The 72,089-nt window shown below is 44.7% G+C and overlaps 1 protein-coding gene across 2 annotated transcripts; it reads right to left on the minus strand.

The window, feature by feature from the left end:
* Nucleotides 1–19,233: 19,233 nt before the first annotated feature.
* On the minus strand, nt 19,234–54,295 carry RAB11FIP1 (RAB11 family interacting protein 1). 2 transcript variants are annotated; one of them, XM_077263146.1, is made up of 6 exons: nt 53,900–54,294; nt 36,166–36,605; nt 34,917–35,625; nt 27,986–29,377; nt 23,020–23,113; nt 19,234–20,391 (listed from the first exon to the last, which is right to left on the minus strand). In XM_077263146.1, exons 1-6 carry the CDS (start codon nt 54,247–54,249, stop codon nt 20,182–20,184), a joined length of 3,195 nt encoding a protein of 1,064 aa, XP_077119261.1. In that variant the 5' UTR covers nt 54,250–54,294; the 3' UTR covers nt 19,234–20,181. The 2 variants fall into 2 exon arrangements, with proteins under 2 accessions (XP_077119261.1, XP_077119262.1); XM_077263147.1 differs by having other exon boundaries at nt 20,043–20,388; nt 53,900–54,295.
* Between the last annotated feature and the right edge of the window lie 17,794 nt (nt 54,296–72,089).

Below are 72,089 nucleotides of genomic sequence, written 5' to 3' on the forward strand. Positions count from 1 at the left end.
AATATCTGCACTGTAATATGGCGATTCTTCCCTTCTGACCTTTTTCACTGTGTCTCAAAAGTAGTTTTCGAAGACATATGGGGCATCGGTAAACTTAGGAGAGGTTGCACAACAAGTTTTGGGGTCCATTTTTTCCTGTTACCCTTGTGAAAATACAAAATTTGGAGCTAAAAAAGATTTATGTGGGAAAAATGTGATTTTTTTTATTTTCACGGCTCTACGTTATAAACTTCTGTGAAGCTACGGGGGGTTCAAGGTGCTCAATACACATCTAGATAGGTTCACTAAGGGGTCAAGTTTCCAAAATGGTGTCACTTGTTGGGTTTCCATTGTTTAGGCACATAACGGGGTATTCAAACGTCACATGGCATCCGCTAACTATTCTAGCAAATTTCACATTCAAAAAGTCAAATGGCACTCCTTCCCTTCGAATCCCTGCTGTTCATCCAAACAGTAGTTTTCCTCCACATATTGGGTATCTGCGCACTCAGGAGAAATTGCACAACAAATTGTATGGCACAATTTCTCCTGTTACCCTTATGAAAATGCAAAATTTGGAGCTAAAAAAGATTTTCTCAGCTCTGTTATAAACTTCTGTGAAGCACCTGTGGGTTCAAGGGATAATGGTCCTCCATGTTTTTGGGATCAGCTGGCCCCCAGTGGTAGTTTATTCATTGTTTCATCTCCCCTATAAATAGGTGATAAAAGTTGTTTATGGAACAACCCATGCAACGCTTACTTTACTTCCAGTGGGTCTGTGTTCTCATTTGACTCTTGTGATTTGCTTGGCCCATTTATGTTTGCACAGTGTTTTGTGCATTTATCTGTAGACTATAAAATCTATGTTCTGGAAGCTCTTTAATCTTGGCAGGCATAGGGCATTCCATATCAGCCTTGGAGGTGAGATTTGCAGTTGAAACCATTTAATGTGCAGAAAGCTTTTACTTACAAAGCAAGCAACCTCTTCGAAAAAACATTTAAAGTGATTCTGTCAGGAGAATCAACCCTCATAAGCAGTCTACGTGGACATTATCATAGGAATCTCAATATAATGATACCTCGATATCTGCAATCCGATGTATTATTCCAGAGAAATCCACTTTCTTCTTATAGGTAAACAGGCTGTTAAGATCTATGGGCTGGACACTAATCTCCCTGAGAATCTGCCTCTAGAGCTTATTTTAAATTAACCCCTTAAGCCCCAAACATGTTTTCACCTTTATGACTGTTCGGAATACCTGCTGCGGATGTAATCGTCCTCCGATTTCCAGACTGCTTCGCCAGTCTGTCTGGGCTGGGCGTGGAGCTATTGTGCACTTAGGTGGTGCGACTACACTTGGTGGTGCCTCGTGCTTGGAAGTGGTGAGCGTTGTGGGAACACGGGATGCCAGGCTTCCCATTTGTTTCGCGGCCTGGGAGACATGGGATGTTGTGTTTACAGGTTGCCAGGCAACTCAAGACACCGCCTTGCCTGATGTTAGCCAATGGTGAGAATGTGTGCACCTTCTATACAGGTGAGCAGAGAGTGGCTCCCTGGACATGACTGAGAGGAATGCATCACCTGATTGTTATCCTTGGATTTGGACTGGCTATTTAAGGCCTGCTTTTAATCCATTTCAGTGCTGTTCATTCAGTTCCTTTGCGTAGCGGTATGGTGAGCACTTCCTGGTTGGGTTCTGGTTGCTTCTCAGTAGTTGTTAATGGTTGTTATTGGTTCTTCTTTATTAGCTACTAGCTGAAGAGCCCGGTGTTGCCTGGGCATAGTAAATATCTGTGGTTGGTTATAGCACCTCACTTCTCTTATTTTCCCATCACGCCTCTCATTTTCCCCATCACATCTTCCATTTTCCCCCTCACATCTCTCATTTTCCCCCTCACTCCTCTTATTTTCCCCCTCACTCCTCTCATTCCCCCCTAACACTTGTCATTTCGACCTCACATCTGTCATTTTCCGATCACTCCACTATTTTCCCTCACTCCTCTCATTTTGCACTCACACCTTTTCATTTTCACCTCACTCCTCTCATTTTCACCTCAGTATATACATGTTTGTCATCTCCCTTATATATAGTATACACCTGTATGTCATCTCCTGTATATAGTATATACCTGTATGTCATCTCCCCTGTATATAGTATATACCTGCTGTGTGTCATCTCCCCTGTATATAGTATATACCTGTATGTCATCTCCTCCTATATATAGTATATACCTGTATGTCATCTTCTCCTGTATATAGTATATACCTGTGTGTCATCTCACCTATATATACTATATATCTGTGTGTCATCTCCTCCTGTATATAGTATATACCTGTATGTCATCTCCTCCTATGCATAGCATATTCCTGTATGTCATCTACTCCTGTATATACTATATACCTGTAGGTAATCTGCTCCTGTATATAGTATATACCTGTGTGTCATCTCCTCCTGTATATAGTATATACCTGTTTGTCATCTCCTGCTGTATGTAGTATGTACCTGTATGTCATCTCCTCCTCTATATAGTATATACCTGTGTGTCATCTCTCCTGTATATAGTATATATCTGTGTGTCATCTCCTCCTGTATATAGTATATACCTGTGTGTCATCTCCCCTGTAAATAGTATATACCTGTGTGTCATCTCCTCCTGTATATAGTATATATCTGTATGTCATCTCCTCCTGTATTAGACCTCGTTCACAAGTTATTTGGTCAGTATTTTTACCTCAGTATTTGTAAGCTAAATTGGCAGCCTGATAAATCCCCAGCCAACAGTAAGCCCACCCCCTGGCAGTATATATTAGCTCACACATACACATAATAGACTGGTCATGTGACTGACAGCTGCCGGATTCCTATATGGTACATTTGTTGCTCTTGTAGTTTGTCTGCTTATTAATCAGATTTTTATTTTTGAAGGATAATACCAGACTTGTGTGTGTTTTAGGGCGAGTTTCGTGTGTCAAGTTGTGTGTGTTGAGTTGCGTGTGGCGACATGCATGTAGCGACTTTTGTGAGATGAGTTTTGTGTGGCGACATGCGTGTAGCAACTTTTTGTGTGTCGAGTTGCATGTGACAGGTTAGTGTAGCAAGTTGTGTGCAGCAAGTTTTGCGCATGGCGAGTTTTGCGCATGGCGAGTTTTATGTGTGGTGCCTTTTGAGTATGTGCAAGTTTTGTGTGAGGCAACTTTTGCATGTGTTGCAACTTTTGTGCATGTGGCAATTTTTCCACGTGTGCAAGTTTTGCGTGTGGCGAGTTTTCCATGAGGCGAGTTTTCCATGAGGTGAGTTTTGCACGTGTGGCGAGTTTTGCATGTGGAGAGTTTTGAGCGGTGACTTTTGTGTTTCGACTTTTATGTGGCGAGGTTGGTGTATGTGTGGTGAAATGTGCGCTGAGGGTGGTATATGTGTTCGAGCACGTGGTAGTGTGTGGCGCATTTTGTGTGTGTTCATATCCCCGTGGTGGTGTGGTGATTATCCCATGTCGGGGCCCCACCTTAGCAACTGTACAGTATATACTCTTTGGCGCCATCGCTCTCATTCTTTAAGTCCCCCTTGTTCACATCTGGCAGCTGTTAATTTGCCTCCAACACTTTTCCTTTCATTTTTTCCCCATTATGTAGATAGGGGCAAAATTGTTTGAATTGGAAAGCGCGGGGTTAAAATTTCACCTCACAACATAGCTTTGACGCTCTCGGGGTCCAGACGTGTGACTGTGCAAAATTTTGTGCCTGTAGCTGCGACGCCTCCAACACTTTTCCTTTCACTTTTTCCCCATTATGTAGATAGGTGCAAAGTTGTTTGGTGAATTGGAAAGCGAGGGGTTAAAATTTCACCTCACAACATAGCCTATGACGCTCTCGGGGTCCAGACGTGTGACTGTGCAAAATTTTGTGGCTGTAGCTGCGATGGTTCAGATGCCAATCCCGGACATACACACATACACACATTCAGCTTTATATATTAGATTGTCCCGGAGTTTCCCTTGTGTTTTCATTTGGGTTTTTGCTAGCTTTAGATTTAGTCTTGTACTTGACTCTACATCGTCTGCGTTACCAGATGTCAGCTATCCTACCACAGCAGTCTGGGAAGGGCACTGTAAAGTCCCCCTCGCAGGAGTGAGTGAAGAATAGGACTCGCCTAGCAGTGGTGGCTTGCGCAAAGTGCATCTGTGACTGCGTTTTTGCTGGTCTGATGCGAGTTGCTACAGAGTAGCTATTCCTGCACATAACAATGACCAGGCCAAATTTTACAATTCTGACCAGTGTCACTTTAATGTGGTAATAACTCTGGAACGCTTCAACAGATCACAGTAATTCTGAGACTGTTTTTTTCATGGCATATTGTACTTCATGAGTGATAACATTTCTTTGATATGACTTGCGTTTATTTGTGAAAATATTGGAAATTTGGTGAAAATTTTGCAATTTTCAAACTTTAAAATGTTTATGCCTTTAAATCAGAGAGTTATGTCACACAAAATAGTTAATAAATAACATTTACCACATGTCTACTTTACATCTGCATCTTTTTTTAAAAATATTTTTTTTCGTTAGGAAGATAGAAAGGTTATAAATTGATAAGCAATTTGTAATTTGCCAACAAAATTAACAAAACCATTCTTTTAGGGACCGCATCATATTTCAAGTAACTTTGGGGGCCCTGTATGACAGAAAATACCAAAATGTGATACCATTCTATAAAGTGCACCCCTCAAAGCCTCACAGAAATTAAAGCGACGTGTAAGGAAAAAATGAACATTTTCCTTTTTTTTCACAAAAATTTTACTTTAGCCTCAAATGTTTTATTTCCACAAGGTTAACAGGAGAAAATGGACCCCAACTTTTGTTGTGCAATTTCTCTTGAGTACACTCATACCCCATGTGTGTGGGGAAAACTACTCAGATCGAGAGTGGATGTCATGTCGCGTTTGGAGAGCCCCTGATGTGCCTAAACAGTGGAAACCCCCAACAACTGAAGCATTTTGGGAACTAGACCACTCAAGGAATTTATCTAGATCTCCATTGAGCACATTGAACCCACAGGTGCTACACAGAAATTTATAATGTAAAGCTGTGAAAATAAAAAAAAAATCATATTTTTTTCCACAAAAATGTTTTTTTAGCCCCAATTCTTTTGTTTCAAAAAGGGTAACAGGAGAAAATGGAACCCAACATTTGTTGTGCAATTTCTCCTGAGTATGCCGATACCCCATATGTGGGGGAAAAGTACTGTTTGGGCGCATGACAGGGCTTGGAAAGGAAGGAGTGACGTTTTGGAACGCAGACTTTAATGGCATGGTCTGCGAGTGTCATGTCGTGTTTGGAAAGCCCCTGACAGTGGAACCGCACCATAAGTGACCCCATTTTGGAAACTAGACTCTTAAGGGAATTTAACTAGATGTGCGGTGAGCACCTTGAACCCGCAGGTGCTTCACAGAGTTGGTTGAAAATTACTTTTGAGGCACAGTGCAAAACTCAGAAGGGAAGAGGTGTCATATTACAGGGCAGATTATGGTTTGAGAATGCTATTTCACAGAGCCTCTAAAGTGCCAGAAAGGCAGAAAACCCCCATGAGTGACCTCGATTTACATACTACAACCCCAAATGAATTCATCTAGGGGTGCAGTGTCAACACCACATGTGCCTCACAGAATTTGATACAATTTTTGATGGTGAAGAAAGAATAACTGTATTTTTATCACTAACATGTTGTTTTAGCCCCAAGTTTTCAATTTTTTAAGGGCTAATAGGAAACAAATGGAGCTCTCAGTTAGTTGTACAATTTCTCCTGTGTGCGCAAATACTCTACATGGAACCAGAAACTTCTTTTCAGTCACACAGCTAAGCTCAGAAGGGAAGGAGCGCCATATTATAGTGAAGATTTTACATTTATGGTTTGTGGGTGCCATGACCCACTGTGAGAGCCCCTGAGGTGCTAGAACAGCAGAATTACCTGCATAAGTGACCCCATTTTACAAACTACACCTCTCAATGAATTAATCTACAGGTGCAGTGATCATATTGACACCACGTTTGTGTCACAGAATTTTATACCATTGGACAGTGATTAAAAAATAATTACATTTTTACCTCAAAAGTTTAGTTTTAGCCCCAGATTTTACATTTTCATAAAGGAAATGGGTAAAAATGGCAACAAAATATGTCACACAATTTCTGTTACACGTAGCAATACCCCATCAGTGGCTGTACAGTACTGTTTAGCCATACAGGGAGACTCGGGAGGGACGCTATTTGCCTCCTAGAGCACAGATTTTCCTACAATAGTTTGTGGACTCCATATACAGAGCCCTTAAGTGCTAGAATACCCTCCTTTAATGTCACAATTTTGGAAATTGTACCCCTTTAGAATTTTATCTACAGGGGTAGTGATGATTTGAATCCATGGGTGTTTTCCAGAAACAAGCAGCAAGGTGAAAATTGCAAATATGCTATTGTAGTGCCCAGTACGTTGTGGTGCCTAGCTCGTTCTTCTGGAGACATGCACCTGTAAATTAGGCAGGCTCTCATCGCTACAGAAAAGCCAAACATGTGGATACTAAACATGGTTTAGGCACAGTGTGGGGGCTCAGAGGGGAGGGCAGAATTTGCTAAATTACTTTTGGGGGACAAAGAGCCATATTGCTTTTCCATAGCCTTTGTCCTACCACTAGCCCCCTATATTTCCATTAACAGATGACGGACATGAGTGGGGATTTGTTTTTTTTGTGTGGATTGAATTGAAGCTTTTATGTAACATTTTGGATCACATTTATCCTGCGCTCTACGCTAAGCACTTACATTGGAGTTTCCATCTAAATCTCAGAATGATGCAATTCAGATGAAACCCCCAATGTGTGCAGTCTCTATAATGATGCATCAGAGTTACTCTGGTCTGTCTGGCCTCTGTTCAGCTATGTCCTTCTTTTAAGAAGTGCACAAAACTGTGGCAGATCGCACTTTTATGCACACCTAAAAAGACGGACACTGCCGGATCATAGGCCAGACAGAATCATGTATTTCAGAGATTTACACAGAAACCCATGTAAGCACTCAGCGTAGAGTGCAGGATAAATGTGCACCGAGCCATAGTGCAATCTTTGGGAGGCAGAATGAATAAATCAACAGCAGGTCAAGAATTGATTTTATTTATTTTTTACGCCATTCCTGGTGTGGTGTAAGTGATTAGATGACTTTATTCTTCGGGTCGGTGCGATTACAGTGATACCAGATTTATATATATTATTTCCTGTTTTTGGCTGCTGTCACACACTAAAAGATGTTTTTTGTTGCAAAAACTAGTTTTGCACCACCATATTTTGAGAGCTATAATTTTTCCATATTTCTGTGGACAGACTCATGCTAGGGCTTATTTTTTGCGTCACTAGTCAATGTTGTCATTGGCACCATTTTCGATTACATAATGTTTTTTGATCGATTTATATTCTATTATTTTTGGGAGGCAGAATTAACAAAAATCAGCAATTCAAGAAGTTTTTTTGTATTTTTTTTTATGCCATTCAACATGTAGTGAAGTTGATAAGGGGACTTTATTCTTCAGGTCAGTACGATTACAGCAATACCACATTTATATCATTTTTTTATGTTTAGGCACTTTTATACAATAAAAAGTTTTATAGAAAAAAGAGAATTATTTTTGTATCCCTGTATTCTGTGAGCGACAACTTTTTAAAAAATGTTTCCACTGATGAAGCTGTATGGTGACTTGTCTTTTTTGGGGACAAGATGACGTTATCAATTATACCATTTTTATTTACATTCTTCTTTTTGAAGATAGTGGCTACTGCCCAGGCACCATTTTCAGGCTTTTTTTTTTTTTCAAATCCAGGACTGCCATGAAGCAACCGGAAAAAAGCAACTTTATTGCTGATTTAATATATTACATCTTAAAGGACTGAACATTTAGGAATTTGTTCAGAGCCTTCATATTCATTATAGTCCTGAAGGAGCCATCTGGCTTGCTTATTAGTAAAACAGGGGAGTTGAACCTTTCCCCCCTTTCAGACACCAGAACTTCCAGTAGGACGGCTCCTTGATCTAAGTCCATGACTTCTTTTAGTGAGGAGCGAGGAGGTGTCTAAACAAATCTTCCTTGTGGGAACGACAGGAATTCTAGTCTCAATCCAGAACTCATCCAGTTAAGGATCCAGCTACTGGCCGAAATGCCTTACCAGGCAAGAAAGAAAGCCTTCCCCCTACCTGGGTCGGGAGTGATTGACCAATTTCCTGGGAAGCGGTCCCAAGCATGAGGCCCTATCTTTTCTCCTGCGATCATCCCATTTTTCTTGATCCCTGGGAGGCTTCCTCTTTTGGAAGGATCGACTTCACTAACCCTATCTTTCTTCCCCTTCTGCCTTCCTCAAGATAGGAATTTGAGGGACTCCTTATTCTCCGCCCTTATGATGGACCTTAAGTCAGTCGCGAAGTTAGAGGTTTACTCTGCCACTGTCTACTCTATGCAGGGTCGACACCGCCTCTTCGGATAGTAGTCAGGCAATAAGGTCTTACAAAGAGCACACTCCTTGTGCATGGCTTTAGCCACACTTTTTTTTCCCTGGCAATAAATGACGAGAAGGGGCGATGACATTACCAAGTGAACTTTCATGAAAATCACTTACCACCCTGATGTACTCGAATGGTACTGGTCTAAAGGAAGGACCTTTCTCAGCCGAGAGATCATCACTGGAGGCTGCAGCTTGGCCCACCTTATTGGAGCTTCATTGACTGGATCTGCTGTCTCTTGCAGAACTCCGTCTCTCTGAGGTCCAGTTGCCCCCCCCACTGGCATAAGGACACCACCGCTGCACCTGCTCCAGTGTATTCTGCTCTAAATTTGTCTCCATTCTCCTGAAGGGACAAATGAGCTGGGAAGCAACCAAGCAGAGGCTCCAGCTTCTTTATATACTGGCCTTTGTGCTCTCTTCAGTACTCCCAGTATTTCTGTGTCAAGTGGCTCCTGCGTCACATCAGCCCGCCTCCTGGCACCTGCCAAAGCAGGCATGCCCTTCCTCATCCCGGCCACGTCACCTCACCTCCGGGAGCACTTACTTCTTGCTTCGTCCATGCTACAACACAGTATGCAGGTGGGGGGGAATATACACGAGACACACCAGAGCTGCCCATCATCTGCCCGTGAAAGTCCTCTTGGATCCACCGTGGCGCTTCCGGGGACCCTGCACCGGCTGAGGCAGAGAAGAGAGCCCTGCCTGCAACTGCTGTCCAGGACTGGGATAGAACTTAATCTTTTTCACAGATGCAGGTAAGCCTGTACGAGGTTTCCCCGTCAAGGACAGGAAACCAACTGATGCAAGGGAAAAGTGCTGCCCTTTTTAGCCTGTAGGTTTCCCGTCCTTGGTGGGCGGATTCCCGCTCTCGTACTGATGTCATGGGTGAGTGATAAAAAAAAACAAGGCAAAACAGTATCTTTATTTTTTTTATGGTGCACCCTGAAGGGGTTAACTAGTGGGACAGTGTTATAGGTTGGCTCGTTCCGGATGTGGCAATACCAAATATGTTTGCTTTAAAAAAAAAAAAAAAAAAACTTATTTATTGGTACAATATATATATTTAGAAACATATTTTTACAATGCTTTGTTACTTAGTCCCTCTATGGGGCTTTTGCTTTTAGCACCCTAATCACTCTTATAAAACATTGCAATGCTGCACAGTGCTGCACTGACAGCTCCTGTGCAATCGCCATGATGTGTTTGTATACATACCTCATTGGTCATGAAGTCCTTCCCTTCCATGAGGTATAGATAAGTCTAATGTCGTGAAGGGGTTAAAGAGGGAGTTACCAGTGTGACAAGTATTGACTGACACTTGGCACCCATAATTACACACAGGTCTGCACTGGTTTCAGAACTAACATAGTACAGCAGTAGTAAACATCTCATTACAAACATTTAAAGCAGCACTTGTCTTCTCATACTGCTGGCAGCTCTGCAAAGCTGTGTCTGATTATAACTATCATAGTACAGCAGAGATGAACGTTCTCATTACAGACACAAGCACATTTGCAGTTGTCCTCTCACAGTGCTGTCAGCTCTGCTGTACTGCCCTTCCTCCACACTGACTGCCTCGGAGATGGAAGCTGAAGCACTGTGATAGGACTGCAGCTGCAAATGTGTTTGTAATGAGAAATGTCACTTTTGCTGTACTGTGTTAGTTTATCTGACTGCAGAGCTGGGTGTGATTATCATAATTATGAGATAATGTCAGTCACTACTTGTCACACTAGTAATGTCACATTTTAATTAAAATAATTTTTGGAGGCAGATTCTCATGCAGATCTGTGTTCAGCCAATAGATCTTAACAGCTCATTTACATATTAAGAAAAATGTGGCTTTCTATGGAACTAAAACATCAGATCGCAAATACAAAAGGTATAATTTTATGCGGCTTTTTATGACCTGCATGTCCATATAGACAGCTTAGGATTGATCTTACCTACAGATTACCTTTAAACTGGTTCAACTTGAATAAAAAGAACTACACGTCCCGTATATCACTTCAAATGGAACTGAGCTCCAATTCCAGCTATAATGCATGGACATATTGTATATGGTGTGCTTTATGCCAGACAGAAACTATGTTCCCAGTTCAGCTGCTGATGCCATAAGCAATCCTTCATGGATGCCATAAGCAATCCTTCATGGATGCCACCACTGGCAAACAGCTTAGCAGCTACTGAAACATTAGTGTAGTGTTACTTGGTGGCTATCCATAGAAAACATACCAGTCCATGTGAGACACATATACTTTATTTTTCAGCTCTGCTCCCAGTCGTTTCATAGTATAGTACAGTATATGTAAAATTTACATAAAGTGGGATGCTGTAAAGTTACAGAGTGGGGTCATTGACTGCTGAGTAAAATATATTAAAAAGTCACCACTGTCCAATGTTCTTCTGCTGCCTTAATAACGGCAGAGTCCAAAGTTCCTCCAGCATTAACATCAGCCGGGTGTTTTATGGGTTTCCACGGGCAAGCAACTGCAGAGGACCTTTACATTACTAAGAAAAGACAGCGTGGTGTAAAGCAGCCGCCTCTGGACCCTGGAGCAGTGGTAATGTGTTCTGCGGGCTGACAAATCATGGTAGCTTAATGGATGAGTCTAGGTTTGGTGAATGCTAGGAGAACGGTGTTGACTGACTGCATTGTGCCAGCGGTAGCAGTTGGTAAAGAATGGATAATGCTTTGGGGTCGTCCTTCAGAATGGGCTTAGGGCCCTTAGTTCAGAATAATCTTAATACTTCATCATACCAAGACATTTTGGACAATTGCAGCTTCCAATTGTGTGGAAACAGTTTGGGTGAATGCACTTGTCTATTCCAACATGAATGTGCCCCATTGTACAAAGCAAAGTGCATGGTTGGGTCACTTTAGTGGGAAAGAACCAGACTTGCCTGCAGAGGACATAGACATCAACCCCTTCAAAAACTTTTGAAATAAAAGAGAACGAAGACTGCAAGCCCGGACCTCTCATCCAACATCAGTCTCTGACCTCACAAATGCTCTAATGGATGAATGGCCAAAAAGTCCAACAGACACAACCACAATCTTGTAGGAAGCCTTCCCAGCAAGTGGAAGCTGTCATAAGTGCAAAGGAGAGACCAAACAGACTAATGCATATGTATTTAGAATGGGAGGTCAGAAAAGCTCCTCTTGTAGCCGTAAGGCCTGTCCCACACGTCCAGATAATTCCGGTACCGGAAAAATCGGTACCGGAGTTGTCCGTGTCCTTGTGCCCGTACGTTTCTGTGGCACATCAGTGTGGCACACGTGTGCCGCCCGTGTGCCGACTGGGTACCACACGCACCGTGCAGGAGACAGCGCTAGAGAAAAGCGCTGTCCCCCCAACATGGTGCTGAAGCCGCCATTCATATCTTCTCTGCAGCAGCGATTGCTGTAGAGAAGATATGAATAATCCTTTTTTTTTTTTGTTTCTCGTGTTTAACATAAAGATCCATGTCCCCACCCCCCTCCCACCCCGTGCGCCCGCCCGCTGTTATTAAAATACTCACCCGGCTCCCTCGCAGTGTCCTGTCCTGGCCGCACCTTCTACTGTATGAGCAGTCACGTGGGGCCGCCGATTACAATCATGAATATGCGGCTCCACCTCCCATAGGGGTGGAGCCGCATATTCATTTCTGTAATGGGCGGCCCCACGTGACCGCATACAGGAGAAGCTGCGGCCAGGACAAGACACTGCGGGGGAGCCGGGTATTTTAATAACAGCGGGCGAGCGCAGAGGGGGTGGGAGGGGTGTGGGGACAGGGATCTTTATGTTAAACACGAGAAACAAACAAAAAAAAAAGATTCATATCTTCTCTACAGCAAACGCTGCTGCAGAGAAGATATGAATGGCGGCTTCAGCACCATGTGGGGGGGACAGCGCTTACTGTAGCGCTGTCTGCTGTACGGCACACGGACAACGTCCGTGTGCAGTACGTGTTTTACACGGACCCATTGACTTTAATGGGTCCGTGTAATCCGTGCGCTCCCACGAACACTGACATGTCTCCGTGTTTGGCACACGGAGACATGGTCCGCAAAAAATCAATGACATCTGCACAGATGCATTGATTTCAATGTGTCTACGTGTGTCAGTGGCTCCGGTACGTGAGGAAACTGACACCTCACGTACCGGAATCACTGACGTGTGAAACCGGCCTAAGATGTACCTAACAATAGGACATAAATCCATATGGAGTGTTGTCTCAGCAAAAACAAATCAGCTGTGGACTTCACCCTCTACACTACACTGGGCGAAATCCACAGTGAAAATGTGCAGGATAAATTGCCATGATCTGGAGTCCAAGCCTACACCACAGGTTCATATATACAGTAAGCACAAGGTTTAGTACATTATTTCATTTCCACTTTGCTGCTAATTTAATGCGGTGTAAAAATCTACCGCATGTGTGAATACTGTTCTAGAAATCTCTCCAGGGAAGTTCATCAGGGGCAGACAAGTGTGCAGCTCTGTCACTGGTTTTCCAGGTTGTGTACAGGCTTTCTGGTGTTTTGTACCTTTATGACAAATCTGGATTAATGGAAGATCTAAGGGAAGCAAATACTTTTGAAATTACCGCTGTGTTACTATATTCATATAGACTAATTGACATGTGACAGATTACGAGTTGTGATCATTAGAGGATCAACAGAATTCCCAGCACTTCATCATGATGTGTACATTGTATTCATAGAAAGTTGTCCCGCTCCACCCGGTATGTGCCGGCTGATGACAGCTCCGTTTCCTGTAATTACATATAACTCATACATAAATTTAGCTTTCTCGATTTCCTTAGTAAACAAGTATTATGACAGCATGTGTTCATCACAGCAATGTGGGCAGATCATCTTTTTATAATACTAATCCACGACAGTGAGTTTCCATCCACTTGTAAAAACACTCCAAGCACTTTATATGAACACTGGCTGAAGAGCCTGGCGTTGCCCGGGCATAGTAACTAACTGTGGTTAATTATAACAAATTATAATGATTATATTGCACATAAAAACATTTCACATCATATATTCAACACTACAGATTTGAAACACAAATTAACTAAATGATTACCTAATATTGTTAGTATTTTATTTTCAACTCATTCAAGAGTCTTGATAAACCACATTTTTGTTTTTTCCTTCCGGTGCAAAGATGAACAGATTTTTGGCAGTTCCAACTCTTGAACATAGCAACACTCCCGCACTGGTACACGGAACACAACCGGCGCCATTTTGTTGAAACAAATTTTATTTATTTTTTGTTTAAACACAATATTAACAACTGCCAATACGACGATGGCAGCAGTTAAGGGGCCTTATTCCGCATGCTTTTTACACAGCCTCCTCCTGCACCTCACGCTCCTCCTCTATACACAGCCTCCTCCTGCACCTCCTTTATACACAGCCTCCTGCACCTCACGCTCCTCTTTTATACACAGCCTCCTCCTGCACCTCACGCTCCTCTTTTATACACAGCCTCCTCCTGCACCTCACGCTCCTCCTCTATACAGCCTCCTCCTGCACCTCACGCTCCTCTATACACAGCCTCCTCCTGCACCTCACGCTCCTCTTTTATACACAGCCTCCTCCTGCACCTCACGCTCCTCCTCTATACACAGCCTCCTCCTGCACCTCACGCTCCTCCTCTATACACAGCCTCCTCCTGCACCTCACGCTCCTCCTCTATACACAGCCTCCTCCTGCACCTCACGCTCCTCCTCTATACACAGCCTCCTCCTGCACCTCACGCTCCTCCTTTATACACAGCCTCCTGCACCTCACGCTCCTCTTTTATACACAGCCTCCTCCTGCACCTCACGCTCCTCCTCTATACACAGCCTCCTCCTGCACCTCACGCTCCTCCTCTATACACAGCCTCCTCCTGCACCTCACGCTCCTCCTCTATACACAGCCTCCTCCTGCACCTCACGCTCCTCCTCTATACACAGCCTCCTCCTGCACCTCACGCTCCTCCTTTATACACAGCCTCCTCCTGCACCTCACGCTCCTCCTCTATACACAGCCTCCTGCACCTCACGCTCCTCTTTTATACACAGCCTCCTCCTGCACCTCACGCTCCTCTATACAGCCTCCTCCTGCACCTCACACTCCTCCTTTATACACAGCCTCCTCCTGCACCTCACGCTCCTCCTCTATACACAGCCTCCTGCACCTGACGCTCCTCTTTTATACACAGCCTCCTCCTGCACCTCACACTCCTCCTCTATACAGCCTCCTCCTGCACCTCACGCTCCTCCTTTATACACAGCCTCCTCCTGCACCTCACACTCCTCCTTTATACACAGCCTCCTCCTGCACCTCACGCTCCTCCTTTATACACAGCCTCCTCCTGCACCTCACGCTCCTCCTCTATACACAGCCTCCTCCTGCACCTCACGCTCCTCCTCTATACACAGCCTCCTCCTGCACCTCACGCTCCTCCTCTATACAGCCTCCTCCTGCACCTCACGCTCCTCCTCTATACACAGCCTCCTGCACCTGACGCTCCTCCTCTATACAGCCTCCTCCTGCACCTCACGCTCCTCTTTTATACACAGCCTCCTCCTGCACCTCACACCTTTATACACACCATTTTTCTGCAGCACAGCTTTTCTCCTTTAACCCCTTCACCCCCGGAGCTTTTTTCGTTTTTCGCTCCCCTCCTTCCCAGAGCCATAACTTTTTTATTTTTCCAAAAAATTCCAAGTGTGATGAAATTGCAAAAAAAGTGCAATCTCACACTTGTTTTTTGTTTGGCTTTTTTGCTAGGTTCACCAAATGCTAAAACTGACCTGCCATTATGATTCTCCAGGTCATTACGAGTTCATAGACACCTAACATGTCTAGGTTATTTTTTATCTAAGTGGTGAAAAAAAAATTCCAAAGTTTGTTAAAAAAAAAATAATAAATAAATAGCGCGATTTTGCAATACCCGTAGCGTCTCCAATTTTCATGATCTGGGGTCAGGTGAGGGCTTATTTTTTGCGTGCCAAGCTGGCGTTTTTAATGATACCATTTTGGTGTAGATACATTATATTGATCGCCCGTTATTGCATTTTAATGCAATGTCGCGGCAACCAAAAAACGTAATTTTGGCGTTTTGATTTTTTTTTTCTCGCTACGCCATTTAGCGGTCAGGTTAATCCTTTGGTTTTATTGATAGATCGGGCGATTCTGAAAGCGGCGATACCAAATGTGTATGTTTAATTTTTTTTTTAATTGTTTTATTTTGATTGGGGCGAAAGGGGGGTGATTTGAACTTTAAAAATTTAAAAAAAATAAAAAAAATATATAAAACACTTTTTTAATTTTGGCATGCTTCAATAGCCTCCATAGGAGGCTAGAAGCATGCACAACTCGATCGCCTCTGCTACATAGAGGTGAAGCACAGATCACCTCTATGCAGCAGAAATGCAGGTGTACTTTGAACGCCGACCACAGGGTGGCGCTCAAAGCAATCGGCCATCAACAACCATAGAGGTCTCAAGGAGACTTCTAGCTGTTATGGCAATGCACCGCTGACCCCCGATCATGTGACGGGGGTCAGCAGTGCGAGCACTCCCGGCCGCGCGGCCGGGAGCGCTAGTTAAATGCCGCTGTCAGCGCTTGACGGCGGCATTTAACTAGTTAATGGGCGCAGGCGGATCGCGATTCCGCTCACGCTCATTGCCCGCACATGTCAGCTGTACAAAACAGCTGACATGTCGCAGCTTTAAGGTGGGCTCACCGCCGGAGCCCACCTCAAAGCAGGGGATCTGCCAGCTGACGTACTATTCCGTCAGCTGGCAGAAAGGGGTTAAGGTCGCCTCCTCTGGCAGCACCTCACACTCCTCTTCCATATACAATTGGAAACACTTGATCCTGAGAGAAATTGCACTAATTGCAATAAAGCGTATCGTATACACAGCCTACTTCTTCTGCAGCATCACACTTTTCTCCTTTAGACCTCATTTACACGTTATTTGGTCAGTATTTTTACCTCAGTATTTGTAAGCTAAAGCTTGGAGGAAAACAGAGGAAAAGTGTATTAGAAACACGTCACCACTTCTGTATTTTAATCCCACTCGTGGTTTTGGCTTATAAATACCGAGGTAAAAATACTGAACGTGTTAATGTGGCCTTATACACAGCCTCCACCTGCAGCGCCTCACTCTTCTCCCTACACAGCCTCATACTGCAGCAGCACCTCACATGTCAGATTTTCCCCTCAATCCTGGCAGCTAAAGGACCGGTGATGATTAACGACCATGTGACCAGTCACGTGTTTGGGAGGAGTCAGATGCAGGGCTGTGCTGGTGCTGGAGTAAAAGTGGCAGCTCGTGTCACAGAGCAGGGTCTTATATCACATCACTGGGGGAAGTATAGTAATAAAGAAATAAGGAACCCGGAAAACCACCACCTGAGTCGGGAGAGTGATGCAGGAAGTTAGTAATTGCCTGCCAGGGTGTTCTTAGCCCCATAGGTAAAGGAAGAAGTACTGGATAACCCCTTTAACAGCTTCTCCAATGTTCCGAACATGACTCTCTGCCACTTGATTACCAAGATAAGCATCCTCCTCCTTCACCTGAGCCCAGAAAACAGGATTATGTTCTACCCTTTGGCCCAGATTTAATCAGAGGCATTTTGCACACCAGCCCAAGTGTCTACAAAACCAGGAAGGAGTTTTTATTTTTTTTCTTCATGGTGTCAAAGTACCAGCAGGAAGCATTTTTGTACACATGTGCTGTGTATATGTTGGGCTATATGGTCACGGTCACATTTTCTCTCAAGAATCTGGCGTGAAGACTCTTACATTCTTTGCCCCTCAAACCATGATATTTCTCAGTTTTTGCTGTCCCTTATGAAAATTGGCCATCACAACATCAATCTAGAAAACAGGTAGAGAGTGTTCACAACAATATGGCCACTGCACAGCATTTACCGGCACGGTATACATGTAACCACCAGTAGAATTAATAGGATGAAGCAAAGCCACACAAGGAATTGGTTTCCCAAATTTAAAATAGATATTTATTAATTGCATAAATACATCACTAGAAAAAGATTCCAGCTTATAATATCAGTATTTTCTTCATAAAGTGCTGCTAAAGGAGCCAGCAGGTGCTGGGCAATATGGAAGCCACTTATAACCAGCATTAGATCCACACTGTTCTGTATTATATGTCTGGGTGTATAGTGTCTTCGGATCTTTCAGTGAAGTTCTTAGAGGGAACCAGTCGTCATGTCCTCTAATGCCGTTAACCTACAGAGTAACTCAAGATTTGCAAGTAAAGGCCCCGTCTCACATAGCGAGATCGCTAGCGAGATCGCTGCTGAGTCACAAGTTTTGTGACGCAACAGCGACCTCCATAGCGATCTCGCTATGTGTGACACGTACCAGCGATCAGGCCCCTGCTGCGAGATCGCTGGTCGTGTCGGAATGGCCTGGACCTTTTTTTGGTCGTTGAGGCCCCGCTGACATTGCTGAATCGGTGTGTGTGACACCGATCCAGCGATGTCTTCACTGGTAACCAGGGTAAACATCGGGTTACTAAGCGCAGGGCCGCGCTTAGTAACCCGATGTTTACCCTGGTTACCAGCGTAAATGTAAAAAAAAACAAACAGTACATACTCGCCTTCTGATGTCCGTCAGGTCCCTTGGCGTCTGCTTCCTGCTCTCACTGACTGCCGGCCGTACAGTGAGAAGTGAGAGCACAGCAGTGACGTCACCGCTGCGCTCTGCTCTCAGTGTACGGCCGGATCTCAGTCAGAGCAGGAAGCAGACGGCAAGGGACCTGGACACCGAAAGGCGAGTATGTAGTGTTTGTTTTTTTGGGTAACCAGGGTAAACATCGGGTTTCTAAGCGCGGCCCTGCACTTAGTAACCCGATGTTTACCCTGGTTACCCGGGTGCTGCAGGGGGACTTCGGCATCGTTGAAGACAGTTTCAACGATGCCGAAGTCGTTCCCCTGATCGTTGGTCGCTGGGGAGAGCGGTCTGTGTGACAGCTCCCCAGCGACCACACAGCGACTTACCAACGATCACGGCCAGGTCATATCGCTGGTCGTGATCGTTGGTAAATCGCTTAGTGAGACGGGGCCCTAAGAGTTTGTGGACCTGACAGATTCCTTTTAAAGAGGTAGTCCAGGCAGTCTAAGCTAATGGGCTCCAATCGTGTCCATAGTATTAGTCTTAGAAGGCCCAAAAGAGGTCCTATTGGCCCATATAAACTCAAGGGTCCTGTGGCCCTGTACATTGCCAGTCCTCACATGTACAGTGCTGTTGTCTGCCACCGCATGTAAAGATTGGTCATCACGTAGACGTCCTGGACAACCTCTAAGCCACAGTGATGTAAGAAGACTACCAGGACAGATCACAAAGGCTCCGACTGTTGTCAGCTCGTGTCTTAGAAGGCACATTGGTAGTGATATTGCGCATAAGGATACAAGGAGGCTGCACATTGTAAGGCACGGTCCACTTTTCAAACCAGACATACTGAAGATCACATCCCAGGGGTCTCAGTCAGGAACAAGGGATTATTCCTAATCTTACTCTTGGTGGGGCCTTAAGTTTCAGAACTAGATTTTTTTCACACTGAAAATCCTGCCATGGCAAACTTCTCAGCCTTGCACTTATATGTGGCTACATACTCTTGATATACTATAAATTATTGAAGTGCACCCGGTCTACACAGTACAAGTCATTGAAACCGGCATCCAATAAAAGTCTTATAATCCGGCAGCCATCATTTTACTGTATCAGTAATCACATGCTGGAACATTCCAGCTTCCTTTCCAATCATTCGCACACATCAGTCTTCACAGTGAGGATACATTGTACAATGAGACATTAAATAACAGATAAAAACAGATCATTTAGACATTCATGTTTTGGAATGAATAAATCTGCCTACACAGCAATAAAACTCTGTAACAGTCTAATAAAGTTACCAGTACAGATTGTCCTTGCAGTATGGAGTCTTCGCTGCCACGTACCAGCACTTTATTAGTGCACATCAGTATAAAATTTGTTCGTTCAAGAAAAATACATTTATTTGCTAGGTAAAATATTGATATTCGAGTAGAAATATAGATGATCATATAATTATATCTCTGGAATCAGGCAGGCACATTACGGCAGGGGTACAGAGAAGGAGAAGTCCCTTATATACAAGGCACATAAATACCCACATGTGAACTCCCTTACTGAACGTTCTTATGTCCTGGCATCATGCCTGCTGTACAGTCACCCTGATACACTGGAAGAAGCTCTGGGGAGAGGTCAGATTTATGGGAGGGGGAAGATCTCAATAGCCTTCCAATCAAGAGAAGACTATTACAGATCTGAGGGTGACCGGTGACAACCATCTGGCACCATCTCAAGAATGGCCGCCATCTCTAATGTGCATCTGAGAATGCATAAGATGGGAGACTCAATACAGCGTCTAATTGGAGGCTCCTCAATATTAGAGGTTCTGAAGAAGCCCACCTACAGTAAATATCTGTGGGAATGTAGCTTTCACAGCAAAGTCAGGAGAATAGGAATAATATGGATATCCCCTTTAAGTACCATTAATCCAGTGTTGAAACCTTTGCTACGTGTAACCTTCAAATACTCTCCTCCCGATCGGAAATACAACCAGCTCAGTCCATTCATAGGTGTATGTCTCAGCGCCTCAGTCTTAGATCCTGCTGGCCTTCTTACTGCCGCTTCTCAGGATGTTGGGTGTTGCCTCCATGACCCGCACCAGCAGATTGTCTATGTAATCCTCCAGCTCTCGTACTTGAGACTCCTTCTTGCTAATGACGTTTTTCTGTTTCAGTACCAGTTGGATGAGCTCATCGTGTGTGAGCTGAGCAAAGGCGGAGGCCGGGTCTGAGGGGTCATACTTCTGTCAACAAAAAAGAGGGATCTAATTAAGCAAAAAGTATGGAAGCTGCATGTAACCAAGATATGGAAGGGGCATAAATTAATTCCATTTTGGAAGATCAGCAGAGACTCACTTGTTTTTGCACTTACAGAGCAAATTTCTGCTCGATTGGCCTGGTGACCAGTGGACATTTTACCTACCCCAAGTCAATGGGGCATGGAATGCACAACTTTGTGAATATGTAATTTTTTTTGCTTCCCATTTGCAGTTGTAAGGTCTCCTGGAACATTCTAAATAAGAAGTGGCCACGTGGTCAATTACCGCAAATAGCACCCCTTACTATTCAGTTTAATTGCTATGAACCACACTAAATTGCATGTGGACTACATTCACACCATAGGTAAATGCTCTGCCGGATGGACATCCAGACATTTGCCTATAAGATGCAAGTCTGCCATTGCCATCACTGAAAGCACACTCCAGCCATGATGAGGAGCCCAGTATTTCATCACTTTGTTCCATAAGAGTCATTAAGAGCAGAAGTTAATCTAGCATTTGTTTTTTTCCCTTCAGAGAAAATGAGGAACATTAATCTAATTATGTATGAGGACATGTCATTAAATGGTTCCTGATAAGTCTCTGGGGCTATGTAGATGGAGGAAATTAGAAGCTGCGGATATGATAATCTAATAATGACAGGCAGCCACGCAGGGAGGGAAGATCACAAGACAGGCTGGTTTCCAGACAATCTCCCTTAGGCCAGTTTCACACTTGCGTGACACATGGGCTGTGCTCAGATCACAATACCGGGCCTGACCGCAGCTAGATACCTCACATGCCTTTAACAATACAATGGAAACGTACAACTGGTCAGGACTTTCCCTGGCAGAAACCGGATTCCTGTGGGTTTCAGAAGCCAAAAAATCACAGGTGCTTTCTTTCCAAGAGAATTGTCTTCTCAATAGTGATTCTTTTTTTTGTTAGTGTTGTCCGGTAAGAGAAGCTTGTTGATCGGTGGGGGCCTGACCACTGGGGTCCGCATAGATTGGCAGAACAGGTAACCTTTACCCCCCTTTAGAATGTAACTCCAGATCGCTCGCTCCATTCATTGCCTAGAAGGCTGCTCAGCTCCACACTCAGCTTTTTCTGGCAGCTCCAAAGAGAATAGTCTGATCTGCAGCTTCCATTTTATAACAGGGATGAAAGTTTCCCGACCTGTTGATCTGTGCAGGTTCTGATGGTGGTACACACACAAAACAACAAGTTCTCACTATATAACCCCTTTAAAAGGAGTTTCCCACTACTCTAACAACTTCTAAAATCCTATAATTTTCGCCCTGTATAATCATTATTCTCCCCTCCGGTGCCAGCACCGTTCCAGACATGTTGGCACTGGCTCTTGGAGATCCTGTGACATTCTTATGCGAATCCCTACGTCCCATCAGCGCTGGCTTCACTCTCCTTGCCTCTAGACAAAATTAAGACATCAGAAGGAATGGAGAGCAACCACAGCTCTACCTTCCTCTGGATGTCTATTACGGAGTGTAAGGTCAAGTCAGCGCTGATTGGCTGAAGGGATCACATGACAATGTCAGGAGAGCCATGGCCAACACTGCTGAAGAGGCGCCAGCACCGGAGGAGCGTATAATAGTTATTCTTTTACTGGGGGAACACAGGGGTTCTGAAAGACTCGTCTGAGTAGTGCACAACCCTATTCAGTATAAAAGGGTCAACGCTTTAAAAAGGCTTTGTGTCCTCCAAATTGCTTAAGTAGGGACAAGTTTACAACCTTTCAGCCAACCTACACTATGAAATTAGTACATCTAAGAGGATCTGCAATATACTAATTCTATTCAGCTATTTAGAAGCATGTTAAAGCATCATTGCAGGTTTTTTAATGCACTGCTGGAGTGGTGCTTTAAATACAAGTCCTCTGCCCCAGTCTGATGCTCCCTTCCGGCGTTTTCATCATTGTTGCCGCTGCTCGCATTGGTCTCCAGCGAAAAGTGACCTGCCGGCAGCTCCAGTGTTTCACAGAGCTGAGGTAACTTTACAGTACAAGTCTATGAGAGTCTCGTTCCGGCCTCAGACTTGCATGGAGCGCTTGTGACGTAGTTTCGGACTTCTGGCCAGTCAGAAGCTGCACTCACAAGACGGAGCAGCACCAAAAAACCTGAAGACACCAGAGCGAAAGTATATGAATGGGGGCAGGGGGCTTTGTTTTCCAGTGCTAGAGTGGCGCTTTAAATCTAACGCCGACATGGTGCTTTAAATAATTTACCACTGTAAAAGCCTTCCCCTGTTCAGCCCTAGGACCATTTAGAAGTGCAAAACGGACCCAGGTATTACATCTCCCAAGATTTTCATCTTTTAGATGAAGACCACCATCCAATGCCTTGATTGGCAATTATAGGTGTGCAATGCTTTTTTATAGTGGGGTGTTCTGATGACAAGTTGTCTATATTGAGACCAGTTCTAGGTACTACAATTAAGAGGAAAAACTACAAACTGCCCTTTGGCTATAAATCCTTATACAGCAGCCACCACCCCCTTCACATGCAGTGTCCTGTGAGCCTGTGGCTTCTTCGTATAGTCCTACAGGACATCCATCATGTAGCTCCGCGCTGCCGGTAGATACCATGGCCTTACCTTGCTGTTGTAGGTATTCTCATGACTCTTGATAGGCTGGGGGAAGTTGGAAACATTTTTGTTCTGTGCGTTCATTGGTTTCACTGGATTTGTTCTGTAGAGACATAAAATGACACATTGATATTTGGAATGGATGTCAAAGAGAAAGTGATTGTCGCAGAACATGGTGACCACATGACAGCTCGCTCAGGTCTCTCCCTCTCACTGACAAAAACTTTTTACATCTTGATGCAGAGTACAGACAGAAAATTATCCTTGGGACGCCATCACAATTTTTACAAGAAGTCTCCAAAGTCATAATCCCAATCACAATGGCCGTGTGACAATATGAATTACAGGGACCTCATAATTAGAGTTTACGGTTCAGAATATGGGAGATTCACAGATCTAATCCCATAAACTTGGGGCAATGTATAGTCAGTCACATGGAGAAAGTGTATGGGCTCACGAGGCACTTTAAAAAAAAGCAAAAAAACCCTACACAGCGAGTGGAACAAGATTCACTCATCTGGTGGAAGACACGGCAGTGAGGGTGTAGGCCCAGAAATGCCCTTCTGCTCTGCCAGCACACTAATGAGTCTTTCTTCATGCCTGACATATTCAGCATGCCGCGTCTCTGCAGATTTAATTTCTTTGGAAAGAACGGTTCACGATTTAATTGAGGATTTATGGAGCAGAGAATGACTAATGCCCTATGGAATGAAAAGCAGAATATGAAGAAACATGCTCTGATTCTAATGTGCCAGTACTTGCAACAAGTAGAGAGCGGGACTGTCCACAGGTCTGGGGTTTGTTTTTGTTTCCCCTCACCCCCATCTCTGCTTAAATATTGCACAGATGACAAGGTTGGCATCTGTGCCCTGGCAAGCTGTTCAACGCGTGGGAAAGCTTGACCTTAGTTTACTTTGCACATACAAGAAAAATGGAAGTCAAAATCATGGTAAAAAAAAAAACGGACAGAAGTCAGATCCAGCGCATTGGAAACATTTGAATGAGGGAATTGCAGCTTTGCCAGGATACACCATATTAATTATATGATTGTGATGGAAATGGACTCCGGCACTCTGCACTGATCAGGAAATCACAGGTTAATTTGAATGTGGAATGCCATGAATAATTTATACACGCCAGAAACCATCCGACTCCAGCATGACACAGGAAAACCAGATGCAAATGACATGACTTCATTCATGTAGAAGCAGATATGGCAATTAGTCATTATATTCAGTACAGTGATGGCTGGAAACGGACACCATTCTCCGCACTTATCCCAGTAGTCAGTTTTCAGCTGAGAGTGTGTGAGATTACTGCTCAGTGCAGATCCTCAGTAGTGTGTGTGTGTGTGTGTGTGTGTGTGTGATTGCTGCTCAGTGTAGATCCTCAGTAGTGCGTGTGAGATTGCTGCTCAGTGTAGATCCTCAGTAGTGCGTGTGAGATTGCTGCTCAGTGTAGATCCTCAGTAGTGCGTGTGAGATTGCTGCTCAGTGTAGATCCTCAGTAGTGTGTGTGTGTGTGTGTGTGTGTGTGTGTGTGTGTGTGTGTGTGTGTGTGTGTGTGTGTGTGTGTGTGTGTGTGTGTGAGAGATTGCTGCTCAGTGCAGATCCTCAGTAGTACGTGCGCGTGTGTGTTTGCTGCTCAGTATAGATCCTCAGTGTGTGTGAGATTGAGATTGCTGCTCAGTGCAGATCCTCAGTAGTGTGTGTGTGTGTGTGATTGCTGCTCAGTGTAGATCCTCAGTATTGTACTAGTGTGTGTAGTATTACTGCTGATGGCAGAGTGCTCAGTGCAGATCCTCAGTATTGTGTGTGTAGTATTTATTACTGCTGATGGCACAGTGCTCAGTGCAGATCCTCAGTATTGTGTGTGTAGTATTTATTACTGCTGATGGCACAGTGCTCAGTGTAGATCCTCAGTGTTGTACCAGTGTATGTGTGTAGAATTGCTGCTGATGGCACAGTGCTCAGTGTAGAGCCTCAGTATTGTACCAGTGTGCATTAGTGCTGATGACAGTTCTCCACATAGATCAGCTTCTCTCTTATCACAAGCAACCCCTCTGGAAATTGGGCAGAGACAGTAATCTGCAGTCAGTGGTATGTTTATCCCCCCTCACTGTTTTGTGGGTTAATACGGCAGAATTGCTGATAACACAATGGTAATAGACTGAGCTGGGACATCATTTTAGGGGGGATAAGTTTTTGGTTCTGTGAGGAGATGGTCTTATCTGCTATACCCACAGAGAATGTCTCTTATCACAGTACTTGAATTACATACTAATGTACACAGATCTTGTAACCGTTTCATGGCCAAGGGCAGTTTATTAGACAGTATTCATTTACTGGAGTAAAGATTATGTTTAATGGGAATTACTAGAAGATCATTTTGTTTTGCTACCAAAATTAAAGTGTTTAAGAAATTCCCTAACACTATTTTAATAGCAAGAAGTCTTCGCTTTAAAGGCCCTTATGTATATTGGACTAAAGTTGGTCAAACCCACAGATCTTAACCGGTTCAACCAACAATTGTTGATGGGGGCTTCACCAACTCTGACAGATATTGTGGGGGAAATGAGGATCTGGTATGGCACTTTCCTGACCCCCGACCCTTTTGTGTTCAGCGAGGGAGTGGGGGTCAAGAGCACGAGATAGCTGCCAGCTAATACATCATTCGTGGGGACAGCCATCTTATGTGAATAGGAGCCAAAAAAATGGACAAAGCCTATACGAGCTCAATATACTGAACGTTTGTTGCCATCCCCCACTTACTAACTAAAATTTATGTAGTCAAGGGTGGGGAGCTAAACTTAAAGTTGGAGGTACCCTGAGATTTTTTGCAACTCCACTGAGATAAGTGAAAAAAGTAAGTACGGTAAGAATGAATGAATGAATGAATGAATGAACTTTTCAATTATCTCAGTGCAGTTACAAAAAGTCTCAGGGTACAGCAAAATTTAAGTTATTTTCACATGTACCAATTTGAAGCCAATGTCAGCAGTGGATCATTATCAAAGGAGGGAAGGAATAAAGTAAAGACTCTGATCTACTTCTGGTTTTGACTTTATATGCTGCATATAAAAGACATGTAACAATATCCTCAAGATATGTGCACACTGTCTTCTAGACATCGGTCAGATTTTTCAGATGCAGCTTCACTTGGGGGGGGAATCAGTTGCCGTACACCAGAAGCGACTGCCAGTGGTTTTGCATTCTTGTAGCATCTTTTACTCTTTTCTTCCAAGCAAAGAGAGGACAGGTTTCTAGCAGAAACCACCTAAGGCTACGTTCACATTTGCGGTCAGCGCCGCAGCGTCGGGCGCCGCAGCGGCGCCGCATGCGTCATGCGCCCCTATATTTAACATGGGGGCGCATGGACATGCGTTGTGCTGCGTTTTGCGCCGCATGGCCGCAAGCGTTGGACGCAAGAAACGCTTCAAGTTGCATTTTTTTTGCGTCCAACTTTCGGCCAAAAAGGACGCATGCGGCGCAAAACGCAGCGTTTTAGCGTGCGTTTTGCCGCGTTTTTGTTTGCGTTGTGCGCTGCGGCGCCGACGCTGCGGCGCACAACGCAAATGTGAACGTAGCCTAAAGGATGGACAAGTCCCTTAATAGTTTCAGGCTTTCCGAACTTTGAAGATGTTAAAAGAAGGGACATAATATGGAACATGTGCACAGTAAGGCTACTTTCACACTAGCGTCGTACGACGCACGTCGCAATGCGTCGTTTTGGAGAAAAAACGCATTCTGCAAAATTGCTTGCAGGATGCGTTTTTTTCTCCATAGACTAACATTAGCAACGCATTGCCACACGTCGTGCGAAGGTTGCGTCGGACCGTGGGCACAAAAAAAGTTGCATGTAACGTTTTTTGGTGCGTCGTGTCCGCCATTTCCGACCGCGCAACGCCGGCCGGCACTCCGCCCCCTCCTCCCCGGAGCTCAGAATGGGGCAGCGGATGCATTGAAAAACTGCATCCGCTGCCCCGTTGTGCGGCGCTTTCACAGTATGCGCTGCGACGTGTGTCATACGACCCTAGTGTGAAAGTAGCCTAATACCGTTATATTGCTGCACATGTTCATTTCATGGGATGATTTTTCAAGCGGATTATCGGCAGAATCCACCTGAAAAAAAGTTGTGCACAGCCAGTGTACGGATTAGCACCATAGCAGTTTAACCCAGCAGATTAGGAATGCAATTTACTCGTGTCTACAGCATGATCCTTCATGCAAACCTTGCGTGAAAATTCTACTGCCAGAGTTTCCTTCACCTTACAGAAAAACATGACCTAACACATCTACATACCCCCCCTTCCCCTCCTCCACCCTCAGTCCCACTGATGCGTAACATGTTACACAGACATTCATAACTTAATTACCCAGATAAAAATTGTGATCTCATCATGGATTGCAGTAGTTAATAAGCTGAACATGCAAACTGATTTTGGATTCTGAAGATGCAATTAAGCAGAATCCAGATTAAAGTACAGGGTTCACAGGGCACAGAAATCCCTGAAAAGCCACCTTGTAAATTCTGGTATTGATCAACTTTGTATGTAAATTTGCTTCTTTCAAGATGGACAGCTTTAGACCTGGTTAGGTGCCCCATGGCCACTAATATGGGGAGCACTGGTCCCCAGTTCCTCACCAGTGTGAGGATGAACAGTAGGGAGTGGCAGTCCAGCCATTTGTGCTGTAGCTCCTTGTGGATTGAGAAGTAGTGAAACTAGCACTTTTAGAATCATCTATTTTGGAGCAGTTCCCACCCCCACTCCACCCTCTTCCTAGTAAATTCAGTTTTTAAAGGCTAGAATTTCCAGATCTGAATTTTCTATCAAACAATCATTAAAATCTCATTTGATTGGTCATTAAAACAAAATTCTGAAAGTGAAGATTTTGCCAATTTTGCATCTGTAAACCGTGTATTACGGAGAATTAAAGAAATTAACCAAAAAGGAAGAAAAGCAATGTTTTCTCACCTTTGTCGAGAAGACACTGTTCCACCGCTCTGCACTGTAGGGATCGGATGTGTTTCAGAGGGTGAAACCCATGCCCGCAGCAGCTTCTTCTTGCCAGATGCTTCCACTTTATCAGAAACGTCAATGGTTGGGATTGTCGATGACTCTACACTAGGAGCACTAGATTTATCACTTGAAATGGAAATAGAAGGGGAAGATCTAGGAAAGTTTTGTGAGGACAGAATATCAGGGGAAATCTGGTGGGTTGAATCACTCATCTCGTCTCTTACTTTGGAAGAATTATTTTCATTAGAGTCAGCTGAAATCTTTTCTGATACATGTTCCGTGACAGGACCATCTTCTGTATACATTATTGTGTTACCATTTGTCTGTAGACCACTTTCAGTCTTGAATTTATCATCTTTACCATCTAGCTGCTCATCATCTGAGGTGCCTTCTGGATTTTCAGGAATGACTGGAAGCTCATCCGATCTGTAACTGTAGTCTTCAGTCAGAGTAGTGGTCATTTTTAGGTTAGTCAAATTCTGTCCAGAGTTAACAGAGCCATCACTAGCTGAAGTACTTGCATGAGAAGCTTTCTCCATGGCGTGGTCAGATGAAGAACGCTCCTTAGGTTGAGTGGTGGTTGTACTGTCAGGCACAGAATCCTGAGTTTTGTTCAGTTTGGCACTTCTGGGTGCTGGCTTTGGTGGCACTGGTTTCTGGTCTTCAGATTCTTTCTTGGGGCCAGACTGTACTCTTGGAGACGGCTTTGGCACTTCTTTCACATGGTCATTGGATTTTTCTGTAGTTTCAGTAGATTCGACTTTAAGGTCTTTACCACCAAGGTTTGGAGAAAACTCATCTTTATTTCTTCCATCATCATTAAACGCAGAACTCAAGTCTTTCTCTGTTGGAGCTAGCGGTTCTTCATAAAAAGATGATGTCTCAGAGAGTGCAGGCAATATCCCTCTCACTAGATCTGCATCTACTACATCCTCATTATCGGTGTCTGATGACTTGCCTTTAAGTTGGTCAAGAAGACTCTTTACATAAGTCTTTTTTGGTTTATTTTTCTCAGCAAAAGGGCCAACGACATTCACATCTTTAGATATAGATTCATTTTTTTCTGATTGTTTGGTTGAACTTGCACCCGATCTCCAGAATAAAGGCAATGATGGCTTTTCAGTTGTTTCTTTATTTCCTTCACTCAATGTTGGGCTTCTTGGAGGTGAAGAAGCCTTATTAAGTGAATGAGAGTGGTAATTGCTCTGAGGTAGGTCACTTGGATAATGTAAATCAGCCTCAGGAGCTCCCTGCCCACCATAGAAAGAAGCAGCAAGAAAAGAAGTGCCAGAGAGAGATGAAGAAGAGAGCCTGGCTTCGGTTTCAGCCTCTGAAGACACGTCCTTTCTGTAAAGAGGACAGAATAAAAATAAATCTGCAGGTCAGTTGCCTCGCAGACAATACATTTAAAAAAAAAAATTGATATAGTAATCAGTAGAGGCTCAAGAAAAAATATCTAATAAAACAATGCAAACATCCCACCCACCACCTACAAAGGACTCAGTCATTGTTAAGGCTTTGTTCACTTTGCATTTAATCCTTCCAATCTAGTACTTGTCCAAGTATTTACTGACAAACTTGTATACCATCCCAACAGAGAAAGAAAGAACACAAGGAATATCTAGAATCCAAGGAGGTAGTAAAATATACATTTCGACATGTAACCAGCCATTGACTCTCCTTGAGAAAGCCACTAGGCGAAAAGTACGTTGGAGTCACAGGAGCCAGGAGATACTGACCACTGGTATATATTAACCCATCATACTAACTTCTCTTTATGCACTTTATTTGTAGATATGTATGTTTGTTTATTATACTTTGGCACTGTATAGATTATTCATATGGGATCTCCATTATGTTTAATTATGCTTCTGGGTCAGTATTCCCATTATTGATATCCTATTTAGCTGTGGTTTCTTCTTTTTGTCCTTTGGTTTCCCCTCTGTCTAGGATTTTAATATTATGATTTAATAAAATTAATTTTTATATTGTTATTTATTTGGTTTATTCACTTTTCTGAGTAAGTTCAATTACTGGCATGACTAATTTGTGGGTTCCTACTAACCAGCCCTATCAGCCAATTTTTATTTTTTTTTTAGCCAATGAGAGCAAGTATCACCTGATTGATCACCTACGTTGCTCAACCACGTTGATAATTTTTCAATTATTAATTTTTACCAAGGGGTGGTGCTCGCTGGGTAAATATGAAGAGCAGCCTAAAGTAACATCACCAGAGAATCCTGTGGACCACACCCACTTGACAAAGACCCTAAAAAATTAGCACTAAATAAAAGGTCAGAATCTCTGGAGCTACCAGTTTTTATCCATAAAGAGGATTAAAAAGAAAAAAAAAAAAAAAAAAGGGGGGAACCTGATCAGCTCATTGATCGTTAATATGGCTATTTTATCCTCAGAGCGGGCAAGTGATTTGCTCGTTCAGTGGCTGATCGGTTACATGTTTGGACAGGCAGATTATGGGGAACGAGCTCTTGTAAATAGGCTTTTATATTTGTGGACTGCTTACACTTTAATTGGTCTCCTTAGCAGATAAAAGACTTGCCAAAGGCTTAAGGCCCCGTCTCACTTAGCGATTTACCAACGATCACGACCAGCGATACGACCTGGCCGTGATCGTTGGTAAGTCGCTGTGTGGTCGCTGGGGAGCTGTCACACAGACCGCTCTCCCCAGCGACCAACGATCAGGGGAACGACTTCGGCATCGTTGAAACTGTCTTCAACGATGCCGAAGTCCCCCTGCAGCACCCGGGTAACCAGGGTAAACATCGGGTTACTAAGCGCAGGGCCGCGCTTAGTAACCCGATGTTTACCCTGGTTACAAAAAAAAACAAACACTACATACTCGCCTTTCGGTGTCCAGGTCCCTTGCCGTCTGCTTCCTGCTCTCACTGACTCCCTGCCGTACAGCGAGAGCAGAGCGCAGCGGTGACGTCACTGCTGTGCTCTCACTTCTCACTGTACGGCAGTCAGTGAGAGCAGGAAGCAGACGGCAAGGGACCTGGACACCGAAAGGCGAGTATGTAGTGTTTGTTTTTTTTTGTAACCAGGGTAAACATCGGGTTACTAAGCGCGGCCCTGCGCTTAGTAACCCGATGTTTACCCTGGTTACCAGTGAAGACATCGCTGGATCGGTGTCACACACACCGATTCAGCAATGTCAGCGGGGCCTCAACGACCAAAAAAAGGTCCAGGCCATTCCGACACGACCAGCGATCTCGCAGCAGGGGCCTGATCGCTGGTACGTGTCACACATAGCGAGATCGCTATGGAGGTCGCTGTTGCGTCACAAAACTTGTGACTCAGCAGCGATCTCGCTAGCGATCTCGCTATGTGAGACGGGGCCTTTACTTTGTATTAAGAATGAACAAAACCAGGGACCATTGTCCTGTGTTCAATAGAAACATTACAAGTATCGTGTTGTAGCTATGCTTAAGGTACCTTCACACGAAACGACATCGCTAGCGATCCGTGACGTTGCAGCGTCCTCGCTAGCGATATCGTTTCGTTTGACACGCAGCAGCGATCAGAATCCTGCTGTGATGTCGCTGGTCGCTGAATAAAGTCCAGAACTTTATTTGGTCGTCCGATCGCTGTGTATCGTTGTGTTTGACACCAAAAGCAACGATACCAGCGATATTTTACACTGGTAACCAGGGTAAACATCGGGTAACTAAGCGCAGGGCCGCGCTTAGTAACCCGATGTTTACCCTGGTTACCAGCGTAAAAGTAAAAAAAACAAACAGTACATACTCACATTGCGTCCCCTGCAGTCTGCTTCATCACACTGAGCTCCGGTCCCTAAAGTGAAAGTGAAAGCACAGCGGTGACGTCACCGCTGTGCTGTTAGGGCCGGAGCTCAGTCAGTGTCAGGAAGCAGAGGCTGGGAGACGCGCAGGTGAGCATGTACTGTTTGTTTTTTTTACTTTTACGCTGGTAACCAGGGTAAACATCGGGTCACTAAGCGCGGCCCTGCGCTTAGCAACCCGATGTTTACCCTGGTTACCCGGGGACCTCGGCATCGTTGGTCGCTGGAGAGCGGTCTGTGTGACAGCTCTCCAGCGATCAAACAGCGACGCTGCAGCGATCGGCATCGTTGTCGCTATCGCTGCAGCGTCGCTTCGTGTGAAGGTACCTTTAGATCAGAACCTTAGTGTAAGATAACCGGACTTTTTATACAAGTGTTCAGAAATGGTTTGTCCTACTTGATGATGGTTGATATTTATACACATTTCTAAAGTCTTAAATGTATTTAGAAATAAATGTTAATGTGTGCAATAAGCCTTTTATTCTATAATTTGTAATCACCCACCAACAATTGTAAAACAGCATTAACTTATAACATAGAAGTAGCATTAACATATCAATCCCACATCCTCATCTGCTGTCAGGGCCTAGGAAGGTCACAGAGGGCAATATCCCACTTTGGACACCCCCTCTAGCAACCAGAAGTGGCTCTGGCAGACCAGTCCAGTTCATGGTTGGCTTAAGGAAGTTGTCCACTACTAGACATACCCCTCAGCCCCCATAAAAAAGCTTATACTCACCTCCTGTGCCGGCGCTGTTCCAACGGTATCAGCACTCAGTCTTCCAACTGACAGTCAGCGCTGGCATCACTGTCCCATCTTGTCGAATTGAGCAGGAAGAGGAAGTCAGGTCAGCTGCAGCTCGGACTGCTTAATGTTCGCTTTGTCCAAAGGTGGGGACAGTGACACCAGTGCCGAATGGGTGCCGGCATCACAACACCACACGAGAGCTCCGAGATAACAAGTGCCAAAACCACTGGAACGGCACCGTCATGGAAGAAGAGTATAGGATTTATTTTATGGGGGCTAAAATTCTTGATCAAGAAGGGAGTTGTCCTAGTAGTGGACAACCCCTTTAAGTGACCATATACAATACTATAGACAACACCTGGCTGAATGCTCGCATGGCTTGTCCCGAGTACCCGCTCTATTTTTTAGCTGGAATTTCTTTAAAACGTATTGGTCAGGACTTCTTGGTGGCCCCATGGAAATATTTAGGTGGATATTCTGAATAGGATTAATATTTAAAGCTAATCTGGTAGGTTGATAGAAAATGGCAGAATTAAAATCAGCTTTACATGGGAATATTGAATTATAGAAATCTATCTAACAGTGTGAGTACAATGTTGGACTACAATAGCTCCGAACTGAACAGACATGGCTTTATAGAGATCACAGAACATTGGGTTGTGGACATGATGTCTGCCATCTCTGTATGAGGCGATGGATTGTCTAGGGCAGGGGCGAGGAACCTCCAGCCCATGGACCATTTGTGGGCCACGATTACCTCTTCTCCAGCCGCCAGGCAGATTCCCGGGGGACAGGAGTGCTTCGGTCGGCAGCCGTATTTTGACGGTGACCGGCCTTTCAATTTTTTTTTGCTCTGAGCATGCATGCTGTAGTCACACTGAATTCTGAGGCGCGTGCAATGAAAGATTACACCCCGACACCAGTGTGAGCGTCAAGGCACACCTTGTAGGCGGAATTAGTGCACGATTTGTACGGCCCCCGAAGGATGATCTAAATATCCAAATGGCCCTTGGCAGAAAATAGGTTCCCCACCCCTGGTTTAGGGCTTTGGCTAGCACACATGGGAAACATCATTTGAGATTATTTCTATAGTCAGATTTAATTTTCTAACTATTTTTCACTGCATTAAGGACAAACCATAGCAGTCACTTCAGAGGGTGCACAATCCACTTGTGTCACTCATTTTTTTCACTCACTTTAATTTACTAAAAAGACTGATCAGATCATGCTGATAGTGGTGTGAGTTTCCTACAAAAACCAAACACCAGTGTTTAGCCTCATCTGCTGGTTCTAAAGACCTAACAATGGGTTAACAGAAACCAGTAGAACAAGCAGCAGTCCTGCTTCCTTATTACTGCATGAAGCACAGGCTGGGCAGGTTATCTGGCTTTCCTCCCAGTGACTTCATACTGGTGTCAATGATTAACATCAGGCACTGGAGAAAACAGGGGAAAACTCTCCTACTGGGCGAGAGCAAAACGCAGCCACCAGTTTCAATACAATATATTCTCATTGTGTTAAGTGAAAAACAGCGGATGGCTCACTGGTGTTCACATAACCTTTAGGCACATTATTAAAAGAAAAAAAAAGGAATCATTTCAATTTGGCTCATATGCACGTGGGATCGGAATCAGCACCTTTTGTAAAATTCCTTTAAATTAGCATTTGATCATCCAGAAAATACGACAAAAAGGAATAAGTTCCCTGAACAAAATAAAAAGATGGGTCCAAAACAAACAGATTTAATCCCAACTCTCCATCTGATGTAATAATCAATCTCTTTTCTAATATATTTCAATTAAAACTTCCCTACTGTTCCCTCACTACTCGCTTTCCCCCCCCTCCCGCAACTTCCTGTTTGTTGGAGAACCCACAGTGCATGCTGGGATACTTGAACAAGATGGCATCAGGGGGCTGAGCAGGCGCTAAGGATGGAAAAGAACCTGAGGAGGCAGGAGTTTTGTTAAGTGCTTGGTCTCTAACCACTTCATGCCTAATTTGCACATTGCAAAACTAGTGGAATTCACTAGAGTCAGGCACACTTAGGCATCTTCTACTGACCAACAAGCACATATAAAGAGCTTGGGTGTGGGTGGAGGACTCATGCTGACAGATTCCATATAAATTAAGTCAACTTAGAGCAAATACCCATAATGGGAGAAAATTTAACCCAGCTATACTAAGTGTGAAGCCTTATAATGTACCCCATATATATTCACCAGCTTTACAGGAGTCACCATTACAAAGAACATAACACCACAGCGTCAATAACACAAAAAGGAAGCTAACAAATATGAATGATGGCAGAAACTAACCTGGGTTTGACTGCTGAGGTTTTCGCATTCCTCTCTGGAGCAAAGGGCTCTTGTTTCTTTTCCTCTTCAAACTCTTCCTCAAATGGATTGTACAAGTTCTTTTTACTCTGCATATCTGCAGGTTGTCGAGTGCCGCTTGTTTTCGGCTCTTCCTTCTTTATGGGCACATCATTGGCGTGCTCAACATCTGAGGTTTTAGGGACTTCTTTCCTCCCAGTGACTAATGACAGCAGGGAGGACTTCAAACTTTCTGACTTTTTGCTTTCCTTGGTCTCTTTTGGCAGTTCAGAAGGCATCGGAGGTCCTTTGATTTTGGGTTCTTCAACTTGTGAATTCTCAAATTTCAGAGATGAGTTGGAGCTGGAAGAGCTCATGTCTTGTTCAGGAATGGTACTAGACGTTTCCTTGGGTGGCTTAAAAGCCACATTTTCCTCTGATCCATACATAGGATTTCTGCGCATAATCTGTGGGGAGTTGGTCAGAGAATTGTCCTTGGGACTGTCACTTTTTGGTTCAGGCTCTTCATTGTACACATGATTTCCATTAATACACAGATTGGAACGAGTGATTGGATCGTTCTTCGACCTCATTCCGGTGAAGAAAGAAAGCCCCTCCTTTTTGTTTCCTGAAGTGACCTGGTTCCACTGCTTGGTGTCTGCACTTGCCGTTCTTTTATGCGTCATAATTGTAGGAAAGTTTGGAAACCGTCCTGTAAACCAGAACAACAAAAAAAAAATGTTATAAATATCTTTACGAAAAACCTCAAAATGTTTGAAAATACAGCCAAGGTGGCCAAAGGAGCAAGAACTAAACATAAAAGTACTGGGGACTTAACTTCTTGATTGCTTGGGGTTTGACTACTGGGCCCACTACTGATCCCAAGAACCAGGGCTCTAAAGAGTCCCTTATTAATAAAGTGGAGGTTGATCATGCGCACAGCTGCTCCAAGTGCTGCACCCGGCTGGTCTTTGGTACTGCCAATGAACAGAGCGGTAGCGTACATGATAGACTTTAGTTCCATCCACACAGTGATTTTCAAAGTCCTGGTTCTCAAGGCTAGTGGGGTCCCAGCAGTCAGACACCCAGTGAGAGAACTTATCCCCCCCATCCCATTGGGATACCTTTCAAACTTGAAAATACTTCTCATCCAAAGCTTAAGGGGTATCTCAATAGAAGTGATCAAATATTTGGTCAAAGGAGGACCAGCACAATTCACTAAAGACAAATCTGTATGCTGGACAATACGTACTCTCAGACACTGGAGATCCTGAAGCTCTGTTGAAGTCAGATGAAAAATCACCAGGTTTAAGAACGGTTCTTTGAGACGGAGATGGAGGAAGTGTGGGCAAGACAGACATGGATTGAGACATTGAATTTTTCTTCATCCCTGGTTTGGAAAATAAGTTTTTCAGCTTGGATTTCTTCTTCTCTTCATTAGGCATTTCATCATCACTGTCATCACCATATTGATTGATACTGGGAACAATGGCTGAAGCCGTATCTGGCATCCCATCTGAACGCTTTCCTTTAATCTTCTCCTTGAGTTTCCCAAAGGGTGAGCGAGATTTTTCTTTCATGGACAGGTCAAACATGCTAGCCGTCATGTTGTTCCTTTTGAACTCTACTTCCACTTCAATCTGACCACGCTCTTTTTCCTTCTTTCCAGGCTTTGACTTCAGGGGATACCATCTAGATAAGAAAAAAAGTCCAAAGTAAATAACCAATGTCACAGGAAAGTCAATATAGGACTTCAGGACCATATACAGGTCCTTCTCAAAAAATTAGCATATAGTGTTAAATTTCATTATTTACCATAATGTAATGATTACAATTAAACTTTCATATATTATAGATTCATTATCCACCAACTGAAATTTGTCAGGTCTTTTATTGTTTTAATACTGATGATTTTGGCCTACAACTCCTGATAACCCAAAAAACCTGTCTCAATAAATTAGCATATTTCAACCGTCCAATCAAATAAAAGTGTTTTTAATAACAAACAAAAAACCATCAAATAATAATGTTCAGTTATGCACTCAATACTTGGTCGGGAATCCTTTGGCAGAAATGACTGCTTCAATGCGGCGTGGCATGGAGGCAATCAGCCTGTGACACTGCTGAGATGTTATGGAGGCCCAGGATGCTTCAATAGCGGCCTTAAGCTCATCCAGAGTGTTGGGTCTTGCGTCTCTCAACTTTCTCTTCACAATATCCCACAGATTCTCTATGGGGTTCAGGTCAGGAGAGTTGGCAGGCCAATTGAGCACAGTAATACCATGGTCAGTAAACCATTTACCAGTGGTTTTGGCACTGTGAGCAGGTGCCAGGAAGCATGAAGTGCTCCAAAATCTCCTGATAGCTAGCTGCATTGACCCTGCCCTTGATGAAACACAGTGGACCAACACCAGCAGCTGACATGGCACCCCACACCATCACTGACTGGGTACTTGACACTGGACTTCAGGCATTTTGGCATTTCCTTCTCCCCAGTCTTCCTCCAGACTCTGGCACCTTGATTTCCGAATGACATGCAAAATTTGCTTTCATCAGAAAAAAGTACTTGGGACCACTTAGCAACAGTCCAGTGCTGCTTCTCTGTAGCCCAGGTCAGGCGCTTCTGCCGCTGTTTATGGTTCAAAAGTGGCTTTACCTGGGGAATGCGGCACCTGTAGCCCATTTCCTGCACACGCCTGTGCACGGTGGCTCTGGATGTTTCCACACCAGACTCAGTCCACTGCTTCCTCAGGTTCCCCAAGGTCTGGAATCGGTCCTTCTCCACAATCTTCCTCAGGGTCCGGTCACCTCTTCTCGTTGTACAGCGTTTTCTGCCACATTGTTTCCTTCCAACAGACTTACCATTGAGGTGCCTTGATACAGCACTCTGGGAACAGCCTATTTGTTGAGAAATTTCTTTCTGGGTCTTACCCTCTTGCTTGAGGGTGTCAATGATGGCCTTCTTGACATCTGTCAGGTCGCTAGTCTTACCCATGATGGGGGTTTTGAGTAATGAACCAGGCAGGGAGTTTTTAAAAGCCTCAGGTATCTTTTGCATGTGTTTAGAGTTAATTAGTTGATTCAAAAGATTAGGGTAATAGGTCGTTTAGAGAACCTTTTCTTGATATGCTAATTTTTTGAGACAGGTTTTTTGGGTTATCAGGAGTTGTATGCCAAAATCATCAGTATTAAAACAATAAAAGACCTGACAAATTTCAGTTGGTGGATAATGAATCTATAATATATGAAAGTTTAATTGTAATCATTACATTATGGTAAATAATGAAATTTAACACTATATGCTAATTTTTTGAGAAGGACCTGTACATTAGACAGACATCAGCCAGAGCCACAGATTTAGGAGGGCCTGGCTCAACATTCCCTAGAAAGCAAATCGCCCATGTTGCATTTCAACATTGTCAACCTTTACAGTTTTCTCATGATATAATTTTATAAGAATCTTTGCGTGGCTGAATCAAGGACGGTTTGTACAAAGCTCAATGAGGTAATTCCAGTAATGAGAAACCATATAATTACAGCGCCTGCTCCAGGTCACCTCTGCGAGCTGAAAACTGTAGTGTTAACACAAACCGTAGTCCGTCTCCATGTTTGCAGAAACAAAGTTAAGCCGGTCACAAAGTGCTCAGTGTTAAATCATGAGGGATAGAAGTAGGGCAGAACGCTGTTTGGTCCCCACACTACCTGCTCCTTCCTAGCGGTTCTGTATTACTGCAATGGTCATCTGCTCTCTTTTCAAAGAGCATAGTAGAAGTCCCTGCCGAATGAGGTTTGTCTTCCCACCTTCCCCAATGTGAAGTTTTCTATGAATATACAATATGGCCAACATCCAGGGTGAGGATTCAAGAGTCCTTAAAGGGGTTTTCCAGGCATATTGAGGATCCATCCATAGAATTGGTCATCAATAGCAGATTGACATGGGGGAGGGCATGCAAAACATATACGGAACCCCTGCTGTGCAATTTTCAGCCCTTGTGGTTGAATTCGACTAGGAAGTGGATTAGTGCTGAACGGCAGTATCCTAGAGTGGTCACAACAGTACCGGGGCGGTGCTCTCCAGCTCCGATCAGTTACATTATACACCATAAGAGCTGAGACCAGCTGACCAGCAAGACCCCACCGATATATCGATGCCTTAACTGCTGGCTCATCCATAGCAGAAGCCTGCAGGACACCTTTAAAGGGAATCTGCCACCAAGCCACAGCTACTTCATTTGAGAACTGCAGAGACCCAGATTCCAGTGATATGTCACTTACTGGGTTGCTTCTGACACTTAAAATAGTGATTTTTTTTTTTTTTTTTTTAAATTTGCTGCAGATCTACCTGTTCCCTAAATGTTGGGCTGTGTATAACCCCACTCGCATCACCAATTGGCAGCTTTCGGTGCACACTGCGCATAGGCAGAAAGATGCCAATCAATTGTGGGGGCATAGCTATCAAAATTAAATGATTATGGAGGGTTACAGTTCTCTGGTGGTAAAATTACTTATCAACTAAACTACAGCAAGCAGCGCAGATATCACTCATCACAGTCTGTCTCCACATAGGTTGCTCTAATAATCAGTCACCAGATTTTTAATGAGCTGCACTTACAGGTCAGCCTTCTTTAGCCGACAGTTCCTACAATCTTGGAGAGCTCTTCTGCATAAATATCCCAGAAGATATAGCCAATAAAGCCCCCAGCCTCACCTTACAATAGATTGATGGCTGGGCCTACAGCATTCGGCCAACAGCTATTATTCCTGACGTCTATGGCAGCAGCTCACCTGAAATCTGACATGCCAGATCCATCTCTACTATGACAAACACACATGCACATTTATTGTAAAGCTTTAATGCATGCAGAGGCCATTTGATGTATTTCACCCCCCCCCCCCCCCCCCCCCCCCCCTTTCCAGTCTTTCATGCATGTTCCATACCCACAACTATCAGACCTATGCCGGTTGCAGCCCGAACAATAGGCTTTTATAATGTCTCATGTGAACAGTGATTCGAAAAGAAGGAATAGTTAGATTGATTAAGCACGATGTGCAGTCATGAAGGGCGAGGAATGCCGACCTAAACACTGGCTGGAATGAAACCATAGCATGGGTGACTGGCTTCAAACTGCTTAATTGGACACGAAAATCTCAACTCCCCATTGAAAATTACATTCTCTACTTTAACACATGACTGCAATGTCCTTGAAGGGGTATTCTCAAGCTTGGAATTTATTCCCCATCTATGGGATAGGGGACAACTTCCGAATGCCAACCAATGGGACCCCCGCTAGTCTCAGAAGGGCTCTAAAAAGCCCCACGTGAATGGAGTTGGGTGGTCGACCAAGTGCCACGCCACTCAAGATAGTCAAGTGCTTCATTGATTCATAAAAATGAAGTGGCAGCCAGCATGAGCAACCACCTCGATTCCCAAGCCTGGTTCTCGGAATTGGTGCAGGTCCCAGCGGATGGACCCCCAGCGATTGAGAAGTTTCCCCCATTCCATAACTTCCAAACCTCAGAAAGTATTAATCTCTGATTGCATAGGTCTCCATGCCACCTTTTTATTTCTCCGACCTCCCGATGCAGATGATATAGTTCTCAGGTGGAGAACATGCTGTAATAGGAGCCGCAATATGCACAAGATCGTGGAGTGATGGGCATGAGATTTTCCATCAGAAGCAGATGTGGGGAGCAAGTACCAGCCGATGCCAGGCAGAGGAAATATCAGGATGGCTAAGAAAAATCCCGAAACAGCTGATACTGACATAAGGAGTGGCAGGCTCGGCATCAGATAAGGGGCTGGATTATATAAATCGATCTTCTCTGCAAATATTAAGCAATATAGTCTGCAGAGTGGGCACAAGGAATTTACCATCTGTTGCCAAAACCCTGACCGCAGAGCAGTACAGTGCCCAAAAGGAGAACGGTTTGGCACAAATGAATCATGAGGTGTGCGTCATCTTGAGTCAGTTCATGCTTGGAAAGATTGGGAAAATATTTTAAATGGCATCAAACTAACATGCGGGCAAGTGAAATTGTAAGGCCAAAGGACCACATGAGGCAACGTATAAAGAGTTGGCTTATATTGAATTCCATTCTAAGCCAAAGCCTAATATTCGCAAAATGATCACTGCTTGTACAAGGAACGATGTGGTTCCTATTTTTATAACCTGGTCTGAGCAGGGCACACAAGTACTGACTGTATACACGTGCCGCTACACATACAGCTCACAGGATCGCACATAAATAGAGTGGTGTGATGAGTAATCTCCCACGTCGCGAGTCTATAATGTCACACCCTAAATAACAATGCAACAACCACAACTAAAAATAAACTCTTCATCATCTCAACTCACTGATGTAGCCAACCTGTACCTACGTGCCAGGAAATACTGCAAACAGCGTCAACTAAGGCATGCCATGCACCCAAGTGGCGTAAAAGGTTTACAGGGCAGGATTTATGGGGACATCGCAGATTTGTGAGTAGAGGGTTTTTCCAGAGATACTTTAAGAGTTCTGATCCTTACCCATCTCCTCGTAGTCTCCACTCCCTGGTGCTATTTTGACCGATCACTGGTGACCTGCTTTACAGAAGACTTGCCAGATATTCCATGTTGACCTGGACGCAGGTATTGGCATCTTGTAGCTGCAGATGTTACTATGATTGCTAATACTTCCATATTATACCGCTCTACGATCACACCTATATAACCGGTGATTGGCCATTTCTAGTCTTCTAGTCTTGAAACGATACCAGGAAGGAGACTGCACTGAAACGGGAGCAGAGTGGGGCAACTAGTGAAGGTGACATTACTGGGTTTCTCTCTTTAACCAGGTTTTTTTTTTTTTTTTTTTTGTTTAAATATTACTTTTCCCTTGAAGAACCAGCACCACTTTCGACCATGGGTTGAAATCAGATATCGCAGCTCAGCCCAGTCACTTTTTTCCCCCAACTTGAACAACCCTTCTAGGCAATTCTAATAATGCACCTACAGAGTCAGCATGCAGGCCTAATAGAAGTAGATTTATTTATTTTAATTTTTTTTTAAATCTCCTTCAGTTATAATAACCATTAAAAAACGTGAAATTAAATACTATAATAGTGAGAACAGGAAAAGACCAGGAAGGTAAAGGATCAACAACATTTATGAAAGCTGACTGAAGAGTCACGTGCATTCGAAAAGGGGGATAGGGAACTAAAGAGATGAAAGAACACAACGCCGATGATAACCAGTATACACTCACTACATGTTCACCCACCGTGCACTCCTGACAATGGCTTGGTCTATTCATTTGTTTAGACAAGAATTACTGCCTCCACCATATGCACTTTATTAAAAAGGAGCTTAATTGAAAGGCGTTCCTCATCTGGTGGATAATGGGATGGAGAATAATCCAGCTTATATAAAGCACTCAGGAGGCCATTATACAGTGCAGGAGTGAATGACAATCTTGTTAAAGACCGGAATGAGGCACGGCCACACATACACACACGTGGTGACAATATGTATATAATGGAGGACGCAGTTATCACAAGAGCCATGAATATTCATGCAGCACCTAGCCATTATTATAAGATACAGTACATGTGCGTCTGCCAGATTTTGCATTAATGCCAGCCCGATTCGTCATTCTAGGAAAATTCCGATCAGTCACATGCCAGGGTCACTAGTCCTGGGACGGTGATAGGAGTCAGTAGACCTCTTTGTAATTTCCTACTTCTTATTTTGATGGCAGAATAGTCTATGCCCCTCCAGATCAGTAATAATGCTGAGCACTGTACCGTAGAGGATCAGACCACTAGATAATGACTGCGGCCTGAAATCTGCTGACTGGCTGCAGAGCTGTGTATAGAGAAGAGTCCAGAGCCCAGGGGACAGTCACAGGCGGTACAGCACGTGTGATCACAAAGCTGGAGCAAGGGCAGTGCTGGGAAATTCGGGGAAGGCCAAGTCTGCACTGTGTTTCTGGTTGTATGGAGATAGTGTGTCAGCGTGGACGTGCTGGAGCATGCGATGGTTGCAATCTAGTTCCATACACATCCATCTCACATGAGCCCCAGACTGTGGGATGTTGGGGACTTATTTCATGGCATAAAGTCGAGGCTAAAAATCTCCATTACAGAACAAATCTATAGAGGGTGGCCACTTACTAGCGAACTGCAGATAGTTCCAGCTTCTCACCCCTCTGAGCACCAGCAGATTGCATCTGATGAAGGTCAGACCTGTTTGAGGCCAAGGGCAAATTTCACAGCTTTAGATTAGGTCCAGAAGGCCTACATTCCCCCCTGGTCTATGTGTGTGTCAGGCTATACTGTAGTTGCCATTGAATTTATAAAGAATCAGGATGAACATAGGAATGCATTACCACCAAGTGTTGCCCCTGTACCCGCCATCTACAGGGTCTCTGCTCTTAGCAGTTTTCCAGGAGACCTGCCTGTTCTACGAGTAGATAATTTTCGCTATCCACAGCAGATGAGGCCGCAGGATGTAGATGCCAGGCCTGTTTTTGTACAGTATATGGATATGGAGTGGAGGAATGTCGGGGGAGGTGCACATAACCAAACATCTCAGTCCAATGAGTCAAAAGCAAGATAAGCTGCTCAGGGTTACTGGAAAAGAAGAAGAAAAAAAAAAAAAAAAAAAAAAAAAAAACACTGATGGTCCTACCGGATCAGAGATCACAGTGAGGTTTAGTGACCGACTGCTCCAGTACCGCAATGATAACACTTCCTCCCCTGGCCCTGCAGTCTTGTCGTAGGGACTTGCCCATTGACAAGTAGATATTTGTGCAGATTAGAGCAGATGCAAATCTATTTGCACGTCCCATTTAATCAGCCAGAACAGTGGTCCATGGCTGGTGTGTGGGAATGAGAGTGCAGCCTCTTACCTGCCAGCATCCATGGCTCCTCTTTCCATTAGCTGGCCTGGCCTCACAAGTGGCGCCATGCAGCAACACAGTGGCAGGCAGAAAGAAGACGGCCCCTGTGCAAGAACAGTACATGGGCCCTTTGCAGTCCAATGGCTCATCATAATGCACAATTCCACCTACTTGGAGGTTAATGTGGATTTCCACACCTCTTAGGCCCCTCTGTGGCTGCACCAATAGTATAACGTCCCTGCTGCAACAGCGGCATTACAACAGTCCAGCTAATCAGAAGAGCCGCGGAAGCCAGAAGGTAGGAAGAAGTGCTACTCCCGCTCCTGTGCACGGTTGTGGCCAATGAATGGGAATATAGTCCTACTAATCCTAGTGTAGATGGCGACTACAAGAAACCAAGCAGAAGGGCACATGTCATGCAGAAGGGCCCAGCAAATCTCAGGAGTTACACGGCCAATGCTCCAAAACTATTTTTTTCTTGGCACCAAACACTTAATGGAATTTTTTATTGGCTGGCTACAAAGATGATAATGATATACTTTATAAGCAGTATAATTAGCATGTCCCATGATGGGGCCGGACGGCAAGAAAACAAGACAGGACTGTAAGAACAGCAGTCCAGTCAGACACTTTCACGGGGCCGTTTCGTTACAGAATAGGACTATTTCATTGTTTATTTTGCCTCATGTCCGGAGCAATTTCCTTTCTGAACTTTCTAAGAAAATGAAGTTAATGGAACGATGCAGAAATGTCAAAGAATAAAGTCTCAGCAGAAGCAGCTGACAGGACACAGAAGCCATAACATGAAGACGTATGATGTCAAGGCTGCGGGAATGTGGTCTAACCTGCTACCTGCGTAACGAGACGGGACCGGCCATTGTGTAACTGGTATCAGCAAGCAGCAGATCGCACGAGGCGGCACCCCACTGTTATGCAGCAGCGCCTTATTATAGCTCACCAAACAAGGCCGCTCAATGTGCAGCGTATTTATAACCGGGCACACCTGTACCCAGAAAGGTGAAGAGACAGTTATGTAATAAAAGGTGTTAGATGCAGGTGTTCCTGCTATATTTGGGGCATCGGGGCTTTTCTAGTGTGGAAACACATCACACCAGCTGGGACAATGTGGAGTATCATGGCATTGTCACAACAGAAACTTCCACTCCATAGAAAATTTATTGTGACCACTCTCGCTGGAGCTGGTGTGACGGGGGGAGAACCACTACATGACCATCTGGTTCAACACCCCCAATGTACACCCCCCCCCCCACTGAGGACTACTCACCCAAAAGTGCCACCACTAAAGGGTTGGTTCACGAGCTAGGACTCTTCAGAAGCCTTAAGTTACTCCCTCACTTCTTCATACACAATCAAACTTGGCAAATAATTTAGTATAATAAGTCGCATACCTCCAGGCCTGGGTCACAATAATTGCATTTCATGACTTGTTGATTCAGCCCTCCCAACTTTGGCTTTGCAATGTGTTACATAGCAGAAATGCAATTCCCAGACCCAATGTGAAACGTACAGTCCACACAGATATCTATACCAATAGACACTAGTAATATTTTACCAGAATCACCACAAGGTGTCATTGGCAGCACAAACTGCCTTTTATGCCAGAGATCATACAACAGGTTTATTCCCAATCCGACAAGTACTGTACAGATACACAATGCAATCGACTAATGAACGATGTATGCAGCCTGGGTGACCCTCAACCAAAAGAACACTAGCCATACTTCTCATCGATTGAATCATAAATCACGGTTTAAAAGTAACATCAGTGTTTAGTATCCAGTGATGGGAACAAGATAGGGAGCTGCAGCAGGAACCTCCCCCCTTACCACCACTTGCAGGAGGACTCAAAACTTATTACAGGTGCTCTTATTTTGGGCTAGGCACACGCTCAGTGGCCCTGTCAGGACATACATCTGAACCCCTGCACAAAACGGGAATTCTGATGTATGCGCCAACGGGGCTCATACACTTATGGTGCCGGTAGAGCAAACGTGCAATAGTGTATGCCAACTGGAGGCGGACACTCCATAGTAGACTGCGTAGCCCATGTCAGAATCCTGTCTTTATGTGGGATGCGGGTTCGGACATATGTCTCGACGGGGCCACAGAGTACTAGAGCAATATGAAAGCACCCTGAGATGTAGTAGACTGCGTCCAAGTGTCCACCTTCAGTAGGCATACATCCCCGAAAATGATGCACATTAGAGCACACATTCACTCTGCCGTCACCATCAGTCTATGGCCCCATCGGCGCATACGTCCGAATCCAGTTTTGTTCAGCCAACCACTATCTAGTGTCTATAAGAGGGATTAGCACTGTTCTCTGCTGGATTTCTTCAAGATTGTGTCAAACATGCAGAAAATGCCAAGACTGAAACTACTAAAAAGAAGAAGCTTGAGCTCACTGCATCCTTCTTTTATAGATTTAATGTTTCTGGGAGTAAGGACTTACGATGTAGCCCTCTTAACCTGAACCAGTAATTGGCAGGTAAATAGCATTTAAATCCTGTGTCAGGCTTAGTAGAGCAGCAGCTACAGGGAGAAAATGAAGTTCTATTCCCCCTGCAGCCACTTTCTTCCAGTAATTGCGGCGATATAGGGAGCTCTAACAGCCACGGTTCACTAAACAGCGAGCACGGCCATAATCACTTCTCCGAAACATTGATTGACAGCCTGCTCCACGGCATGTGGGAGGGGAAGGTGTCCAGTAAGGGCAAATCAGGGTTGTCTTTCTTCATGCTGTATCTGGTCCTCCTGCACAGCCCTACTGAAGTGAATGGGGCTGTGCTGCAGTAACACAGCTGAGGATGGGCGTTTTGCCATTTTTATTTTATAAAGACTGTAAAACTCCTTTAAATATGTTATATATTTATCCTCTATGCTGTATAAAATCTTCTCATTTACAGCATGTTGTCATCTGCACCAGTGACTCAGGCAGCCTTGCCGTTCTCCTTCGGTGGTAGTCACACTGGGCGTGGTAATGAGGATTATTATTATTATTACAAAAGGTACTAGTTCTTCCCAGTCACCATACAACTAGCCCCATTAGGTGATTTATGAGTCCTGTAAATAACTTTCCGTCTGGCTCAGAAGTTAGACTATGTGTCCATCCCACAGGCCAGATTCATCAGTTAGCAGAATTCTGGAGCAAAATGGAATTAGTGATAAAACCCATTGAGCAAAAATTGTAATTTTTTTGCTACACAAAAATTTCTTGTCAACTAATAGAGAGGAGGCATTGCCAAGTATAGAGCAAAATGTACTCATGACTGGGAGTACATTGCTTACACTTGAAAAATCAAAGGAACCAGCATCCATAACTGGTATACTCCAGACATTTATACAATTAATAAAAATACATGGGCCATCAGACATCACCATAATGGTCTTTACACTAGAAGTAAAGACCTTCCTTTATAGTGCTTGGTCTCATGGCCCATGTATTTTTAATATTCAGTTAAATAAAAGTCTATGGCGTCAACCACATACAGATGTGGGCTCATCTAATTTTTCTGATTCAAGGCAAAAACTGAACCTTGCCGTTCATGCCGGTTATACAGTGTGAACTGCCAATTTTCAATTGAGGTGGTGAGAGAAATCAGTTGACACAGAGTGATGCCTGACAATACATTCAGCTTCTGACACGCAGAAGATCTGGGCTCGCATGTCATTAATCACACAGGAAACCTCAATATATGCTCACAGTGGCCATATACCTAAACATAGCTGCCACCCAAGATCCCATCTCACGTGGACCAGAAAGCACTCATTACATGATGGGCACTGGTGGAGAAGGACACTACTTCTGCCTAGGACACTGCTCGGATGGCAAGAGGCACTAGGTACGCCTTAACTGGAATCTATGTCTCACTCCTTACAAGTGGCCTTTTCACATCAGATTAGGACTGCTTGTTTTGGAACATTCTGTTCAATAAACGTCAAGTGCCTGCCATGTGTCTGTGCCATGCGACGGAAAACAAAAACTGGTTTATACAAGGTCCTACTGATGGAACCGGACCATGCAAGTGCTGCAGACAGGCATGAAAAATGCAAATCGGAGGCAAGAAGGAGGGGAGAGCCCAAGACCTTACAGAAAAGGATTCCTGGACTGTTTCTAAGAAAAGACACTGCAAAAAAGTTCTGCAGACTTCAAAGAATCATTTGGGCACCATGTCTGAAAGGGACAGCATACCACTGCAGAGGAGCGGCACGGACAACACTAGGAGGGTAGTGCAGGTCAGGGGTCCTCGGATTTGTTCTCGACACAGCACAGATTTTTCCAAGTCGGCATGTCTTCAGGGCTATGTGTAAAGGAGCTGGGTGTCATTTTTATAGCCAAGTCGGTCGCCTTCACTGACACAACCAATCAATGCCTAGGCAGAAGGGGACTGGCTTAGAAACTGAAATGAAAAATTTGCCAGCCCCCTGTACAAGCACTATAGACTGTATTATGGCACCTTTGCAACAGCAAAATAATTCATGTACTAACAACATTTTTTTCAGCTGCCTTGTCCTGGATCTTCCGGCAGCTTGACTTTCACACTGTAGCGGTGGGTTGTGCACCTCTTGGATATTTCCATACACTGGATATAAACATTTGTTCTCTTCACTGACAGCAAGTACAAATGTAATCAGCTGTGGCACAAAGATAGGAAGTTGTATAACTCCTCACCAGGCATTGAAGGATTAATTTGTTTTTTTGAATAAGGTTGAAAAATCCATTAAAAGGGAATCTGTCAGTAGGATCGCCCCTTCCTAAGCTGTCTGTACAGGCATGCAGGTCATAGGAAGCCGAATAAAATGACGATGACTTGAGAAATCCACATTTTTCTTCATATATACTGTAAATGAGCTGTTAAGATCTATGGGCCAGAGACTGATCTACACGAGAATCTGCCTCCAGAGATTATTGTAAAAACGAAAGGAGGGTTACTAGTGCGAGCCATGTACTGACTGACAGTCTCTCTCGCTCTACATCTCACACTGATCAGGCCCACTTTCATGTAAATCCCCACTCAAGCAGCCGTGTTTCTTTCTATTTCAGTGCTGGAGTGGTGTCACTAATGTCAGTGCCCCCCGTAATATACTTGCCAGTCGCCATCTCCATCTTTTATCAGCCCGCTCTGGTCACCTTGTGCAGTTTATGACCTGACAGATCCCTCCAGTATTTTCTGGGCGAGCTGGAAGTCACTCCTCAATACAAGTCTAAGAGACCAGTAAACGGCTCGCAGACTTACACTGAGCACTTATGACTGTTACCTCTGACTTGAGGTCAGTCAGAAACTACGACCACAAGATAGCCGATCGGGACCAGACTGGCACAACCATGATGATGGTCTGAAATGTTACTCGAGCACCATAACCAGTAAGATTTGGACTCCTGAATACAAAACAAAACATGGGTCACATTCTTTAAAGGTGCCTCAGACAGGGAAGCAGGAAACCTCATCTATAAATGCTTTACAAGCAGCTTCTATCTACATACACCTATGATTAAATTATGTCATGATCAAGTTACCCCTCTGCACCAGTCATAACATAAGACTTCTTCCCCCTCACAGGCAACTGGATCCTGCACAGACATGAGATCGAGCCTTTCCTCTGCATGTTCCCCCCTAATGTCCACCACTGCCCACATCACCGAGAGAGGAGAAGCGGCACATAGCCACCCAGGGGGGGAGCGGAAGCGTCAGTACATACACCGAGTATCGATCCTCTACGCTTTGTTGCTGCAGATTTGTAACTTGTTGAATACAAAGAAATCAAAATATTTTGGCCATAAAAGTCATTATCTCTGGAAACACAAATATACAGGACAGATCATGTGTTCAGTCTTTTGAGCATTTTTCTTCAGGTTACGAAAAACATCTGGTAGGAAAAAAGGAGCGCATGTAAATTCTTTGTAGGATCTGATCGAGACCACTCCAAACTAAGCGCTGTCCAATCAAAAGGCTGCAAACATGGCATAAGGAGACTCCTCAAGAAAGGAAAAAAAAAAAATATATATATATATATATATATATATATATATATATATATATATATATATATATATATATATATATATATATATATATATATATATATATATATATATATATATATATATATATATATACATACACTCACCGGCCACTTTATTAGGTACACCTGTCCAACTTCTTGTTAACACTTAATTTCTAATCAGCCAATCACATGGCGGCAACTCAGTGCATTTAGGCATGTAGACATGGTCAAGACAATCTCCTGCAGTTCAAACCGAGCATCAGTATGGGGAAGAAAGGTGATTTGAGTGCCTTTGAACGTGGCATGGTTGTTAGTGCCAGAAGGGCTGGTCTGAGTATTTCAGAAACTGCTGATCTACTGGGATTTTCACGCACAACCATCTCTAGGGTTTACAGAGAATGGTCCGAAAAAGAAAAAAAATCCAGTGAGCGGCAGTTCTGTGGGCGGAAATGCCTTGTTGATGCCAGAGGTCAGAGGAGAATGGGCAGACTGGTTCGAGCTGATAGAAAGGCAACAGTGACTCAAATCGCCACCCGTTACAACCAAGGTAGGCCTAAGAGCATCTCTGAACGCACAGTGCGTCGAACTTTGAGGCAGATGGGCTACAGCAGCAGAAGACCACACCGGGTACCACTCCTTTCAGCTAAGAACAGGAAACTGAGGCTACAATTTGTACAAGCTCATCGAAATTGGACAGTAGAAGATTGGAAAAACGTTGCTTGGTCTGATGAGTCTCGATTTCTGCTGCGACATTCGGATGGTAGGGTCAGAATTTGGCGTAAACAACATGAAAGCATGGATCCATCCTGCCTTGTATGGAGCATCTTTGGGATGTGCAGCCGACAAATCTGCGGCAACTGTGTGATGCCATCATGTCAATATGGACCAAAATCTCTGAGGAATGCTTCCAGCACCTTGTTGAATCTATGCCACGAAGAATTGAGGCAGTTCTGAAGGCAAAAGGGGGTCCAACCCGTTACTAGCATGGTGTACCTAATAAAGTGGCCGGTGAGTGTATATTTTCCTCCTTCAAGTCCTAATTTCCCTTTAAGGATCTGTCTGGTCTTTCAGGTTTGGAAAATATCCTGAAGAGTCAGATCCCATGCAGGACTTCTCAGAAGCTGATGAGCAATGTCTATCCCTGGATCTATAACAGGATTACTGTACAGAGCAAGCACATGAGGATCACAAAGACTGACAAACGGGGCAATACTACTTCTTACTGATATAATGCCGCCATCACAAAGCCACCCGTCCCTTTATCACAATAACACTGCCATTACCAGTCTCCAGAAGTATGGCTCCATGCATGTGGCCGACACATTCAGCTTGTCATATATTACCCAGTGATGGCGCCCATCAAGATTTGAAAGTCTCGTTAAATGTCCTAAATGCGTGTTTTCTAGCTCCATGCGTCTCCCAAAGGCGGCCTATAATCTACTATATAATTGTCTAAGGGTCACCTCCGTCTGTCCTTCTATCTGTCATGGAAATCCCAAGTCGCTGATTTGCCGCGGCAAAACAGCCACGACCAATCAGCGACGGGCACAGACCGGCAGCAAAATGGCCGCTCCTTACTCCCCGCAGTCAGTGCTCGGCGCCCGCTCCATACTCCCCTCCAGTCAGCGCTCACACAGGGTTAATGGCAGCGTTAACGGACCGCGTTATGCAGTGGTGTAACGCCTTCGTTAACGCTGCTATTAACCCTGTGTGACCAACTTTTTACTATTGATGCTGCCTATGCAGCATCAATAGTAAAAAGATCTAATCTTAAAAATAATAAAAAAAATAAAAAATAGTTATATACTCACCGTCCATCGGCCCCTCGGATCAGGAACAGGCCTTTACCGCTCCTCGCGACTTTCCGGTGACCGCTCCATGCATTGCGATCTCGCGAGATGATGTAGCGGTCTCGCGAGACCGCTACGTTATCATCTCGCGAGACCGCAATGCACTCTTGGGACCGGAGCGTGCGAGAAGCATCGGTAAACGCCTCGCTTGGATCCGGGGGGCCAACGGATGGTGAGTATAGAACTATATTTTATTTTAATTTTTAATTTATTTATTTTTTTTTTTAACAGGGATATGATGCCCACAGTGCTATGTACTACGTGGGCTGTGCTATGTACTAAGTGGCCGGCTGCGAACAATCAGCAACAGGCGCAGTCCGGCCACGAATTGGTGCGGGATTTGAACCACGCTTCGCTAATTGGTGGCGCCCGGCCGGCCGAATCCTGTGTATTCAATGTATTATTCTAAAATCTTCATAAATAAACTACATATATATTCTAGAATACCTGATGCGTTACAATCGGGCCACCATCTAGTCACCTATAATCTATGCTTCTGACCAGCAGCATCTGCCGAATCTGGTATTGTAGTTCTGCTAATAGAATGGGGCTGTAGTACCAGATACCACCATGGATTATCGTGGCGCAGTCTCTGGATCAAAGAAAATCTTCTCCTGAACAATCCCGTCATGGTCTCCGATCATCCATACTGAACACACAGTCAAGCATAAAGTCTCAAACATTAAGAGTGTTCAGCACGCACTACAAGTACCAGCACTGTAAACATGTGTAGGGAGGTGCAAATGATAACCTGCTGGATTCTTGGGGAAAAATAAAGATCTGACATTTTGCAGCCAATAATAAGTGTTCAGATCACTAGATTGACGGTGCCCCCAGCAGTGGTTACTTCTGCCACACGCAGACTCACTTGTATGTACAGAGCTTATAGATTTGGGGGGGTTACACCATCCCCCTGCAGACTACCATTCTGTTCCCATTTTTCTTTGTGAGGCTTGTGTGAAAGGGGCAATAAACAAGTGACTTCCATATAATCAGTGTACGTGGGCCGCTAGTGAAACTTTTATCCTAATAATAGTAATAGCTGCTATCACTCCCCCCACTGACACTGGGATCTGGTGGGGGGCACGGACTGTACCACCACAACTGTCATAAAGGGTCCACAGTGCAGAATTAGAAACTGCGCCATGGAGGTTTGGATTTTTGAGAGTTACAGTATGAGGGTCCATCCAGGGCACAAGTGCGGAGGTCTCCTGATAACAGGCAGACTTCTCTGTCACTGCTGGAGAAACGCTCAGCAAGTGACGCACAGACACCAGGAGCAGCAGCGGAGTCTCCGCGTCGGCCTGGGAGGGGAAGTGGAATTTTTTTTTTTTTAACTGCACCCTTCAGGAAAGGGTTTTCTGAAGCCCAAAAAAAATCATTCTACCCGACGAAGAGCGTTGTGTTAGTTTGTTGGATGTTTGCTGTCCAGGTCACACCGGCCCCTACTACTAGGAACGCTTCTTCCCAATCACCCAATAGAAATGCACCTTCTACGTTACAGGAATCTCCACAATTACTGATCAGTCCGAGGGGTGTTCACCAGCAGGGGGCTCTCTCCTGTTACCCCCATATATCCTGATAGGAAAGTCATCAATAACACTGGGGAGGAGGGCAAATACCTGAGGCTCAGGGGCAGACAACAGAAGAGGGCCCCAGTGCAGTCCACTAAGGCACGGGGGCCACAGTCCGGGTCTGGTGACATTCAGCATCTGCAGGGGTCCGAATAGTACAATGCCCTAATTACAGAACTGCAACGTAGTTACAATAGGGGCCTCAGGGTCAAGCTCCAAGGGGAATACTAAGTAAATAACTCATATAAAACCACTAATATTATTATATTTATCCCATATGGTGAGCGCCCCTCACTAAGAAGACTTACATGAAGTTGCAGAGTTGCTGTATTTGGGTTTGATTAATCACTTCCCCTTCCAGAGAAATAGAGAGCCCTCAGCCAGCCCCAACATGGCAGCGAGACCAGCCACAGCCCGTCATGCAGAATACAGGCCCTGACACTGAGGGAGTCACAGGGACCCTGGAGCCGCTCCTGACGGGGAGCTTCCATATGAAGACCCCCATTAATAGGGCAGGGGAGGAGTTCCCCAGGTCCACCAATCAGATCGCAGCTGTCATTTGTACATTGACTCTGAGAATGAGAGCAGCTCTCTGATTGGTCCGAGACACCTTGTGCCCACCACAGACCTCCCCCGTCCCCTGGAGGATACTCACTGGACCTTCCTCCGGTTCTTGGTCTGGTGCAGCTCCCACAGGTTGAGGTCCAGCTGCCCCAGGAACTTGTCCATCCCGACCAGCGCCCGGTGCATGACGATGACGCGCACGGTGCAGCGCTCCTGGTTGTTGTTGTGCAGGAGCGGCACCTCGAAGCTGGCCTCCTCCTTCCACACCGGCGCCTGGCACTTCTCGGCCACGGTGGTGGAGTACTTCTCCTTGCCCAGCTGGATGATGGCGTACGCATCATTGGTCCCGGCTTTGCCCTTTGACCTCAGGCCCTTGGCTTGTAGGACCGTGACCTGGACGTGTGTGGGGAACCAGGTCTGTGCCTGCTGCGCTAGAGCCATGTTACCGCCTTCACCTGCTGCTGTGTGAGTGCGGAGCGGGCGGGGACTCAGTGTTATAAAGTCTCCACAGGTGGGCGGGGCTCCGGCAGACGGGCTCCTCTAGTGACAACCTGCCGCCCGGGCATCTCGCGGTCGCTTAGGAACACTGCAGTCACGTGGTAAAGGAGCTGGCCAATTACAAAGCGTTCGCCTCCTCGCTAGCACACCTTTGTTGACTAAAGCAACTTTATTGACAAAACGGAGAGATAAAGGAAGTTTTCAGAAGTTACAGGACAGAATTATGAAAGGGTAAAAAAGCAACCAATCATAGCGTAGCTGTCATTTCTCATGAGCACTATCATAAATGAAAGCTAAGCATTGATTGGTTGCAGCTTTCACGCAGTGATGTCATGGAACCTTCAGTCATTATATTTTTGCCATTACTTTTTACTTTTTTGATTGGCTCCAGATTCTGCCATAGTGATTTTACCTCCGAGGCCTCAATACGCAGTCCTTTCCTCTGCCGCTTCCCTGCTCTACTTTCCTCTGTTTGCCGTGCTCCTGTGCTCCTTTCCTGTCTGCCGCTTCCCTGCGCTCTTTTCCTCTGTCTGCCGTGCTCCTGCGCTCCTGTCCTCTGTCTGCCGTGCTCCTGCGCTCCTTTCCTCTGTCTCCTGTGCTCCTGCGCTCCTTTCCTCTGTCTGCCGTGCTCCTGCGCTCCTTTCCTCTGTCTGCCGTGCTCCTGCGCTCCTTTCCTCTGACTGTGCTCCTGTGCAGCTTTCCTCTGCAGTGCTTCTGTGCTCCTTTCCCGTCTGCCATGCTTCTGCCCTCCTTTGCTGTCTCCCTTGCTCCTCCTGTGCTCCTTTCCTTTGTCTGCCATGCTCCTGCGCTCCTTTCCTGTCTGCTGCGCTCCTGTGCTCCTTTCCTTGGTCTGCTGCACTCCTGTGCTCTTTTCCTCTGTCTGCCATTCTCCTGCGCTCCTTTTCTCTGTCTGCAGTGCTCCTGCGCTCCTTTCCTCTGCTGCTTTTGCACTCCTTTTCCTCTGTCAGCCACGCTCCTGTGCTCCTTTCCTCTGTCTGCTGCGCTCATGCGCTCCTTTCCTGTCTGCCATGCTCCTGTGCTCCTTTCTTCTGTCTGTCGTGCTCCTGCTCTCCTTTCCTCTGCCATGCTCCTGTGCTCCTTTCCTCTGTCTGCCATGCTCCTGCGCTCCTTTCCTCTGCTGCGCTCCTGAGCTCCTTTCTTCTGTCTGCTGTGCTCCTGAGCTCCTTTGCTCTGTCTGCGGTGCTCCGGTGCTCCTTTCCTCTGCCATGCTCCTGCGCTCCTTTCCTCTGTCTGCCGTGCTTCTGCACTCCTTTCCTGTCTCCCTTGCTCCTATGCTCCTTTCCTTTGTCTGCTGTGCTCCTGCACTCCTTTCCATTGTCTGCCATGCCCCTGCGCTCCTTTCCTTTGTCTGCCGTGCTCCTGCGCTCCTTTCCTTTTTCTGCCATGCTCCTGCGCTCCTTTCCTTTGTCTGCCGTGCTCCTGTGCTCCTTTTCTTTGTCTGTCGTGTCCCTGTGCTACTTTCCTCTGCCATGCTCCTGCGCTCCTTTCCGTGTCTGCCGTGCTCATGCACTCTTTTCCTCTGTCTGCTGTGCTCCTGCACGCCTTTCCTCTGTCTGCCATGCTCCTGCGGTCCTTTTCTCTGTCTGCCATTCACCTGTGCTCCTTTTCTCTGTCTGCGGTGCTCCTGCCCTCCTTTCCTGTCTGCAGTGCTCCTGCGCTCCTTTCCTCTGCTGCACTCTTGCACTCCTTTTCCTCTGTCTGTTGCACTCCTGTGCTCCTTTCCTGTCTGCCATGCTCATGCCCTCCTTTCCTCTGCTGTGTTCCTGCGCTCCTTCCCTCTGCCGTGCTCCTGTGCTCCTTTCCTCTGCTGCACTCCTGCGCTCCTTTCCTCTAACAAAAGAGAAAAAAAAATGTGACAAAACCAGCTCACCTACTAGGCATTTGTTGTGGGGAAGCCCGGATAACGTGCAGTCTTCACGTGAGGCAATGGAACAAATAGAGGAGAAAATCCAGCTTCCAAAAATATCAAAATTTATTGAAGATAAAATCCAAGATCCAAAAACATGGTTCACAGGAGAAGAAATGGCAGCATGCATGCTGCCATTTCTTCTCCTGTGAACCATGTTTTTGGATCTTGGATTTTATCTTCAATAAATTTTGATATTTTTGGAAGCTGGATTTTCTCCTCTATTTGCTCCTTTCCTCTGTCTGTCCCGCTCCTGTGCTTCTTTCCTCTGTGGTGCTCCTGTGCTACTTTCCTGCCTGCCATGCTCCTTTCCTCTGTCTGCCGTGCTCCTGTGCTCCCTTCCTCTTTCATGCTCCTGTGCTCCCTTCCTCTTTCATGCTCCTGCGCTCCTTTCCTCTGCCATGCTTCTGCGCTCCTTTCCTGTCCCCCTTGCTCCTGTGCTTCTTTCCTTGGTCTGCCGTGCTGCTGCATTCCTTTCATTTGTCTGCCGTGCCCCTGCGCTACTTTCCTCTGCCATGCTCCTGTGCTCCTTTCCTGTCTGCCATGCTCCTGTGCTTCTTTCCTGTCTGCTGCGCTCCTGTGCTCCTTTCCTCTGTCTGCCGCACTCCTGTGCTCTTTTCCTCTGTCTGCCATGCTCCTACGGTCCTTTCCTCTGTCTGACATTCTCCTGCGCTCCTTTTCTCTGTTTGCAGTGCTCCTGTGCTTTTTTCCTGTCTGCTGTGCTCCTGCACTCCTTTCCTCTGCTGCGCTCTTTCACTCCTTTTCCTCTATCTGCCGCACTCCTGTGCTCCTTTCCTCTGTCTGCTGCGCTCATGTGCTCCTTTCCTCTGTCTGCTATGCTCCTGTTCTCTTTTGCTCTGCTGCGCTCCTGTGCTCCTTTCCTCTGTCTGCGGTGCTCCTGTGCTCCTTTTCTGTCTGCCGTGCTCCTGTGTTCTTTTCCTCTGTCTGCTGTGCTCCTGCGCTCCTTTCCTCTGTCATGCTTCTGCGAACCTTTCCTCTGTCTGCCATGATCCTATACTCCTTTCCTTTGTCTGCCGTGCTTCTGCATTCCTTTCCTTTGTCTGCCGTGCTCCTGCGCTCCTTTCCTTTGCCTGCCGTGCCCCTGTGCTACTTTCCTCTGCCATGCTCCTGCGCTCCTTTCCTGTCTGCCATGGTCCTGTGCTCCTTTCCTGTCTGCCGCGCTCCTGTGCTCCTTTCCTCTGTCTGCCGCACTCCTGTGCTCTTTTCCTCTGTCTGCCACGCTCCTGCTCTCCTTTCTTCTGCCGTGCTCCTGCCCTCCTTTTTTGTCTGCGTGCTCCTGTGCTCCTTTGTCTGCCATGCTCCTGTGCTCTTTTCCTCTGCCTGCCGCGTTCCTTTCCTTTGTCTGCTGTGCTCCTGCGCTCTTTTCCTGTCTGCTGCATTCCTTTCCTTTGTCTGTCATGCTTCTGCGCTCTGCTTGTTAGACGCAGTAACTGAATCCGTAATCACAATTATATTGTTAATATTTATTATGACAACGTATAGCGCAGTAGTTTATAACTGGGAGAATGCAATGGAGGAAAAATTGAAAACAAATGAAAAAAGAGGGAGAAGCTCCTGCATGTAACATTACATGAGGACTAACACAATAAGTACATGATGGCATCCAATTCAGGGACCGGTCCATATGGTGGCAGGATATAATGAGGGAGAACGGAGATCAAAGCCTTCTGGGGGTAAACAGAACGTAATTGTCCCATATAATTAGGCCCCACTGTCATCACGTGATCTCACGGTGCGGTTCCTCTGTATGGCTTCCTATAGCTGACATTTGGGCTATAGAGGTCTGTAGCACCTCCAGTCACGTGCATTGGCTGTGCTCAACCTTCTTTTTATGTAGCATGGCATCAGAAGGAGAGGGATTAGTTTTTATTGCTCTACAACCATACTGTATGTAATGGATGAGGGATGCACGTGTGGCTAATGATCTTATGGCCCCGATACATTAAGATTGGTGTTTCTTGATTGGCATGTGGGAATAAGAGCCACCAAATTCACTATAGCACCACTACCCATGGGCAGGTCTTTTCTTGGTTTCTCTGACCTAGAGGAGGAAGATAAGACTCTGCCCACAGTCCGGCCCCAGAGCACGGGCATATCATTATGATTTCTTTATATTTCATAAATTCCCTTCCCATGCACAAGCACTTTATAATACTTTCCAACTTTTCTGAAGTTAATTAACTTTACCCTTCATGGGAAGGTGCCTGTACACATTATTAGTTCTACCGCCTTCATATATACATAGGCAGCTTATTTCTCTACTGACAGCCTATGCATCATAATAACCTTCTTACTAATGTTTAACAAGGTCCCTTGGCATATGTGTGCCTCACATTAGAGGCATTTGTTTTATATATTTGTGTATCAGTCACGATTGTATATGATATTTTTTTAATTTTTAGTTTTTTTTGCTTATTTCTGGCCACTTTGCTTCTCCCTACATAGAGGGACATAGTGACTCAAACTGGTTTATTATATGATTTTATGTTTGTCTGAATTTTGTGAGCAAAGTTTGCTACATTTTAACAGAATATGGAACTTAAAAATCAGAAATAATAGTTAAGGATGGATAAAGAACATTTCGATTTTGTGCAAAATTATGAACCAGGAATTTAGTGCACAAAACGTCAATGGATACCACAAAACAAACAAAATCACTTACAACACGTTTAATTTTGGTTCCTATTATGTTAAAATTAGCACATGCCCCGGAGAATAGTAAGATGTCAGACTTACATAGGTAAACTAGAGGAACTCTTGACGTCACGTAGCAATACTCCTCATTTGGTGACATTCCCCGTAGGCAATGCATCTGAGCTTCAGCAGCATACTTCAGATAATTAGTAGGTGTCTATATGGAAAATCTAAAAATACATCTAAGTGATGAAAGCTGGGTCCTCCGAATACTTGAAAGTGTTACGTAGACGGAATGCCGTCTTTCTATATTTTCTATATTTTCCATTGCGAAGATATACATCAATCAGCCATATCAATATGACATATTGCACTATAGCAAGCTGCAATATACAGAGTGTTATGACACCTATCATGGCCAACATGTTGTAGTTTTTATTGGTATCATTTGGGGAATAAAACTGTGCTTGCTTTTTGCTCCATTTTTTGCAGAGGCAAGGTGATAAAAAATCAGCAATACTGTCATTTATTATTATTAATATTATTATTATTTTAAATTATCTGTTTGGACCATTTTTTTAAATGTAAAATCATATTTTATTTGCAAGCAGGATATTTTAAAGCAGGAGGAGTTAACCTGATTGATGTACCTTTTTTTGGGAAAGTTTTCTGCAACACTTACATTTTCTTAATTGCAATCCTTGTTTTTTTGCATACGAGTCCAGTGGGCAGTCCCGTTCATTGATTGACAGTCTTCCTTGTACGATTCTGCATGCAGAGATAGCCATCAATCACTGAATAGTACCACCCTCTGGACTCATAGACCGTACATACAACACTGTGGGCTTCAATGAGTAAAGTACTAGTTATACTGAGTCTTTTTCCTTCAACCAATATATTTGCTCAGTGTCTCCTCCTATAACATGCTGTCCACAGATCAGAGTGCATATTCAATGTGGAAGAAGCCTATAATCCAAAAAGTAATTACAATATAGATGAGAACACACCGAAAAAGCCTAAAATATCATATAAGCATTACTCCAATTTAGTCAGCAATCAGATAAATGTGTATGCACAAAAATATTTTATTGCGATATACAACTAAATATTAGTAAAAATATAATTTCCTTCTACCTGGCTCGCTAGGTCATCTGCATTCTGGAGATCTCTCTGGGCAACACAGTTTTGTATGGATTTCATCAGTGAATTTATAAATCTGTCCACTACCACTCTTTCCACCATTTGTGCCAGAGAGCAGGTCTCGGGCTGCAGCCATTTCTGGATCAGGTATTAACGGGTCAAACATCTGGGACCAGGGAGGCTTGTCCCTTTGGGTGCTGCTCTGTCAACCACATCAGTAATTCCTGAAAACCACGTCCTTCCTGATGGCATCCGTGGCGCTTCTTTTGATTAGCCAGCCTGGCGTGATGTCAGAATCGCTTCATGCCACATCAATGTCATTGTGCCAGGTTGGCTAATCAAAATAAGAGGTGTTAATACTGGGTGGTAGGAGGCATTCTGCAAGGCTACTGTTCATCCACAAGTCATGGCTGATGTACTGATCTCTGTGAATCGATTCACACCAACTAAACAACTGTGGCAACCTATGCAAGACCACATTGATATTAGTGAGTTCTTTAGGATGAGCCATTTTTTCACAAATGTTTGTACAGGCAGACGGCATGGTGAGAGACTGGAAATTACACACCTGTGGTAATGGGACTGACTGAAAAGATTATATTCAAGGATTAAGATAATCTGTACGCCATAGAGGGCAATGTGAACAGTGCACTGTTGTAAGATGCTAATTTATTATTCTCCACATTCGATCCCATCACAGAAGAAGGAGTCTCCAGGCTCCTCTCTTCTCGTCCGACTACATGCACCACTGACCCTATTCCCTCACACCTCCTCCAGTCTCTCTCTCCAGTCGTCACAACTCACTTAACTACAATCTTTAATCTCTCCCTCTCCTCTGGCATTTTCCCCTCCTCCTTCAAACACTCTATCATTACTCCATTACTAAAGAAACCCACCCTCGACCCATCCTGCACAAATAACTACAGACCGGTCTTCAATGTCCCCTTCATCTCTAAACTCTTGGAGCCCCTGGTCTACTCCCGCCTTACCCGTTACTTCTCCACTCACTCCCTCCTAGACCCTTCACATTCCGGTTTCCGCCCCCTACATTCGACAGAAACTGCACTCATCAAGGTGACCAATGACCTTCTGACAGCAAAATGTAACGGTGACCACTCTCTGCTCATTCTTCTCAACCTCTCCTACTCTCTAGGCTCCAGTCACTAGGCATTAAGGACACTGCTCTCTAAAGGTTCTCCTCCTATCTTTCTGACCGCTCCTTCAGTGTTCTGTTCTCTGGCTCCACTTCATCTCCTCTTCCTCTCACTGTCGGGGTACCTCAGGACTCAGTCCTTGGCCCCCTTCTCTTCTCCCTCTACACAGCCCCAATTGGACAGATCATCAGCAGATTTGGCTTTCAGTACCATCTTTATGCTTATGACACACAATTATACACGTCATCCCCTGACTTTACCCCCGCTGTACTACAGAACGCCAGTGACTGTCTGCAGTCTCCAACATCATGTCTGCTCTCTATCTGAAACTCAACCTCTCCAAAACTGAACTTCTTCTGCTCCCGCTGTCTACTAACCTCCTTAAATCTGACATTTCCCTCTCCGTGGGTGGCACCATAATAACACCCCGGCAGCACGCACACTGTCTGGGTGTTATGTTTGACTCCGATCTTGCCTTCACCTCCCATATACAATCTCTTGTCCGCTCATGCTGCTTACACCTAAAGAACATCTCTAGAATCTGCCCTTTTCTCACCATGGAAACAACAAAAACCCTCACTGTCGCCCTGATCCACTCCCGCCTGAACTACTGCAATGCTCTATTAATTGGCCTCCCTGTTATGATCCTTAGTGGCTGAGGATCACGAATAGACCAGCAAGTGAATAAACTAAGGACAAGCTCTAGGGAGATGGTAACTGGACTGATCGCAAATCTGAACCTATCCAACACAACTAGAGGTAGCCGGTGAACGTGCCTAAAAAAATTCCTAGACGTCTCGAGCCAGCCTGAGGAACTAGCTACCCCTAAAGAGAAAGAAAGACCTCGCTTGCCTCCAGAGAAATAATCCCCAAAGATATAGAAGCCCCCAACAAATATTAACGGTGAAGTAAGAAGAAGGCACATACGTAGGGATGAAATCAGATTCAGCAAAAGAGGCCCACTAGTACTAGAAAGCAGAAAATAGAGCAGGGGTCTATGCGATCAATAAAAAACCCTTACAAAATATCCATCCTGAGATTTCAAGAACCCACACACCAACTAATGGTGTGTGGGGAGAAACTCAGTCCACTAGAGCATCCAGCAAGCGAGGGAATCACATTTTAGCAAGCTGGACAAGAAAACATGATAAACACTGCTGATAAAAAAAACTTAGCTTGTCCTGGATGGACTGGGAGCGAGGTAGTCAGAAGGAATCTGAGTAGCACTGATTACATCGACAGCCGGCAACAAGTGGAAGTGAAACAGAGCTATATAGGAACCTCCCAGAGGATAACGAACCAGCTGATAGCCAGAGACCAGCAGGATAACAAACAAAGCCACCAGGGGGAGCCCAAAGCAAAAGTCACACCATACCACCAGTGACCACAAGAGGGAGCCTGAAAACAGAGTTCACAACAGTACCCCCCCTTAAGGAGGGGTCACCGAACCCTCATGAAAACCCCCAGGGCAATCAGGATGAGCCACAAGAAGGCACGAACCAAATCGGCCGCATGAACATCAGAGGCGACAACCCAAGAATTATCCTCTTGACCATAGCCCTTCCACTTGACCAAATACTGGAGCCTCCGTCTAGAAATACGAGAATCCAAGATCTTCTCCACCACGTATTCCAATTCTCCCTCAACCAGCACCAGGGCAGGAGGCTCAACCGGAGGAACCACAGGTACCACATACCTCCGCAACAACGAGCGATGGAACACATTATGAATAGCAAATGATGCCGGGAGGTCCAGACGGAATGACACAGGGCCAAGGACTTCCAGAATCTTATAAGGACCGATAAACCGAGGCTTGAACTTAGGAGAGGAGACCTTCATAGGAACAAAGCGAGAAGACAACCACACCAAGTCCCCAACGCGAAGTCGGGGACCCACACAGCGACGGCGGTTGGCAAAGAGCTGAGCCTTCTCTTGTGACAGCTTCAAATTGTCCACCACATGATTCCAAATCTGATGCAACCTATCCACCACAACATCCACTCCAGGACAGTCAGAAGGCTCCACCTGACCCGAGGAAAAACGAGGATGAAACCCCGAATTACAAAAAAAAGGAGAAACCAAAGTAGCAGAACTAGCCCGATTATTAAGGGCAAACTCGGCCAACGGCAAAAAAGTAACCCAGTCATCCTGGTCAGCAGAAACAAAACATCTCAAATAAGTCTCCAAGGTCTGATTAGTTTGCTCGGTTTGGCCATTCGTCTGAGGATGGAAGGCCGACGAAAAAGACAATTCAATGCCCAACTTAGCACAAAAGGTCCACCAAAATCTAGACACAAACTGGGATCCTCTGTCAGAAACAATGTTCTCAGGAATCCCGTGCAAACGAACCACATTTTGAAAAAACAGTGGAACCAACTCGGAGGAGGAAGGCAACTTAGGCAAGGGCACCAAATGGACCATCTTAGAAAAACGATCACACACCACCCAGATGACAGACATTCTCTGAGAGACAGGGAGATCTGAAATAAAATCCATGGAAATGTGCGTCCAAGGCCTCTTCGGGACAGGCAAAGGTAACAGCAAACCATTGGCACGAGAACAGCAAGGCTTCGCCCGAGCACAAATTCCACAAGACTGCACAAAGGAACACACATCCCGCGACAAGGAAGGCCACCAAAAAGACCTGGCCACCAAGTCTCTGGTACCAAATATTCCAGGATGGCCCGCCAACACCGAAGAATGAACCTCGGAGATGACTCTGTTGGTCCATCTATCCGGGACAAACAGTCTCTCCGGTGGACAGCGGTCAGGTCTATCCGCCTGAAACTCTTGCAGCACACGTCGCAAATCTGGGGAGATGGCAGACAAAATCACCCCTTCTCTAAGGATACCAGCCGGCTCTGAATCTCCAGGAGAGTCAGGCACAAAACTCCTAGAAAGAGCATCAGCCTTCACATTCTTCGAACCCGGCAGGTACGAGACCATGAAATCAAAACGAGAGAAAAACAACGACCAACGAGCCTGTCTGGGATTCAGCCGCTTGGCCGACTCGAGATAAATCAAATTCTTGTGATCAGTCAAGACCACCACACGATGTTTAGCTCCCTCGAGCCAATGTCGCCACTCCTCAAATGCCCACTTCATAGCCAACAGTTCCCGATTACCGACATCATAATTCCGCTCGGCAGGCGAAAACTTTCTTGAAAAGAAAGCACATGGCTTCATCACAGAGCCATCGGGGCTTCTCTGCGACAAAACAGCCCCCGCTCCAATCTCGGAAGCATCAACCTCCACCTGGAAGGGAAGTGAGACATCTGGCTGACATAAGACCGGAGCCGAAGAAAACCGACGCTTCAGCTCCCGAAAGGCCTCCACAGCCGCAGAAGACCAATTAGTCACATCAGAACCCTTCTTGGTCAAATCCGTCAAAGGCTTAACAACGCCAGAAAAATTAGCTATGAAGCGACGGTGAAAATTAGCAAAACCCACGAACTTCTGAAGACTCTTAACAGATGTAGGCTGCGTCCAGTCATGAATAGCCTGAACCTTGACTGGGTCCATCTCAATAGTAGAAGGAGAAAAATGAAACCCAAAAAAGAAATCTTCTGGACTCCAAAAAGACATTTTGAGCCCTTCACAAATAAAGCATTGTCACGCAGGACCTGGAAGACCATCCTGACCTGCTTAACATGAGACTCCCAATCATCCGAAAAAAACAGAATATCATCCAGATACACAATCATAAACTTATCCAGATATTCACGGAAGATGTCATGCATAAAGGACTGAAAGACTGAAGGAGCATTAGAAAGTCCAAAAGGCATCACCAAGTACTCAAAATGGCCTTCAGGCGTATTAAATGCAGTTTTCCATTCATCACCCTGTTTTATACGCACAAGGTTATACGCACCACGAAGATCTATCTTGGTGAACCAACTAGACCCCCTAATGCGAGCAAACAAATCAGTTAACAATGGCAAAGGATACTGAAATTTGACCGTGATATTATTCAAAAGGCGATAATCAATACAGGGTCTCAGGGAACCATCCTTTTTAGCCACAAAAAAGAATCCTGCACCAAGAGGGGATGAGGACGGGCGAATATGTCCCTTCTCTAAAGACTCCTTTATATAACTCCGCATGGCAGCATGCTCCGGCACAGATAAATTGAAAAGTCGTCCCTTAGGAAACTTACTACCAGGAATCAAATTTATAGCACAATCACAGTCCCTATGAGGAGGTAGAGAATTGAGTTTGGGCTCCTCAAATACATCCTGGTAGTCTGACAAAAACGTAGGGACTTCAGAAGGAGTAGACGAAGCAATTGACACCACAGGAGCGTCACCATGAATTCCCTGACAACCCCAACTTGACACCGACATAGCTTTCCAATCCAGGACTGGATTATGAGTCTGCAACCATGGCAGACCCAACACGACGACATCATGCAAATTATGCAGTACAAGAAAGCGAATCACCTCCTGATGAACAGGAGTCATGCACATGGTCACTTGTGTCCAGTACTGAGGTCTATTCGTAGCCAATGGTGTAGAATCAATTCCCCTTAGTGGAATAGGGAATTTTAAAGGCTCCAAATCAAAACCACAGCAGAAATTTCTGGCAGTACACCTCTGCTTCATCTTGCCCCTGCGAGAGGGCCAATAACGTTTTTTCAGCCTGGTTCTCAAGATTAGGTTCCTCATAGAGCAATCCAAGGGCTAGAAAAAATGCATCCACACTAAGCAATGCAGGATCCCCTGGCGCCAATGCGAAGGCCCAATCCTGAGGGTCACCATGCAAAAAGGAAATGATAATCTTAACTTGCTGAACGGCATCACCAGAGGAACGAGGTTTCAAAGAAAGAAACTACTTACAATTGTTCCTAAAATTCAGGAACCTAGATCTATCTCCAGAAAACAACTCCGGAATAGGTATTCTAGGCTCTGACATAGGACTGTGAACAACAAAATCCTGAATACTTTGAACCCTAGCAGCAAGATGATCCAAACTGGAAGCCAAGCTCTGGACATCCATGTCAGCAGCTGAACTCAGAGCCACACCAAGATTAAGAGGAGGAGAGAAGCTAGCCACAGCAGCTAGACACACGGCAAAAAAAAAAAAAAAAATCTCAAGGCTTCTTTTCTCCTGCTTCTGCCATGCAATTAACACTTTATGGGCCGGCTGTACTGTTATGATCCTTAGTGGCTGAGGATCACGAATAGACCAGCAAGTGAATAAACTAAGGACAAGCTCTAGGGAGATGGTAACTGGACTGATCGCAAATCTGAACCTATCCAACACAACTAAAGGTAGCCGGTGAACGTGCCTAAAAAAATTCCTAGACGTCTCGAGCCAGCCTGAGGAACTAGCTACCCCTAAAGAGAAAGAAAGACCTCGCTTGCCTCCAGAGAAATAATCCCCAAAGATATAGAAGCCCCCAACAAATATTAACGGTGAAGTTAGAAGAAGGCACATACGTAGGGATGAAATCAGATTCAGTAAAAGAGGCCCACTAGTACTAGAAAGCAGAAAATAGAGCAGGGGTCTATGCGATCAATAAAAAACCCTTACAAAATATCCATCCTGAGATTTCAAGAACCCACACACCAACTAATGGTGTGTGGGGAGAAACTCAGTCCACTAGAGCATCCAGCAAGCGAGGGAATCACATTTTAGCAAGCTGGACAAGAAAACATGATAAACACTGCTGATCAAAAAAATGAGCAAACAAAACTTAGCTTGTCTTGGATGGACTGGGAGCGAGGTAGTCAGAAGGAATCTGAGTAGCACTGATTACATCGACAGCCGGCAACAAGTGGAAGTGAAACAGAGCTATATAGGAACCTCCCAGAGGATAACGAACCAGCTGATAGCCAGAGATCAGCAGGATAACAAACAAAGCCACCAGGGGGAGCCCAAAGCAAAAGTCACACCATACCACCAGTGACCACAAGAGGGAGCCTGAAAACAGAGTTCACAACACCTCCCCCTCACTCGACTTTCCCCTCTCCAGTCTATCCTTAATGCAGCAGCCAGGGTCGTCCATCTAGCTAATCGTTACTCGGACGCGTCCGCTCTTCGCCAGTCATTACAGTGGCTGCCCATTCATTACAGGATACAATTCAAAGTACTTGTTCTCACCCACAAAGCTCTCCACAGTGCGGCACCCCCTTACATCTCCTCCCTCATTTCGGTCTACCGGCCTAACCAACCACTGTGCTCTGCAAATGACTTTCGACTTACCTCTGCACTAATCCGTACCTCCCACTCCCGACTCCAAGACTTCTCCCATACTGCGCCAACCCTCTGGAATGCTCTACCCCAAGATATTAGGACCATCCACAAATTGAATAGTTTTAGGCTCTCGCTCAAAACACATTTGTTCAGAGCGGCCTATCACGTTCACTAATCAAAGTCATTTTATGTTTGTGTGTGTGTAGCCCATTCACTATCTCCATCTATCCCCCACCCCCTGAAGATGGCTGGACCATCATTGTAAATACATCATTGTAAATACACACCTGTGCTTTGTATCTCCCCCACCTCATGGTAGATTGTAAGCTCTCACGAGCAGGGTCCTCTTATTTTGCTTTAATTATTGTATTGTTAACGTTATTACTTATGACTGTTGTGTTTGAAACTGTTAAACTGTAAAGTGCTGCGGAATATGTTGGCGCTATATAAAGATTATTATTATTATTATTATTATTATTAATAAGAGGTGTGCACCTTTTACTGAATTTGGTGCATCTTTCAGCTGATGTCTACCACTGCAAAAAATGTACTGACTGGAATATATTTTTTGCCAAATTTACACCAATTTTATAGCTTAAAATATGATGAATTTGTCGGCTGTGTAATGTTCAGCAAGGCCCCTTACCAGTGAAGATATACCCATTTTTCAAAAAATTGGTGGAGCTGTCCAATCCTGTTGTAAAACTCCCAAAGTAGCAATTTTCGCACTGCTTCAGTGTCCATGGCTCCTATACTGCTCTCTGCTGTGAGTGGTGTGAGAACAGTGATGGATACTATAGTGATGCGCATAGGCAAGGAAAGTGTGTTTACTGTACGCGTTTTAATTATATTTCAAAAAGTATTAAATTTTTTACTTAATATACTAAAGCAATAAAAAAGAGGCAGGGAATACACTTCTACTGAAATGACACTGTCCCCAGCAGCAGCGGACTTCCTTTTTCTTCTGTGTCTACGCATACTTACTAGAAGCATGAGTGGTGCGGAGGGATCAATGAGAAATCCTTGCATCCACAACCTGCCAGTGCGCTTCCACTGAAAAACAAGTACAGAAATCAAAGGTTTTTAGATAGATATTGACAGCAGTGAAAGTTAGTATATATTTTAAACCCACGAATATACGGGTAATTATTTTTAAAATTTGAACCCCTTTACCTCCAAAGGTAGTTTGCACGTTAATGACACCAGGCCAATTTTTATAATTCTGACCACTGTCACTTTAGAGGTAATAATTCTGGAACGCTTCAACGGATCCTGGTGATTCTCAGACCTCTTTTTTGTGACATATTGTACTTCATGATAGTGGTAAAATTTCTTCGATATGACTTGCGTTTATTTGGGAAAAAATTGGAAATTTGGCCAAAATTTAGAAAATTTCACAATTTTCTATTTTTCCTGCCCTTAAATCAAAGAGATATGTCACACAAAATATATAATATCTAACATTTTTCACATGTCTATTTTACATCAGCACAATTTTGGAGCTAATATTTTTTTTTGTTAAGAAGTTATAAGGGTTAAAAGTTGACCAGCGATTTTCAATTTTTCCAACAAAATTTACAAAACCATTCTTTTTAGGGACCATCTCACATTTGAAGTCACTTTGAGGGGTCTGTATGACAGAAAACACTCAAAAGTGACACCATTCTAAAAAAATGCCCCCCTCAAGGTGCTCAAAACCATATTCAAAAAGTGTACTAATCATTCAGGTGCTTCACTGGAATGAACATTTAACTTTTTTTCACAAATAATTTAATTCAAATCCAATTTTTTTATTTTGACAAGGGTAACAGTAACAAATGGACCCTTAAATTTGTTGTTTAATTTCTCTTCAGCATGCCAATACCCAATATGATGGAGAAAACCACTGTTTGGGCGCATGGCAGAGCTCGGAAGGGAAGGAGCGTCATTTGACATTTTGAATGCAAAATTTGCTGGAACAATTGGCCGACGCCATGTCGCGTTTGGAGAGCCTCTGATGTGCCTAAACAGTGAAAATCCTCCACAAGTGTCACTATTTTGGAAACTAGACCCCTGAGGGAACTGAGTTAGATGTGTGGTGAGCACATTGAACCCTCAGGTGCTTCACAGAAGTTTATAATGTTGAGCCGTGAAAATAAAAAAAATCATTTATGTTTTTAGCCCCAAATGTTGAATTTTCGTAAGGGTGACAGGAGAAATTGCACCATACAATTTGTTGTGCAATTTCTTCTGAGTACGCCGATACTCAATATGAGGGAGAGGAAAACTACTGTTTGGGTGCACGGCATGGCTTAGAAGGGAAGGAGCGTCACTTGAATTTTTGAATGTAAAATTTCCTGGAACATTAGCAGATGTTATGTCCCGTTTGGAGAGCCCCTGATGTGCCTAAACAGTGGAAACCCCCCCATAAGTTACCCCATTTTGGAAACTATATGTCACGCACAATGTAGGAAAGACTAAGTGCAACACGAAGGGATAAGGGGAAGGGAACCCAACACTAGGGAAGGGGGGAGTGTACACCCCTAGGCAGATCTAACATCACCCTGTCTGCCCTTACATCCCTATATAGGTTCTGCACCTATCGCCAAGCAGGATACCTAATCCCTGCCTGCCCCTAGCAATAATCCCTACATAGGGAAGGACAGGATTGCACTAGTCAATCCCCACTATAACTAAAGACAGATGGGATACACAAACAAGGGGAACACTTAGCTTGAGTAGACTTAGAGAGAAACACAGACGTCCTTCAAACACCAAATAGGAAGATAGCCGACTGCTATAGCTCTAAGCCTCAACAGGGAAATGGAAATATCTGTGGCAACTTCCAGCAGCAAACTGGGAGTTATAAACACCCGGTCCCAGGTGTGTCCATTACAGTAGAAGGAAGGTTGCCACTGGGTCCTAAAGTCAGAAGGACCAGGAAGAAGTCTGCAAAACAAACTGCTGAGACCTTCTGCAGTCAGATGCAGTGCGACGGTCTGCAGCCTCTGACACACTCGTGACACTAGACCCCTCAAGGAATGTATTTAGATGTGTGGTGAGCACCTTGAACCCCCAGTAGCTTCACAGAAGTTTATAATATTGAGCTGTGAAAATTAAAAAAAAATCACAATCCTCCCCCAAAAATGTTATTTTGGCCCCAAATTTTGCATTTTCTTAAGGGCAACAGGATAAATTGCACCATACAGTTTGTTGTGCAATTTCTCCCTAGTATGCCGATACCCCATATGTGGGAGAATACTACTTTTGAGGCAGAAGCTCAGAAGGGAAGAAGCGCCATAATGGAGTTTTGCTGGAATGGTTTGAGGGTGCCATGTCACATTGGCAGAGCCCCTGAGGTGCCAGAAGAACAGAAACCCCCTATATGTGAACTCATTTTACAAACTACAAACTACACTCCCAAATGAATTCATCCAGGTGTGCAGTGATCATATTGATATCACATGTGCCTCACAGAATTTTATACCATTAAGAGGTAAAGAAAGAATAAATTACATTTTTGCCACTAAATTGTTGTTTTAGCCCCAAGTTTTTAATCTTACTGAGGGCTAATAGGACATTTGTTTACAATGAACTGAGGTGCATTTTTTCCTGAGTACACCAATACCCTACATGTAATCGGGAAATATTTTTCAGGCACAGTGCAAAGCTCAGAAGGCAAGATTTTACTGTTATGATTTGCAGGCACCATGACCCACTACGAGAGCCCCAGAGTTGCCAGAACAGCAGAACTCCCCATAAGTGACCCCATTTTACAAACTACACCTCTCAATGAATTCATCTAGGGGTGCAGTGATCATATTGAAACCACAGGATGTCACAGAATTTTATACCATTGAGCAGTGAAAAAAAACATAACATTTTTACCACCAAAATTTAGTTTTAGCCCCAGATTTTACATTTTCACACAAGAAGTGGGTAAAAATGGCACCATAATTTGTCCCACAATTTCTACTGAATGTGGCAATCCTCCATGTGTGGCTGTACAGTACTGCTTAGCCGTACAGAGAGACTCGGGAGGAACAGAGCGGTATTTGCCTTTTGGAGCGCAGATTTTCCTAGAATAGTTTGCAGACTCCATATACAAAGCCCCTAGAGTGCTAGATGAGCAGAAAACCCCCTCAAGTGACCCCATTTTGGAAATTATACCCCTTTGTGAATTTATCTACAGGTGTAGGGACGATTTTGACTCCATGGGTATTTTGCATTAACAAGCAGCAATGAATGTTGCCGAGAGAAAATTGCAAACTGCCGTTGTAGTGACCAGTACGCTGTAGCGACCAGTACGTTTCAGTCACCAGTACATTATGCCCAGCCCGTGCTTCTGAAGACATGCACCCATAAGATAGGTGGGCTCTCATCGCTTCAGAAATGCCAAACATGTGGACACTATATGTGGAGGTACACTGTGGGCTCAGAAGGGAGGGTGAATTTGGATTTGGAAGCAGAAAATTTGCTACATTTCTTTTGGAGGGTGAGGAGCCATTTTGCTTTTCGAGAGCCTTTGTGCTACTAGTAACGCGGAAGCCCCTATATCTCCATTCACAGATGACAGACCTGAGTGGGCACTTGCTTTTTTTTCTGGATTAAGTTGAAGCTTTTATTTATTTTACACAACGTTTGGGATCACATTTATTCGGCGCTCTATGCTGGGCACTTACTTTGGGGTTTCCATCTAAATCTCTGAGTGACACGTGATTCAGATGAAACTC

Source organism: Ranitomeya variabilis, chromosome 5 (genome assembly GCF_051348905.1).
Source record: "Ranitomeya variabilis isolate aRanVar5 chromosome 5, aRanVar5.hap1, whole genome shotgun sequence".
Classification (NCBI taxonomy): domain Eukaryota; kingdom Metazoa; phylum Chordata; class Amphibia; order Anura; family Dendrobatidae; genus Ranitomeya; species Ranitomeya variabilis.

Coding starts and splice junctions, on each gene's coding strand:
- RAB11FIP1 (XM_077263146.1), bottom strand. CDS start 54,249: ATGGCTCTAGCGCAGCAGGCACAGACCTGGTTCCCCACACACGTCCAG. Junction 29,378..34,916: donor ACCTCAGCAGTCAAACCCAG/GTTAGTTTCTGC, acceptor TCCTCTTTACAG/AAAGGACGTGTCTTCAGAGG. Junction 23,114..27,985: donor ACAGTGTCTTCTCGACAAAG/GTGAGAAAACAT, acceptor ATGTCTCTACAG/AACAAATCCAGTGAAACCAA.